The following is a 72089-nucleotide window of genomic DNA, read 5'->3' as shown; positions in this document are numbered from 1 at the left end:
AAATCTGACACAGAGTGACTTGCACCACTAAATACATAGTATATTGTTTACACTGTGTATGTGGAATGTTTTATGTGGGCAAGATGGTGGACGACCTAAGAACCAGAATGGCAAACCACCGGTCTGCCATATGATCAGCAATCGATAAGGGAACATCTAATCAGCCTGTGGCCCGACATTTTGTCGAGGCAGGACACAAGGTAACATATTTGAAGTATACCATTATTGACCACATCCCTCCACTTGCCCGAGAGGGAAATAGGGCCAAAATCCTCTTACAAAGTGAGGCAAGATGGATTTTTAACCTAGGGACTATGACCCCCAGGGGGCTTAATGTCCATCTTGACTGGCACTGCTATTTATAGATGGCGATATCTATTTGGGAATGTGTCATTGTATATACTATTTATTTGTTCTCTTTGGGACCTTGTATGCATTTTTTAATGTTTTGGGTAACTACTGTTTGCGATTTTTGATGTAGAGATATATAAGAATTTATAGATTCTCCCATTCCTGGCAATATTCAAATGCAACTAGAGATTCTTTAGATGTGTACTCTTAGGCATACTTGGGTACACTTTCGTTGTTGTTAATATTTCTATATATATATATATGCCTCTTATTTTACCACGTTGTAGGATCGCAGACTATTCTATCCCCATTGTCACAACATTACTGTACACATTATAGATGATTATTGCATAGTACGGATCTTTGATATTTCACCTTTTATAACATGGCGATGCTATTGATTTATGATGGATAGCACATCATACAGCATACTGCTCTATCTGTGAAAGGCTATTAGCGCTCTCATGAGGACTTTAATTAACATGTTACTATCTGTGAAAGGAACTTTAATTAACATTGTGCAATGTTTATTTCATGTTGCTAAAACTGTTATACAAATAGCTATACTGTATGTATCTAGATCCTTGGGCTATTACTCACATTATGCCTTACATTATACAGCATTGTATATGTACTACTGAGTTACGGCACTTGTCAGTATGTCTTTTGTTTTTAATTGTGCACCGACACTCGCGACTTAGCGTCCAGTTGTCATGACGATACACGTGACGTAACGTAACGCTTGGCAACTTCCGGGTCATGGCCGTGAACGCGGCACGGGTGCTAGATGTGCAGGGCTATAAAGGGGGTAAGTGCACACTATGTGATTGTGCTTATTTTGACAACGGGGGAAACCCCGAAACGTAAATAAAATACTTTGTATTTCTTTGGACCAAGACCCTGTGAGTGACTTCCTTATTAATTGGACTGTATTTACTCTTGAAGTGCACCCAGGGCAATGTGGGATGTTTGAGCCAAATATCTACCAGGGGTGTTACTATCTCTGTTAATATTGTATGTATATATATATATTTAATAAATAAAAAAATATATGTGAAGAACATAGAAATGTAAAATATGCATAACGCAATTTGTGTTTCGTGATTTAGGTCTAACGTGGTGTCAGGTTCGCACACATGAAAACATAGTTATCTTTAGGCCCGTTATTGAAATATTAAATCTAAAATATTAAAAAATTATAATATTTATCCATTTTATAGATACTGTACAAAATGTTAAATAATCCATAGAATATATATATATATATATATATGTATATAAATTATACAGTATCTATAATACTTAACAATTATGTTTAATATTTTTAAAATTTTATATGTAACGTGCCTTAAGATAACTAAGTTTTCATGTGCATGAACCCAACCCTGCATTAGACCTAAATTGCAAAACCCGAATCGTGTTACGCATATTTTACGTTTCAGCTATTTGGTGCCAACATAATGATGTTAAATCTTTGTAACATATATTACAATAACATTGAGTTATGATTTAAAGCAATGGCACCACTAGGGGGCAAACTCCCTAACAAATATTGAAACCTTAATTTCGTAATATTGTCTGATATAGACTATTAGATATTAAGGGAGCGGTGCTTTGCACAAAATTACCAATCAACAAAGAACATGGGAATGAAGAGAGAATTCCCACTAAAGAATGCAAATATAGTACTCGCTGCCCTGACTACTAGGCAGAAACAACCAAATAAAAACATAACTTTTAATAATGTATTATAAAATGGGTGAGAGATTAAAACCATGGATGGAGTAGTTGAATAACAGTAACCCTTAAACTATGTAGTTTAGTGGGCCTCTGAGGTATGATAGCCTCTTGATAGATAAGGGTTTAAATAAAAGGCAGGAGTTCATATGTATACAACAATTTTTGTTGGTTGAATAATATAGAGGTCTGGACTGAATCACACAATAATAATGGCTTCACAAATCAATTACTGCAAGAAGTCATACGTATAGTTAAAGCAAAATATGGTTATGCTGAAATATCTTAAAGATTTCCTTTAATTCAGGGAGAGTAGTATAATATACTAATTCATAATAGATAACTACTGTCCCATAAATGTAAGTGTTTTAGGCAATAATCCAAACACCATTATAGTAAATCACTGACCGTATGGAACAGGCCAGGTATAGTAATAAGGACGCTATTGATCTGTTGATAGTGTAATGCTTTAATACATGTATTTTAAAGCAATAATCACTGAGATCATTAGATCGTTCAAGGAGTCATAACATAACCATAATGTATATGTTATTTTATGTATGCAAATGCTTCAAATGCACAGTATTGGATATTAGTGCAGTTTAAATAAAATTGTTAACACTGCCGTTATTGTAACTATTATCATATGATATATTGTGTCCATAAGTTGCACTTATACCGCCAGTTTACTAAGTATCAATACCACTCATTACTCATTAATCTCTCACCCATTTTATAATACATTATTAAAAGTTATGTTTTTATTTAGTTTGTTAGTTTGTTATTTCTGCTTAGTAGTCAGGGCAGCGAGTGCTATATTCGCATTCTTTAGTGGGAATTCTCTCTTCATTCCCACGTTCTTTGTTTATATTACAATAACATATCTGATTCTATATTTTATTCAGCACCAGTTACAGAGGATGAAATCAGAGCATCAGTAGATGCTGACTGGTACCTTGGCATGCTCCCAAGGGAAAAAACTTGCTGCCATAACACAATATAGACTGTTGTCACCTTTACACCACTTTTGAAGGCGGGATTGAAACGTGGGATAAAATCACATTAACTCTAACCTTTGGCTACTTGCAAAATCATTACAATGTTCGCCTTACATAACATTGTGACCATGAGACTGTGGTCACCGGTCTCACTTCCTTATATCTATGGTAAGAGGCTCCTCAAAGATCGCTGCCTACAGAGGTATCTAAAAGGAGCAGATACAACAATAAATAACAATTAAACACTGCAATATTAAATCATTATATTAGGCCGAGAGCACCATTACTATTCACCCATGTTAGGTAACTGTAGCTACGTCTGGCAGCGCTTACGTACAATTACTTGTGTTGATCTTTTGTTCTACAATTTGGATTTATTCCATTAAATGAGACAATTTAGGTGACCACACAAATTAAAATGAGACCCAGTTTGTACATATTTCTCTATGTTGTAATACATGAGCAACCGTGGAGACCGATTAGAGAAGTTTATTTATCTTCCTAAGATCATCATATCTTAAATATTTTAAGGATATTTCTAAAAAATACATTTCAGTTTATTTTTGACACTACCATCTCATTAAAAGGAGACAACTTACACAAACTGTATTTCCCATCAGTCCATAGCTTTTAGTGCAATAATGTGAACGTTTTAATCAATTTAATTTACTTTGCTTTTTGTAGGTAGAAGGCTTTTGGGCCGATTTATGAAAGTGCGATTTATGAATGTCTGATTTATGAAAGTGCGATTTATAAATGTCCGCCGCACATCGATAAATGCCGACAGCGTACGCTATCAGCATTTATCATTGCACATGCAGTTCTGCATTTTTAATAGATCTTGATTAAAAATACAGTAAACATAGGCCTTAAAGAGGTCTAAAAATAATTACCTGGGTTTATCTCAATGCTGAAAATCGTATGAACCACAAAGCTTTTATAGTCTAATGGATAAAAAGTGATTACATTGTTTTTGGAGTTAAGTTCCAATAACAAAATTATCACTGTAATAATATTTTTATTTTGATAGACAGCAGATCAGTAGAATTGTACAAAATATGTTGTAGAGTACAGAGACACTCAGCAAGTCTAGGATGTGACATAAAAGAGACATTAGGACATTCAAATAAAACAACATTTTATTTAAAGCGACACTTTTCTTTTTATGATTTAGATAGAGAATACAAGTTTAAACAACTATGCAATTTACTTCTATAATTGAGTTTGATTCATTCTTTAAATATCCTTTAATAAAGAAATAGCAATGCACGTGGGTGAGCCAATCACACGAGGTATCTATGTGCAGCCACCAATCAGCAGCTACTGAGCCTATTTAGATATGCTTTTGAACTAAGGATATCAACAAAATGAAGCAAATTAGATAATAGAAGTAAATTGGAAAGTTGTTTAAAATTGTATGTTCTATCTGAATCATGAAAGAAAAAATTGGGGTTACATGTCCCTTTAAGAATTGTGTTTATATTTTCCTAAATTACTATTTAGAATGTTTAGTAGATATGTGAAGCAAAGGGTTGTAATTTCATGATTATATATAGTTGTGTAAATAAAGAAAACATACAACAAGTATAGTTAATGGAATAACCACAATATTTTTTCACTTGCTTATTTTTAAGGAAATGAAACTAAATGTGAAGTAACATCTCAGTAAATTACTAAAACGGTTTGCATGTTATTGTGTTGGTCTAGTGTAGCATTGCTGCATCGTGTTTCAGTACCTGAAAATATGAGTGTTATTATCTTGTGCACATACAATACCTATTAGTCCAGAGAGGGCTGCAATGTGCGCAGGTACTTTACAGGTGCTGAATCTGTAAGTGGCACTGTACGGAATAACAAAGTGCAAAGCATTACAGGAGTGTTTTACAGCAGTTATAGTGTTTGGTGATTATCTGCTATGTTTGTTCAAGCTATTTCCAGTGCTTGGAGAGTACTGGGTCACAATGTGTGGTGATGTCATTAATGAGATCATATTGTGATAAGTGATATTAATAAGATCATATCATGTCATAAGTGATGTAATTAATGAGATCATATCATGTGATAAGTGATGTCCTTAATGAGATCATATCATGTGATAAGTGATGTCATTAATGAGATCATATCATGTGATAAGTGATGTCATTTATAAAAACCATTACAAAACACCAACAAAAAGTGTATTGGTCATGTGAATTTAAAGGCATTCAAGTGGGAACTTAAAAATTTGCTTTAGCAAAAGTTAACTCTGAAGTAATTAATCACTTATTCAGATATACAGTACATAGACAATATTGTGAAAATGTGATAAACTGTGCTCAATTCATGGTTAATCATACCTAGGGTTTGCCTGAGCATGACCGGGGTCAGTAGGTGGAGCCATGATCAGATCTCAAACAAGGTATTATTACCATGAAGTTCCAGTCAGCAATATATCTATATCAGACCTCAAATCAGACCCATGGCCCTGCAGCCCCTGTTAGCCATATGCCCACATCAGACCTTGGATCAGACCCATGGCCCTGCAGCCCCTGTTAGCCATATGCCCACATCAGACCTTGGATCAGACCCATGGCCCTGCAGCCCCTGTTAGCCATATGCCCACATCAGACCTTGGATCAGACCCATGGCCCTGCAGCCCCTGTTAGCCATATGCCCACATCAGACCTTGGATCAGACCCATGACACTGCAGCCCCTGATAGCCATATGCCCACATCAGTCCTCAGATCAGACCCATGGACTTGCAGCCCCAGTAAGTTATATGCTCACATCAGATCTCAGATCAGACCCATGGACTTGCAGCCCCAGCCAGTTATATACTCACATCAGACCCATGGCCCTGCAGTCCCAGTAAGTTATATACTCACATCAGACCCATGGCCCTGCCACCCCCTTCAATTATATACTCAGATCAGCCCCAGTCAGTTATGTACCCACATCATCAGACCCCAGATTAAAGCCATGGCACTGCAGCCTCTGTCAGTTATATATTCATATCAAACCTCTAGCAGTGCAGGCTCAGACAGTTATATGTTCACATCAAATCTCTAGCAGTGCAGGCTCAGACAGTTATAGGTCCACTCTCCACATCAGACCTCAGATCAAATGTATTGCTCTAAAGTCACTGTCAGTTATATACCCAAATTAGACCTTAGATAAGACCCATGAACTTGCAGCCCCTGTCAGTCATATGCTCACATTCAACCTCAAGTTAGATACATCACCCTGAAGCCCCAGTTATATATCCACATCAGACATTTAACATTGTAATCTGCATCAACTAAATGCATACATGAGACCTTATATAAAAGGCCAATGAAGAGGTGAGGTGGGTTTGAGGCAGTCTGATATCAGAGTCATTTTGATGTGAGGTTTGGATGGGCAGCATGAAATAGAGAAGGGGCAGTTCAGAGAGGCTCTTGGAAGCAAAGTTTAGATGTCCTCAGTTTCATGTGTTGTATTCGTATTGAAGGGGAGATAGGACAAAGCTTCTAAATCATGACAATCTTTTTAAATAGGACAGATGTGAGGACAGATATAGCCATGTGATCATTGTCAGCCATATGACCACATCTGACTACATCAGACTCAATCAATTTATTTTCAGGTTTCCTTCTATAGATTTCACTGTGTAACCATTTGAAATACCCAACTGTCTGATTCAGTGACGTACTGGTAACAATACTGCTCCAACCCAAACACCCAACTAAGCTCAAACCTCATATTGTATAAACATTCCTTATACAGGTACTCACAGGGCCACATCCCACTGTGCAGATTCCTGGCAGGAGCTCAACCTCAATTCCCTAATGTTCTTGTAGCTCACATTACGCAAGGACCTCACTCAAACATCCCTAAATGCTTGTGCTTCTATATATCATATAACTCTTAGCTATTGTAATCATGTGTTCTTCTGGGAGCATCCAATCATATCGCAAGAGAACAAAAATGACAGTTTACACAATTAAAGGGACAGTCTACACCAGAATTTTTATTGTTTTAAAAGATAGATAATCCCTTTATTACCCATTTCCCAGTTTTGCATAACTAACACATTTATAATAATATACTTTTAACCTCTGTGATTATCTTGTATCTAAGCCTCTGCAAACTGCCCCTTTTTCAGTTCTTTTGACAGACAGACAGACAGTCTAGCCAATCAGTGCCTGCTCCCAGATAACTTCTCGTGCACGAGCACAGTGTTATCTATATGAAATATGTGAACTAACACCCTCTATTGGTGAAAAACAGTTAAAATGCAATCTGAAAGAGGTGGGCTTCAAGGTCTAAGAAATTAGCATATGAACCTCCTAGGTTAAGCTTTCAACTAAGAATACCAAGAGAACAAAGCAAAATTGGTGATAAAAGTAAATTGGAAAATTGTTTAAAATTACATGCTCTATCTGAATCATGAAAGTTTATTTTGGCCTAGACTGTCCCTTTAAGGCCTGTGTTTTAGTCAATGCCAATAACATTGTTAATTGTAGACACTGAGTATTATAATCTGTCCTTGAGAATCTCATCTTCATGTTGTAGTGACGCACGTCTTCATTTTGTGTTATTTGTACAAATAAAATATTAATGTTGTGACTATTGGTTCTCTGTGCGTTAGTGACAATGTCTTCAGTGTGTTGATACCAGGTACATTTTATTTAGCTCAGATTGTTCAGTGCACTACTTGAATTTGGATTTTACCTTTCAGGAAGGAGATTTTTTTAACCAGAAAATGAGCAGCATGTGTTCAGACCATCCTTCTTAGAAAATGACAAACCCTTTACTAAAAGGATTTCTCTTACCCTAAACCCAGCAGCGCAGTGGAATTGCTTTCACCTATTTAAAGGAATATTAAATACAGTAGAATTGCATAGTAAAAAGAAAATGCAATAGCACTGTGGTTGTTAATAGTAACTATATGGTAAAAAACATGAAAACCATTGCAACCAAGTGAAAAAACACTAAACAGGGTCTCTGTTATCTCCAAAGAATTTATTAGGAATCAATATATATATATGTTGTAATAAGATGAATATTTACAGGTTAATATACACATTTATTTACAACAAAACAGTCAAAATAATACAGGGCAACTCTACTTACCACAACCCCAATTTGTGCAACACTGCTAACGAAATAATCCCAAGAAATACTTAGCCAAATTCTCTAATGTGTGTTCCTCTCGTTGTCCAAAATCAGCCATCTTCAGCAGGAGGGGGGGAGAGAACAAAGCGAGACTAGTTTGGTTTCCCAATTGTATGCTCAGTTCAAAAGGTTTGGCCTATCATATGCCAGCCAAAGGCTATATAAGAGTGCATTTAAAAACAAGGCTAAGCCCCTAGCCTAAGAGACAAAGGTGTATCTGGGGGAAGGAATGTTAAAAACAGCTATGTGAATATTCCAGGGATAAAATCTATAAGCAATGTCACCAAAATCACCCGAATTTAACCCCATAACAGAGTTATTTCCCCTAGTTTCTATTCTTAAATGAGACAGGGCTTCTTGGCATTTCTGCTCACTATTGGTTTCACCATTATTATCTGCTCTCTTGTTAAGAGCACACATGCATATTATATATCTACTTTTTTTTAACAGACAGCTAGATATGTGCATGGGTGAAAAATTAATTTTGTCCGAAAGATTTGTTTCATATTTTTTAAAATGGTTTGTTTGGCCAAATTCCGTCCATGCAGGCATTCAGATCAGATGAATATTGAATTTGTTACCGTTAGTTATAATGTGAACAGCTAAAATCTTTCATTTTAGGTTTCGAACAATGAAAAGAACATATTTTTCAATGTTAAAAGAACATACAACTCTGTATGACTAAAACCCAGCATTTAGTGCCCGACCACCTGTCCCTAACATTAGTTATTAGTTATACTATAGCAGGATTGCACAGGGGACGATGGACAAATGAATGATCAGACCCCCTGCACCTTTTTTTGGTGTCAAATGTCATGAACAAATAAACAAATCGATTTTGTCAAACAATCATTTAATTTTCATCCGTTTCGTCCAATAATGTATTCTACTGTTCGTATATCAAGCAATCAACGAATTTGCAAAATTTTTATGAATTTGCATTCATCCGAAGCCCAAATGCACATTTCTACAGATAACCTTGCCTTTCTTGCGATACGGGTACATAAAATAACAATAAATAGGAATGAAATATTAACAAAAAATTACGTTTTCTTTACAATCATTTATACAAAACTGGTGTAGCTATAAAAAAAAAATACCTCCAAATAGAATAATTATATTACCCTGATTTTAGGAATACTCCATATGTCTAGGTTTCCAAGTAATTTATATCCAATACAGGCCAAATACTATGAAGATAGAACTGTTGGTTTAATGTTAAATTGTCTATGGGGGGGCAGAGCCACTTTCTGAAGGAACTAGACGCGTGTGTGAGGAGCTCCTGGATTTAACACGATATAACTGGTGCATTTAAAATAAACCTTTATTAAAGAAAAGCAGTGAATATGGTGACCAGCCCTGATCGGAGTGAGTTTGTGGAGTGGTGACATAGCTGTTCTTGGTGCATCACAGGCGGGAGAGCCTACGTCGTATAGTGGCCATTGCTTTTTTGGGGCCTTGAGGCACATCACTACCCTACATCTCGAATTCTAAGCTGCTCTGAGCCTGTTAAGCCTCGTCTCACTATGGAGAATCCGGCTGTTATTTTCCGTGAGCTAACGGCTCACTTTGAGAGGAACTTCCTGGACAGGATCGACAGGATTTTAGCCGCATCGCAACAGAGTACTACTCCACCATGTGACACAGTGTCTGCCACGGGGGAGCCGGTCACGGAAGAAGAAATGGTGGAGGCCATACATCAGCACAATCTGCTGTTCTCTTCTCTGCAATCATTGCAGTCTTCATGTGAACCTGGGCCAAGGGAGGAATCTAATGTGAGGCAAGCGTCACAGGAGAACTCATTCATTGCCCCTACAGTAGCCGCGCAGCAAGGGAGATCGAGCCTGCTTGACGGCAATGGTGAAACCACGACCCTATGGTATGTGAAGCAGGGGTGCACTGTTAGGGCAGCTGCGCTTGTTAGCACCAATTATTTGGACTATACAGCGGACCCCTCGAGTCCGTTGCCTACATTGGACTTGCTACCTGAGGAGTATGAGCGGCTGTCCCCCTGCGGTGTACCCCAGCACCAGAGACATGACCTGAATTATTGTTACCCTCCTGCACATAAGAAATTTAAGCAGGGGATAGGTTGAGCCTTGGGTCTAGGGCTGTAACGCCGTGTTGCAACCAGCATATATTGAACGAACTTGCCTGTCAGTACGTTAGTATCATTATCCACAATATGCAAGATGATACTTTATGAAGGCTTGAAAAAGTCGGATATGTGTATGTACAGTATGTGCTTAAGCTAGTTCATTGCTAATTCTGTACCGAGAATTTTTGAATATTTATTTTCACTATTCATGTGCTCCTCCAGAAAACTGAGTGTATATGTATATGTATGTAGATCCCTTAAAGTGTCATTATATACTGAGTTCTGAACCTTATGGCTCTTAAGGGGTTACTTCCTGTTTGTGCTCTTTAGGAGCAGCTATTTCTCTAATGTAATATAAAAATGTGAGTAAATGTTTTGGAAATGTTGTTTGAGACTATAATTGGGAGACCATGTATATAGAATCATACTAGTTACTTCTAATATGCAAATAGATAACCACTGATCCCAGTACCCTTAGAGCCTCTATTAGGGATCCTTTGTAAATTATCAGCCCTGGATCCGCCCCCCTCTTTCCCTCTTTCCCCCTCTCTTCCCACCCCCTCCTCCCCTCTCTCCCTTCCCCCCCCTCTTCCTCTTCCCCCCTCTCTCTCTCTCTTTCCCCCTCTCTCTCTCTCTTTCCCCCTCTCCTTCTCTCCCCCCCTTCTCTCCCTCTCCCCCACCTACCTCCCTCTCTCCCTTTTCCCCCCTTTTTTTTTTTCTCTCTCCCTCTCCCCCACCTCTATCTCTTCCCCCCTTTTTTCTTCCCTCTCCCTCTCCCTTCCCTTTTAACCCCTCCTCTCTCCCACTCCTTACCCCCCCCCTCTTAGATTCACACTCTCATTGACCTCCTGACAACTGTTTTAATGCGAATAGTTATATAAACCTATTAAGGTTTAAGTTTAAATATGAAACAGTCCCTGTAGTTTATTTCCCTGAAGTAGTGTAAGGTACTTACTTGCATTTATATTGTTACTCTTAATTTTTTTCATCTCCTTCAATTTTATTGTTAGTTTTCTGGACCTAACCATGGTCCCAGCGGCTATAGGAAGGAGGATATAAAGTGTAGGCCTTGATTGGGCCTGTACTAACCAAAAGCCCTCTGAGTAGTACATTTACCTAAATGAGGTCCAAAAGTAGCCTCAGCTGCCATTGGGGGAAAAGGGGGTGATTTGAGGTTTGCTCTGTCATTTTATGTATATCCCAATCTGCGAGTCTTCTATGTATGTTATAATAAGGGATCTATTCCTAAATATGTTATTAAGCATCTGTTTATGTCCACGAAACCTGTCTTATCATATATTTTGTGCCATATGTTTGTCTGAGCAAACTGATTCTTGTTTTGTTAATGTTATTCCCTCAATAAAAAAACATATTTAATAAAAAAAAAAAATTAAAAAAAAATTGTCTATGCTTGGACTGTAAGCTTAGAGGGACAGTCTACTGCAGAATTGTTATTGTTTAAAAAGATAGATAATCCCTTTATTACCCATTCCTCAGTTTTGCATAACCAACACGGTTATATTAATTTACTTTTTACATCTGTGATTATCTTGTAGCTAAGCCTCTGCAGACTGCCCCCTTATTTCAGTTCTTTTGACAGACTTGTATTTTACAAGTAAGATCCAAGGCTCCAGTGAATCAAAGTGGTCTTTATTTTCAATATGTGGGGGATCCAACAACAAAATAGCAATGATTCAGGTTCAAAACTAACCCTTATTCATGCTCAAAGAACCCGAAACATTGCTATTTTGTTGAAAATAAAGACTACTTTGATTCGCTGGAGACTTGGATCTTTCTTGTATTATTGAGGCCTTGGTAAGCCTTCTCCGTGCAAAGTGTGGAGTGCTGTATCCTACCTTAAATATGAAGACTTGCATTTTAGCCAATCAGTGCTGGCTCATAAATAACTCCACAAGAGTGAGGACAATGTTATCTATATGACACACATGATTTAGCACTGTTTAGCTGTTAAAAACTGTTAAAATGCACTGAGAAAAGAGGCAGCCTTCAAGGGCTTAGCAATTAGCATATGAACCTACCTAGGTTTAGCTTTCAACAAAGAATACCAAGAGAACACAGCAAATGTGATGATAAAAGTAAATTTGAAAGTTGTTTAAAATTACATGCCCTATCTGAATCATTAAAGTTTAATTTTGACTAGACTTTTCCTTTAAAAGCGGTGACCAAATTCAAAACTACTACACAAAAGTGTATATTTGTAGACTTTAGACACCCCATGGTATTTATCTAGAGGTATTTTTACACTTTGGGTTAAATTACAAGTGGCGCTAACTGTTGCACACGAGCGATATTGCTGTTCAACAGAAGGGGCAACATTTGAGACAACAGGGTCCCTTTAAGATTTTTATTATCTGGCAAATGGCAACGTGTGAACAATTTTTCAAGTAACTAGAAAGAAACCAATTAAAGATAACAGTCGGATGGTACAAACTTAATTAAACAGACAGGTAGATCTAGCACTATTTACATGATACATATTTAATGTTATTATTAGGGCGGAGGTAAAATGTGTGAGAAATATTGCTCATAAATTCACTGATACAAGAATTGCTCATTCACTGATCAGCAGGTCACAGACTCCACCACAGCAAACACTCGTAGCCACCTTACCCAGTGAATGCTCCCCTATTGTATCAGATTCAGAGTGGCACGTAACACTTGCGCTCAAGCTATAATCGGATAGCGCAAGTATTACAAGTTGAAAGTTAATGCGTTTGCTCAAGCACAATTGAATTTAACGCCAATCAGGTTAACGTGACTTCAGCACTGGTTAACTGTTACGCTTGCATAAAAAGTTACACAAAATACATCAAAAATACATTAAAAAGTACAGTTACTTTTTATTAGACGTGTTATTATAAGTGTGTTTTAAAAAATTGCATTGAAAAGTTATAAGTGTTCAAAGATATGAGTTGGTAGGGAAAAAAAAAGGCTGTGAAGGGCTTTAAAATTGATATATATATACTATATATATATAAATAAATATGTGTGTGTGTATATATATATATATATATATATATATATATATATATATATATATATATATATATATATGTGTGTGTGTGTGTGTGTGTGTGTGTGCACATTTGTATTTATATGGGTATATATGTATCTACAGACATAATGTATATACACAAATAAACACATAAATACATATGTACACACATATATAGACATATGCATAAGTGCATTGGAGCCCTTTACAGTTAAGTAGGTGAAAACATGTAAAAACATATTTATGCAAGTTTAATTTTTAAGTGTTTAACTATATATTTACTGTAAATATTTCACATTTCAATGTTCTTCACATAGGGGGATATGTTCTAAGTATTTTAAATAGATATTCCTATATATCTCTATACCTATATATAATTAGATAGATAGATATTACAGTCATGGTCAAAAATATTTGCACCACTGCATTTCTGTCAGATAATGCAATTCGCCCAGAAAATTGTTGCAATTACAAATGTTTAGACATTCTCATGTTTATTTCTTTTGTATTGGTATGACACAAAAAAAGTGGAGAGAAAAAATCCAAAACTGACACATTCCACGCAAAACTCCAAAAATGGATTGGACAAAATTATTGGCACCCTCAATTTAATATTTGATAGCACACCCCGTGGAAAAAATAACTGAACTCAATCACTTCCTGTAACCATCAATGAGTTTCTTACACCTCTCTACTGGAATTTTGGACAACTCTTCTTTCACCAACTTCTCCAGATCTCTCAGATTGGAAGGGTTCCTTTTCCCAACTGTGGTTTTGAGATCTCTCCACTGGTGCTCTATGGGAATGAGATCCGAACTCATTGCAGGCCAGTTCAGTAATCTCCAGCGCTTTGTCTTAAACCATTTCTGGGTGCTTTTTGACGTGTCCTTTGGATCATAGTCCTGCTGTAAGACAAATGACCTCTGACAACGACCCAACTTTCTGACACTGGGCCCTACATTGCACCACAGAATTCTTTGGTAGACTTCAGATTTCATAATGCCATGCCCACAGTCAAGACATCCAGTGCCTGAAGCAGCAAAGCAACCTCTAAACATCATTGAACCTCCAACATGTTTGACTGAAGGGAAAGTATTCTTTTCTTTAAAAGCCTCATTTCTTTTTCTGAAAACAGTAGAATAATGGGCTTTAACAAAAAGTTGTAATTTTGTTTCGTATGTCCACAGCACATTCTCTCAAAAAGGATTTTGGCTTCCTCAGGTAAGTTTTGGCAAACTCCAATCTGGCTTTTTTATGTTTCTGTGTCAGCAAAGGGGTCCTCCTGGGTCTCTGACCATAGCGTCCCTTTTCATTCACATGGCAACATATAGTGCAAGCTGACACATTTGTACCCTGTGCCTGAAGGTCAGCTTTAATTTGTCTAAAAGTTGATCGAGGTTCTTTACCCACCATTCGAACAATCCCTTGTTGCAATCTTTGATCAATTTTTCTCTTTCGTCCACATCCAGGAAGATTAGCTACAGTGCCATGGGCTGTAAACTTCTTGGCAATGTTGCGCACAGTGGACACAGGAACATTAAGATCTCTGCAGATGGACTTGTAACCTTGAGATTGTCCATGCATTTCCACAATTTTTGTTCTAAAATCCTCAGACAATTATTTGCTTCTCTTTCTCTTCTGCATGCTCAGTGTGGCACACAGACAAACAACAGAAAGGTTGAGTCATTTTCTTACCATTTTAACTGGTTGCCAGTGTAATTTCTTTATTGTCAGCATCTGTTAATTGATACAGGTGAGTTTAATTACAAATTACAGGAGCATCACAAAATTGGAATGCAATTATTTCTCACAATTTTGAGAAGGTGCCAATTTTATTCAGTCCATAGTTGAGTTTTGCATGGAATGTATCAGATTTGACTTTTTGTTCTCCACTTTATTTGTGTCATACCAATACAAACAAAATAAATAAAAATAAGAATGCTTAAACATTTGTAATTGCAACAATTTTCTGGGCGAAGTGGTGCATAATCTGACAGAAATGCAGGGCAGGGGTGCCGATATTTTTGGTCATGACACACACACACACACATATATATATATATACACACACACACACACACACATATATATATATATATACACACACACACTTAATGTGTATGTGTGTATATTTAATAATAACTAGAACATACTCTGCTATGTGAAGAAATTGGAATGTGAAATATTCATATTTTCATGTCGGGGTAGTGCACATGAGAAAATGCGATCAGGTTTGCGTGAAAGTAAAGGTGTTGGGAAATAAGTTAAAGTGGTCACGAGATTCTAACTTCAGATTACTTTTTATACTTTTAATACACACAGTACCTGACGCATGCAAAAATCTTACTTCTAGCTATGTTAGTGCGCAAGTGGAAGGGATAAATAGCGCTCCACTTGTAATCTAGCCCTGTATAAGCCCTACTCCTATACAACTATAAAGGAATAGTAGGCGCTACTGGCAATGTGCTATTGAAAAAGAATAGAAATATACAACGGATAATTGGTCACTGGGTTAGTGCTATATATCCATACCTACCCCACCCCTTACCTCCCTCCCCTACTTTAAAAAAATGATCCACTGATTATTTAACATACCAAATAAGCCACAGCTTTGGGGCATATCTATCAAGCTCCGGATAGAGCTTGAGGCCCTGTGATTCTGGCGAGCCTGCAGGCTCGCCAGAAACACCAGTTATGAAGCAGGGGTCTAAAGACCGCTGCTCCATAACCTGTCCGCCAGCTCTGAGCAGGCGGACAGACATCGGCGCAATTCAACCCGACCGAGTACGATCGGGTTGATTGACACCCCCCTGCTGGCGGCTGATTGGCCGCGATTCTGCAGGGGGCGGCGTTGCACCTTGTGAGCTGCTGGTGCAATGCTGAATACGGAGAGCGTATTGCTCTCCATATTCAGCGAGGTCTGGCGGACCTGAACCGCATTGTCGAATCAGGTCCGCCAGACTTTGATAAATAGAGGCCATAGTCTTTAAGGCATCTGTCTAATCTAACAGGATGCAAAAATAAATAAATATATATATATATATATATATAAAACTTGCACTGACTGTATTTACTGGCAAACATTTTGGGGTTTTACCCCCTTCGTCAGTATCTAGAAAGGTCTCAATATTAAAAGCTTAGTGTTTTGTAAAGCCAGTGGGTGCAATGTTTCGTGGATATTTGATTTTACCTTGCACCCTAGAACTTCCCCCCATAGAGACATAAGAGGCCATATGTAAATAGAGAAGGCTGATTGGCCGTCAGTACTAGTTAAAGGGACATTATACACTAATTTTTTCTTTGCATAAATGTTTTGTAGATTATATATTTATATAGCCCATAAAGTTTGTTTGTTTTTTTTTAAATGAATAGAAGGTCCCGCCTCATTGGCAGAATCCACGGTGGAACCGAGGACAAGTCCACTAGGTCTGCATACTAAGTCCTGCGTGGCCACGCAGGTACTATCAGAATCACCGAAACTCTCTCCTGCTTGATTCTGGCAACCGTGGGAGGAGAGGAAACGGTGGAAATACATAGACCAGATTGAAGGATCAAGGCACTGCTAGAGCATCTATCAGCACCGCCCTGGGATCCCGGGACCTGGACCCGTAACAAGGAAGTTTGGTATTCTGACGGGACGCCATCAGATCCAATTCTAGTGTGCCCCATAGCTGAATCAGCTGAGCAAATACCTCCGGATGAAGTTCCCACTCCCCCGGATGAAAAGTCTGACGACTTAGGAAATCCGGCTCCCAGTTCTCTACTCCTGGGATGTAGATTGCTGAGAGATGGCAAGAGTGATCCTCTGCCCATCGGATTATTTTGGTTACCTCCATCATCGCTAGAGAACTCCTTGTTCCTGCTTGATGATTGATATAAGCTACAGTCGTGATGTTGTCTGACTGAAAGCTGATGAATTGGCCGCAGCAAGCTGAGGCCATGCCTGAAGCGCATTGAATATCGCTCTCAGTTCTAGAATGTTTATCGGAAGAAGAGATTCCTCCCGAGACCATAAGCCCTGTATTTTCAGGGAGTTCCAGACTGCACCCCAGCCTAGCAGGCTGGCATCTGTCATAACAATGAGCCACTCTGGCCTTCCCTGAGACAGGTGGTCCTGAGACAACCACCAGAGAAGAGAATCTCTGGTCTCCTGGTCCAGATGCAGTTGAGGAGATAAATCTGCATAATCCCCATTCCACTGTTTGAGCATGCATAGTTGCAGTGATCTGAGGTGTAGGCGGGCAAAAGGAACTATGTCCAATGCCGCTACCATGAGTCCGATTACCCCCATACACTGAGCCACTGATGGCCTAGGAATGGAATGAAGAGCTTGGTGAGAGGTTAAGAGTTTTGATTTTCTGACCTCCGTCAGAAATATTTTCATTTCTACCGAATCTATTAGAGTCCCTAGAAAGGAAACTCTTGTAAGAGGGAAGAGAGAACTCTTTTTCATGTTCACCTTCCACCCGTGAGATCTCAGAAAAGCCAACACGATGTCCGTGTGAGACTTGGCTAGCTAGAAAGACGACGCCTGAATTAAGATGTCGTCTAGATAAGGCGCCACTGCTATGCCCCGTGGTCGTAGAACCGCCAGAAGGGACCCTAGCACCTTTGTGAAAATACTTGGAGCCGTGGCCAACCCGAAGGGAAGGGCCACAAACTGGTAAAGCCTGTTTAGAAAGGCGAATCTGAGAAATTGATGATGATTTCTGTGAATAGAGATGTGTAGATACGCATCACTTAAATCCACGGTAGTCATATATTGACCCTCCTGGATCAGAGGTAGAATAGTCCTAATAGTCTCCATCTTTAATGATGGAACTTTGAGGAACTTGTTTAGAATTTTGAGATCCAAGATTGGTCTGAAAGTTCCCTCTTTTTTGGGAACCACAAACAGGTTTGAGTAGAACCCTAGCCCCTGTTCCTCTTTTGGGACTGGGCGGATCACCCCCATGGTATGTAAGTCTTCTACACGGCGTAAGAACGCCTCCCTCTTTGTCTGGTTTACAGACAATCGAGAAATGTGAAATCTCCCCCTTGGAAGGGAGTCTTTGAATTCCAGAAGATATCCCATGGACACAATTTCTAAAGCCCAGGGATCGTGAACATCTCTTGCCCAAGCCTGAGCGAAGAGAGAGAGTCTGCCCCCTACTAGATCCGGTCCCGGATCGGAGGCTACCCCTTCATGCTGTCTTAGAGGCAGCTGCAGGCTTCTTGGCCTGTTTACCCTTGTTCCAAGCCTGGTTAAGTCTCCAGACTGACTTGGATTGGGCCAAATTCCCCTCTTGCTTTGCAGCAGAGGAAGCTGAAGCGGGACCAATCTTAAAGTTCCGAAAGGAACGAAAATTATTTTGTTTGGCCCTCATCTTATTTGATCTATCCTGAGGAAGGGTATGACCTTTCCCTCCAGTGATGTCTGAAATAATCTCAGTTCAGGCCCGAATAGGGTCTTTCCTTTGAAAGGGATTTTCAAAAGTCTAGATTTAGATGACATATCAGCAGACCAGGACTTAAGCCATAACGCCCTGCGTGCTAAAATGGCAAAACCTGAATTCTTTGCCGCTAATTTAGCCAGTTGAAATGCGGCATTAGTAAGAAAAGAATTAGCCAATTTAAGGGCCTTAATTCTGACCATAATCTCCTCTAATGGAGTCTCCATCTTAAGAGCCTCTACTAGAGCCTCAAACCAGAAAGCAGCTGCAGTAGTTACAGGAACAATGCACACAATAGATTGGAGAGAAAAACCCTGATGAACAAAAATTTTCTTCAGGAGACCCTCTAATTTTTTATCTATAGGATCTTTGAAAGCACAACTGTCTTCGATAGGTATAGTTGTACGCTTAGACAGAGTAGAAATAGCTCCCTCCACCTTAGGAACTGTCTGCCATGAGTCCGCATGGTGTCAGATATGGGAAACATTTACTTAAAAACAAGAGGGGGAGAGAACGGAATACCTGATCTATCCCACTCCTTAGTAATAATATTCACAATCCTCTTAGGGACTGGAAAAACATCAGTGTAAACAGGAACCTCTAAGTATTTATCCATTTTACACAATTTCTCTGGAACCACTATAGGGTAACAATCATCTAGAGTCGCTAATACCTCCCTGAGCAATAAGCGGAGGTGTTCAAGCTTAAAATTAAAGGCCGTCATATCAGAATCTGTCTGAGGAAGCGTCCCTCAGATAACAAATCCCTCACCCCTACTTCAGAGCATTGTGAGGGCATATCAGATACGACTACTAAAGCGTCAGACGGCTCAGCATTTTTCCTAAACCCAGAGCTGTCCCGCTTTCCTTGTAAACCAGGCAGTTTAGATAAAACCTCTGTGAGGGTTGTATTCATAACTGTGGCCATATCCTGTAAAGTAAAAGAATTTGACGCACTAGAGGTACTTGGCGTTACTTGAGCGGGCGTTACTGGTTGTGACACTTGGTGAGGGCTAGATGGTGAACCCTCATTTACTTCTGACAGAGAATCATCTATTGCTCTATTTTTAAGTGCTAATATATGTTCTTTATAGTTTATAGACATATCAGTACAATTGGGACACATTCTAAGAGGGGGTTCCACAATGGCTTCCAAAACATATTGAACAAGGAAGCTTGGAAAACACTGTAATCAAAGTAAATAACACTTAGAATTAAAACGGTACTGTGCCTTTAAGAGAAAAAAAGTTGCACAAATTCTGCAAAACAGTGTAAAAAAGCAGTAAACTTAACGACATTTTTACACTAGCATCATAAAGACTTAGTGACTTTGCACAGCTATGCAAATAAACAATTAACCCCTTAATGGCAAAACCGGATTGAAAAAACGTCAAAACCAGTAAAAAAAAAGACTTTCAGCACCTTGCCACAGCTCTGCTGTGGCTCCTATCTGCCCTTCAGAATGATTTGTGGGGAAAGAAAACTTCTTTTACAGCCCTCAAACACAGCAGGAACCTCAGGAGAAGCAGTTAGATGTCTCTGAGGAAAAGAAACTGCGCAACTGAGGCGCAAAAATAGGCCCCTCCCACCTCACTCGATGTATTGAGGCCTATCAAACAAACACCAGAGTGTCTCTAAATTAACCACGTGAGTTAAAAAAATAAAAAAACAAGCCACAATGACCCCTTTAGTCCCTTCAAAAAAACGTTATAATTGCATCATTTACTGAACAAACAAAAACTTTTTTTTTTTCTTTTTTTTTACCAGTGTCACCAGTAACTAATGAGCCCTTCCAGCAAGCTGAAATTCCTATTAAAGAGTCTGAATACAGCTTACCCGTCCCTCATGGGAATAATGCCAGCCTTTTCTAGAATTAACACAGTCTGTCTAGAAAAATATAGACTGAACATACCTCATATGCAGCTTAGCATGCAAACCGTTCCCCCAACTGAAGTTTTCCTGTACTCTTCAGCCCTTGTGAGAACAGCAGTGGATCTTAGTTACAAAGTGCTAAGATCATCATCCTCCTTGCAGAAATCTTCATCCCTTTTCTGCCAGAGAGTAAATAGTAAACACCGGTACCATTTAAAATAACAAACTTTTGCTTGAGAAAATAAAAAACTAAAATTTTTGTCACCACACTCCTCTTGCCCTTCCTAGCAGTTAAGCAGGCAGAGAGAATGACTGGGGGGTGGAGCTAAGGGGGGAGCTATATAGGCAGCTCTGCTGTGGGTGCTCTCTCTGCCACTTCCTGTAGGGGAGGAGAATATCCCACAAGTAAGGATGAATCCGTGGACTCGATACATCTTACAAGAGAAAAAGGTTTGAGAACACAAATATTTTCAGGTATTGTAATTTTTGACAATCATTTGTAAAGTGATTCCTGCTGTGTATGGAGACAACATTCTGGGCCTATAAACTAGAGAAGCAGGTACAATTCTGACTACATAGTGATTAGCATAGACTTGTTAATTAGTCCCTGCCTGTGTATTGAGGCAGTAAAAATGTGACCAGCTAAAAACACATGTTCTAAATTATACTCTTAAAACCATTGTTAAAAGACAACATAGAAATGAATGCATGTGTATATATATATATATATATATATATATATATATATATATATATATATATATATACACACACATACATACATACATATACACACACACACACACACACACACGTACATATATTCAGACAACATATTATATATGAATATAGAAATTTGGGAGATTTTCTAATTTTCTAATATTACATGAGTATTCGCTAAGCTTGATAGGTAACTATTTTAGTTGGTCTAAAATGTTTAACTATGTCAGAATAATAACCTCTGTATCTCTTTATTTTTTTTAGACATATGATAACAAGATGTCCTATGAATATGGACCATAGACAAGATTCATTCATTCAGAATTTGTTAGAAATGTGAAATATGCTGTGTTTATATATAAATGCCAGGATACTGGTGACATTTTTAATGGATTTTAAGCTAATAAGTTAACAGTATAATTACTTTGATATAATATAATGTTGAAAACATAAGGTGCTTGGTATTGGGGTAATCAGGAAAATGATATGATACTACCCAATCTATAATTAATATTGTAAGTGATTGATGCAAGAAGTTATGGTCTGATGAATAATCACTTTATAAGAATGTATTGAACTGTTAAAAACGTTGGATGGTGAGATGTGTTTGTTGGTTGTCTGCTGCCCCCTAGGGGATTGGAATGGTGTGACAGCCAAATACATTTCCTATTAGGACACATATACAGAGCCAATGAGGGAGCGTACCCCAAAGTATCCAATAAGAAGGGACAAGCACCGTGGGCGTGAACGAAAAAGATCATCAATGATCATATAACAGCTAAATGCAAAACAAGGACAGTTTTTGGTGATATGCTTGTCACTAGTGATTGATAACTGGCAGCCATTCTCTTGGGGACATAAACCTTTTAAGCAAGAAACTGAAAACTTACCTTGATCTATGCGATAACTTTCCTTCAAATGAGATGATCTAAAGATATTTGGGAAAGACAACTACGAATTGGTTCAAACTGGTGATGTATGGTTGTTATAATTTTGTTTTAATATTTTAAACAAAGGTAATTGGTAAGAACATAGTCAAATCATATTTAATAGGATTTAAAGGGGCACTCAGTATTTTAACTGTGTTCATAGTCCTGTATAGTGTTAAGTTTGTCTCTTGTATGCTAATTTGTTTATCTGTGCAAAATATAGAATATATATATATATATAACTTCTGGTGTTTCAATCAGAATATATATATATATATATATATATATATATATATATATATATATATATATATATATATATATATATATATATATATATATATATATATATATATATATATATATAGTCCTATTGTTTAACTAAGCACTGTTAAAATTATATTGCTTGAATGTTAGCAGCTAAATATCTTGGAATCTCATTGTGTTAAAGGGACATGAAACCAACATTTTTTCTTTTGTGATTTAGAAAGAGCATATCATTTTAAACAACTTTCTAATTTACTTCTATTATCTAATTTGCTTCATTCTCTTGATATCACTTGCTGAAAAGCATATCTAGATATGCTCAGTAGCTGCTTATTGGTTGCTGCACATAGAGGCCTCACGTGATTGGCTCACACATGTGCATTGCTATTTCTTCAACAAAGGATATCTAAACAATTTAGCAAATTAGATAATAGAAGTAAATTGGAAAGTTGTTTAAAATTACATGCCCTATCTGAATCATGAAAGTTTAATTTTGACTAGACTGTCCCTTTAACTGAATGAAATTCTATTGTGAATAAGGCTAGTTAAAAAGATACAATTTGGGTTGTTTTGTAAAGAGTATAGCATATTTTAATAATTCAAACGTGTATAATATTGATTCATATTCTGGTTCCTACAAATATATTTCAATGTGTTCATAGATATTAACTAATAATAAAGAATTTAGGAATTTATATTAATTTTATGGTTTCTAGTATATGCATATTTTTGGGTTTAGTTTAAAGGTTAATTATTAAATATATTGTGTTATAACCCTGCCATATACTGATAAGATCATTTTTAGTATGTGATATTACAATTTTTTACAAGAATTACATTTTACGTTTCATTCCAGTTTAATTTAAAAATGTATTAACTCTCAAAGTGGTCCCCAATCACACTATCGGCCAGTTTAGGATATTCCACCCAGCATTCAAAAGCTTCATGAAAATGACAAACCTGCTGTATGTGTTGTATTATGACAGTGCTGAGAAATCTGTAATTGTGTGGCTGCCTATGCCATTTTTCCTGTGACTGAGCAAAACTTTAAAAACACAAGAAGATTTTTGTATAAAAATGTTTATTGATTGCGTAAAAGCCCTAAACCCCACCCCGACAAAAAAGTACAAACCCTGGTACAGTCCCAGTTCCCCGCCCCGCTTGTTTTCAAGACAATGGTCAGCCGGAGCCTTTTTAAGGCGACTCACAATAAACCTTTATTTCCAGCTCTCTCTCTTTGGTACGCTCTGACACTCTTTGATGCGATCCCATTCATATAACAATGATACGAAGAGGAACCCCTATGTGGTGGGTCCCTATTTGGCATCTTTAATAAAGTCACCTCGTGCACTCCTTGTCCTGCTGCTAACCTTGGAACAGTTGTGCATAGATTAAAGGAAATAGTTCCAGATAATGAGATGGATAAACAAAGAAAAAGAATTGCATAAAGAAAAATGTTCCAGAAGATCAGTCATATTGGAAAGTAAAAGTAACTTTCTGGCAAAAAAAAGCAAAAATGTTGTAACTAGTAGTTAGCAGTTAATGGACAGCTTACTAGCAGGCTCTGCAGAAGCTGTAAACTGGTTAATATCCATAACACTGAACTAAGGAGTAAAGCAGCATAGTGGACGGAGTCATTAGGAGGTCCGTGAGTCTTTGGTGAGAACTGAGAAAGATAGTAAAATTGGCTGGGTCTGAGGGATCACGAGAGAGCAGCTCGGGCACGCACAGTATGGCACTTCTTACACAAAACGTGACCATCCAATGGGAAGCATCCAGAATCGTCTGCCTCAATGTTGAGAGAGCAACCGCAGTCCTACAAATAACAAGAAGAAAAGTGAGTAATGGAAGGTCATAGACAGAAGATGGATGGGAACAATTTAATGATCCCACTGATTAGCCAATGAGTTCAAGGCACACACACACACATATATATATATATATCTCAAATACAGCACTTTTTTTAGGTAACCCTTCAATGGGTATAGCTTTTTACAGGTTTACCTTTGCAGTGCACGTTTGCCTAGGAGGCCTGTCATACTCCCATATATAATTCCAAAAGTAGACAATGGCAACAGCACTTTTCTTTAAAATACTTCTTCTTTATTTAGGCAACATTAAGATAAAAACATAGCAACGTTTCGAGCCTCTTGGACCCTTACTCAGGCTATGGATTAAGAACAAACATCTCCCTTATATACATCTGTGTATGGGGTGTGGCTTAATTAGTTACAAGATTTTACCTGAGCATAACTCATGTTGGTATCCCCAACCGGTCAGGTTCTAACTAAACATTTCATCCTTATTTCTAACATTTATTTCTCAACACTTAAATGTCTATTGGTATAGTTTAACATATATGCTTTTTCATTATATTTAGAATAGACACAGGTCCACAATTGTAGTACACAGGTATTTAAAAACAATTATAAAAACAAATGCGGATCATAATCCTTGTTTAATCCATTCGGATACAGAGTTTTCAGATTTTTTATCCACCATACTTCTTTCTTTTTAAGTAGCAACTCTCTATTGCCTCCTCTCCTTGGTTTAGGAATATGGTCTATGACCTGAAACCTTAACTGGCTGACAATAGAGAGTTGCTACTTAAAAAGAAATAAGTATGGTGGATAAAAAATCTGAAAACTCTGTATCCGAATGGATTAAACAAGGATTATGATCTGCATTTGTTTTTATAATTGTTTTTAAATACCTGTGTACTACAATTGTGGACCTGTGTCTATTCTAAATATAATGAAAAAGCATATATGTTAAACTATACCAATAGACATTTAAGTGTTGAGAAATATGCACTCATTTATTTTGCTGCCTTTTGCGGTAAAATACATCTAAAAATTGTGCTTGTTTCACTTTTTCCCCAGGGAAGTTTGGGTTAATACTTTAGGCAATTTATGTAAGCTTTTTTTTACTTCACCCTCACCCCCTAAGATTCTAAGCAGTCACATTCTTGTAAATGGTAGATTATCAGTTTTGTATCAGCAATCATGATGGAAGAATCATTCTTTGCAATAGTAACTAAGTTGAATCAGAGCTAAACCTCCTTAACCCCTTAACGACGCATGTCGTACAGGGTACGTCTTACACAAGCTGGTCTTTAAAGACCAGCGACGTACCCTGTACGTCGTTAAGGGTTTCAAGCGACTGGAAGTGATCCTGATCGCTTCCAGCCGCTTTCAAGGTATTTCAGTGATGCTTCGATATTGAGGCATCACTGCAATACCTTTTTAGGCACACCGATGCAGAGAGAGCCACTCTGTGGCCCTCTCTGCATCGGCCAGTGATGGTGCCGATCGTTGGTGGGTGGGAGCCTTTGCCGGGAGGTGGGTGGGTGGCCCATCACTGGGGAACTTCCTTCCGGCTGTTTACTATGCCGGGTGCGCACGGGAGCGCGCGCTGGAGGTGAGGGGCGCGATCGCGATTGCGCGTGCGCGATCTAAGGCAATTGTGTTGTGAATTTTTTTGCTGGAAGAGGGTGGTGGGTACAGAGGAGGGGTGATCAAGGAGTGATCTGGGGGTGATCTGGGAGGGTGTAGGGTATGGAGGGGGGCAGCTACACTACAGAAAATGTTAGGTTTAAAAAAATAAAATAAAGTTATTTTGCAAAGTGGGTACTGGCAGACAGCTGCCAGTACCCAAAATGGTGACTAATAGTTAGTGGGGGGAGGGTTAGAGAGCACTTTGGGGGGGGGATCAGGCCGGTTGGGAGCTAAGGGGGGGATCATACACAGCAGAATATGATTATTATTTTTTTAAATAATAAAAAAAAACAAATTAAAACTTTTATTTTAGTACTGGCAGACTTTCTGCCAGTACTTAAGATGGCGGGGAAAATTGTGGGGTGGGGGAGGGAAGAGAGCTGTTTGGGAGGGATCAGGATGTGTCAGGTGGGAGGCTGATTTCTACACTAAAGCTAAAATTAACCCTTCAAGCTCCCTACAAGCTATCTAATTAACCCTGTCACTGTTGGGCATAATACAAGTTTGGTGCGCAGCGGCATTTAGCGGCCTTCTAATTACCAAAAAGCAATGCCAAAGCCATATATGTCTGCTATTTCTGAACAAAGGGGATCCCAGAGAAGCATTTACAACCATTTGTGCCATAATTGCACAAGCTGTTTGTAAATAATTCCAGTGAGAAACCCAAAGTTAGTGAAAAAGTGAACAATTTTTTTTATTTGATCGCATTCGGCGGTGAAATGGTGGCATGAAATATCAAAATTGGCCTAGATCAATACTTTGAGTTGTCTACTACACTACCCTAAAGCTAAAATTAACCCTACAAGCTCCATACAAGCTACCTAATTAACCCCTTCACTGCTGGGCCTAATACAAATGTGGTGCGCAGCGGCATTTAGCGGCCTTCTAATTACCAAAAAGCAACGCCAAAGCCATACATGTCTGCTATTTCTAAACAAAGGGGATCCCAGAGAAGCATTTACAACCATTTGTGCCATAATTGCACAAGTTGTTTGTAAACAATTTCAGTGAGAAACCTGATATTTGTGAAAAAGTTTGTGAAAAAGTGAACAATTTTATTTATTTGATCGCATTTGGCGGTGAAATGGTGGCATGAAATAGACCAAAATGGGCCTACATCAATACTTTGGGATGTCTACTAAAAAAAAAAATATACATGTCAAGGGATATTCAGGGATTCCAGACAGATATCAGTGTTCCAATATAACTAGCGCTTATTTTGAAAAAAAATGGTTTGGAAATAGCAAAGTGCTATTTGTACTTATTGCCCTATAACTTAAAAAAAAGCAAAGAACATGTAAATATTGGGTATTTCTAAACTCGGGACAAAATTTAGAAACTATTTAACATGAGTGTTTTTTGGCGGTTGTAGATTTGGGGGGTCAAAGTTAGAAAACGTGTGTTTTTTTCCATTTTTTCATCATATTTTATAATTTTTTTATGGTAAATTATAAAATATGATGAAAATAATGGTATCTTTAGAAAGTCCATTTAATGGCGAGAAAAACGGTATATAATATGTGTGGGTACAGTAAATGAGTAAGAGGAAAATTGCAGCTAAACACAAACACCGCGGAAATGTAAAAATAGCCTTGGTCCTTAAGGGAAAGAAATTGAAAAATGGCCTTGTCCTTAAGGGGTTAAGGTAAGAGATAAGGGCAGGCTTCCCCAGTCTCTCTCAAATGCACACGAGCAAACAGAGTTTATGCTATATCTGAATATTAATTTGTGAATGGTTAGCAGGGGTTCTTTTGTTCTGGGGGGAAAGGGAAATCAGTTAAATGAAGAAACATAAAACAATATACTCATTTGACAAAATACAGCTGCAATTTTAATTGCAAATTTTTTCTCAGATACGAAGGTTCAAAATCATGTAGATTACAATTTGTGTTTAGTGGTCCTTTAAGTAGTTGTCAAAAAAACGGCAAGACCAGGACAAGTGGTCATGATCTCAAGTTAGAGGGCAGCAGGGTCTGGAGTTATAAACCTTTCTCTGCAGAAAGGGTGGTTGACTCATGGAGTAGACTCCCATCAGATGTGGTAACAACAAAGACAGTAAGGGAAGTCACAAATGCCTGGGTATTCATAGGGCAGACCTGAGAATCCTTAACACTTACACGTTAGACATGGGCAGAGTGTAGTAGGGACCTTTTGGTTCTTAGCTGCTGTCAAAACTAAGGCTTCTGTGTTTAAAGGGACATAAAACCCAATTTTTTTCTTTCATTATTTAGATAGAACATAACATTTTAAAAAACAAACATTCTAATTTACTTCTATTATCAAATTTTCTTCATTTTCTTGTTATTCTTGGTTGAAAAGCAGAAATGTAAGCTCAAGAGTGTGCACGTGTCTGCAGCACTATATAGTAGCAGTTTTGCAACAAATGTTATACATTAGCAGGAGCACTAGATGGCAGCAGTTTTATAATAATGTTATACATTAGCAGGAGCACTAGATGGCAGCAGTTTTATAATAATGTTATACATTATCAAGAACACTAGATGGCAGCAGTTTTATAACAATGTTATACATTAGCAAGAGCACTAGATGGCAGCAGTTTTATAACAATATTATACATTAGCAAGAGCTCTAGATGGCAGCAGTTTTATAATAATGTTATACATTACCAAGAGCACTAGATGGCAGCAGTTTTATAATAATGTTATACATTATCAGGAGCACTAGATGGCAGCAGTTTTATAATAATGTTATACATTAGCAGGAGCACTAGATGGCAGCAGTTTTATAATAATGTTATACATTATCAGGAGCACTAGATGGCAGCAGTTTTATAACAATATTATACATTAGCAAGAGCTCTAGATGGCAGCAGTTTTATAATAATGTTATACATTACCAAGAGCACTAGATGGCAGCAGTTTTATAATAATGTTATACATTATCAGGAGCACTAGATGGCAGCAGTTTTATAATAATGTTATACATTAGCAGGAGCACTAGATGGCAGCACTATTTCCTGTCATGTAGTGCTTCAGGCATGTGCACGCTACCTACCTAGGTATCTCTTTAACAAAGAATAACATGAGAATTAAATACATTTGATAATAGAAGTAAATTGGAAACTTTTTTTAAAAATGTATTCTCTATCTGAATCATAAAAGAAAATGTTTGGGTTTAATTTCCCTTTAAGGACTTGGTGTTTTTATACTTCACAAATTGTTACTGCTAGTGAGAATATGGTAAAAATACAGCCCCATCTGACTTATCTATCGCTCTTCTGACCTCTACAGTTCCATTGGAGTACAGATCCGGAGCTCTCTTTTGCACTAATTGTGTAATCTTTAGTTACTGTGAGTATACACATCAGGTACAGTGCTTATACTAAACTTTATGAATCAAGACCAACAAGAGTCTATAACCTGAGCTTTAGGCAACATGCTACTGCAATAACTATTTGTTAGAACATTAGATTATTAAAGCAATGCTTGTAGATGTGTTAACCCTCTATATTCTAGATAGAACTTCATCATATTGCTTCGCTCTCTTTCATCCAAGGGGTTATCTCTGTAAAAGTTCACCTAAAACTAGACCACAACTGAATAAGTATTAGCATGCACATCTGCAGAAATGTCTTGGGAGAGAAACGTAAGAGATAAACACAATACCTTAACAATAATGTTACTGTAAATAAATGGTAATATATTTCATTGGTAAAAAAAAAAGTGCTCCCCTCCAGCTGCCAATGGCATCAGTGACATATCACAATGGTATTACCCATGAGCATCAGTGACATATCACAATGGTATTACCCATGAGCATCAGTGACATATCACAATGGTATTACCCATGAGCATCAGTGACATACCACAATGGTATTACCCATGAGCATCAGTGACATATCACAATGGAATTACCCATGAGCATCAGTGACATATCACAATGGAATTACCCATGAGCATCAGTGACATATCACAATGGTATTACCCATGAGCATCAGTGACATATCACAATGGTATTACCCATGAGCATCAGTGACATATCACAATGGAATTACCCATGAGCATCAGTGACATATCACAATGGTATTACCCATGAGCATCAGTGACATATCACAATGGAATTACCCATGAGCATCAGTGACATATCACAATGGTATTACCCATGAGCATCAGTGACATATCACAATGGTATTACCCATGAGCATCAGTGACATATCACAATGGTATTACCCATGAGCATCACCCATGAGCATCAGTGACATATAACAATGGAATTACCCATGAGCATCAGTGACATATCACAATGGAATTACCCATGAGCATCAGTGACATATCACAATGGTATTACCCATGAGCATCAGTGACATATCACAATGGAATTACCCATGAGCATCAGTGACATATCACAATGCTATTACCCATGAGCATCAGTGACATATCACAATGGTATTACCCATGAGCATCAGTGACATATCACAATGGTATTACCCATGAGCATCAGTGATATATCACAATGGTATTACCCATGAGCATCAGTGACATATCACAATGGTATTACCCATGAGCATCAGTGACATTATCACAATGCTATTATTGTGGTAATGACAATGTTGTATCAGTGTTAGCTGTGGTAGTGATATTATAGATAATTGGATATTAAGATAAATATTTGGACAGGGGGTGTCCGGCAGGTTATAATAACAGTCCTAGAACGTATTGCGTCAATGAACGTCCTGCGCTCTCTCACACAACATTGATCTTCCCATAGTGCCTTATTTTTAATAACAATGACCTGCATACAATATGCCTTTGTGCTGGCTATAAAACTAACATAGCGGCATATACATCAAGCTGTTCCATCTGCCATGCTCCTTAGTGCCACCCTGCAGAGCACCAGTGTCACCTAAAGTAGCACAAAATCCACCTGAAGCTGTTTGCTATTCATTTAAAGGGTTACACAAATCTTCAACATGCATTAAAGAGAAATTTCTGAAAATGTTTTGTATATAAATAATGAGTTCTTTATTCATGTCTCTCTCTTCACTATTTCTATAACACCTATGTGTTATTTGCATGTGGGGGGAGCGTGTAAGAGTTGGCAAATGCTGCCTGCCACTTTTTACACTACTGGAGTATGATTCCTGAGATTAGACTGTTGGAGACCCTCATGCTGCCTATATTAACCTAAAATGGCATAAAATCCATTAATAAAAAAAACTTATTTAAGTTAGGGGTTATACAGTATCTCACAAAAGTGAGTACACCCCTCACATTTTTGTAAATATTTTATTATATCTTTTCATCTGACAACACTGAAGAAATTACACTTTGCTACAATGTAAAGTAGTGAGTGTACAGCCTGTATAACAGTGTAAATTTGCTGCCCCCTCAAAATAACTCAACACACAGCCATTAATGTCTAAACCGTTGGCAACAAAAGGGAGTACACCCCTAAGTGGAAATGTCCAAATTGGGCCCAAAGTGTCAATATTTTGTGTGGCCACCATTATTTTCCAGCACTGTCTTAACCCTCTTAGGTATGGAGTTCACCAGAACTTCACAGGTTGCCACTGGAGTCCTCTTCCACTCCTCCATGATGACATCACAAAGCTGGTGGATGTTAGAGACCTTGCGCTCCCCCACATTCTATTTGACGATGCCCCACAGATGCTCAATAGGATTTAGGTCTGGAGACATGCTTGGCCAGTCCATCACTTTTACCCTCAGCTTCTTTAGCAAGGCAGTGGTCGTCTCTGAGGTGTGTTTGGGGTAGTTAAGTTGGAATACTGCCCTGCGGCCCAGTCTCCGAAGGGAGGGGGATCATGCTCTGCTTCAGTATGTCACAGTGCATGATGGCATTCATGGTTCCCTCAATGAACTGTAGCTACCCAGTGCCGGCAGCACTCATGCAGGCCCAGACCATGACACTCCCACCACCATGCTTGACAGTAGGCAAGACACACTTGTCTTTGTACTCCTCACCTGGTTTCCGCCTCACACGCTTGACACCATCTGAACTAAATAAGTTTATTTTGGTCTCATCGGACCACAGGACATGGTTCCAGTAATTCATGTCCTTAGTCTGCTTGTCTTCATCAAACCGTTTGCAGGCTTTCTTGTGCATCGTCTTTAGAAGAGGCTTCCTTCTGGGATGACAGCCATGCAGACCAATTTGATGCAGTGTCCGGCATATAATCTGAGCACTAATAGGCTGACCCCCCAACCCTTCAACCTCTGCAGCAATGCTGGCAGCACTTATACGTCTATTTCCCAAAGACAACCTCTGGATATAACGCTGAGCACGTGCACTCAACTTCTTTGGTCGACCATGGCGAGGCCTGTTCTGAGTGGAACCTGTCCTGTGAAACTGCTGTATGGTCCTGCCCACCATGCTGCAGCTCAATTTCAGGGTCTGGGCAATCTTCTTATAGCCTAGGCCATCTTTATGTAGAGCAACAATTCTTTTTTTCAGATCCTCAGAGAGTTCTTTGCCATGAGGTGCCATGTTGAACTTCCAGTGACCAGTATGAGAGAGTGTGAAAGCGATAACACCAAATTTAACACACCTGCTCCCCGTTCACACCTGAGACCTTGTAACACTAACGAGTCACATGACACTGGGGAGGGAAAATGGCTTATTGAGCCCAATTTGGACATTTCCACTTAGGGGAGTACTCACTTTTGCAAACAGTTTAGACATTAATGGCTGTGTGTTGAGTTATTTTGAGGGGGCAGCAAATTTACACTGTTATACAGGCTGTACACTCACTACTTTACATTGTAGCAAAGTGTCATTTCTTCAGTGTTGTCACATGAAAAGATATAATAAAATATTTACAAAAATGTGAGGGGTGTACTCACTTTTGTGAGATACTGTATATACATAACGTGTAGCAAGCTTCCTAAGCATTTAAACACCCAGTGTAATAAATATCAGAGGGATCTAGGTCTTAACCTTTGTCTTGACCACAAATAAAGCCAGGATACCTCTCATCTGATGGGGAGACACCTTTAAATGAAGGATCACACATCCAGGATTTATGGGAAAGTAAATAGCAATTTCTTAAACCATTATAAATGAATTATACAAAAGTGAGAGTAGCAGTCTGTCTCTTTTTCAGACAAATCTATATACCGATAAGACCCTAAAGATGTCATCTGATTGATGAAAATATGGTGAAAAATGAGGAGAAAAACCATCTCTTAAAGTAGCAGTACCCTTGCAGTAAGATCTCCTGTGTGCAGTACTGAAGCAGAACAGCTTGACTGGGTAACAAATATAAGCAATACATTTCTACAGCATAATGACAATGCTCATATCTCTACAGTACAGTCAAATTGGGATTCTAGAAGAACCTGGACAAGAGCCTAATTTGGGCACTCTAATTACAACACCACCACATTTACATGAAGTGCGCCCAAGTAAGAGCCTTATGGTTAAGCTGACCCCAAGTCTAAGCCCCTCCCACAGCCACTTAAATGCCCAACATCACAGGGATAAACTAGCAGGTTTATGTCAGCAACTTAAAAGTAAATTATTTATTTCAATCATGCACAATTGATATAGTGAAAAGTTATAATAATATAATAAAACATTTAAGCTCATATTAAGATGTAAGTGGTGCTGCTAAGTGTAGAATATTTTACTTTGATTCATAATTATTCAGCACTACATGACCAAAGTATTTTGATGTTCTTGAAACTTAAGTTATGATGACCATGTTCAATGAAGATCAACAGAAAAAAAAAAGAGTGGGACAAAAAGAGTATTTTGTTAGGTTCCTGAATTCTCTTTCTCTACGGCTACTATGCGAGATAGGGAGAGCGTGTAGAAAGGGAACTGGCCCCTTACCTCACACTTGTAGCACATCATGTGGAAATTCTTCTCAAGAGCGACCACCCTCACAGTCTCATCTCGCCCAGGTTCAGGAGCAATGGGCTCTCCACACACAGAGCATCGAGGGGCATATCGTCTGCAGGAAAACAAATGACAAATTTGCATGGAATTAGCAGGAAATACAAAGTCATTGGAAATAACACAAACCAATAAAGACAGAATAAAAATGAGTGCAGACAATGTAAGCTGACCTGTGATAATCTGCTACACAATGTGGTTGGTTCATGTCATCAACAATGAAAGGCTCTCCTTGCAATGAACGACGGCAGACGGCACACATGAAGCACGATGGGTGATACTCCTTCCCCATAGCTCTCAATAAACGCTCTGTAATCTTCTTCTCGCAAACGGCACAAACTGCTAACGTGTCCTGAAAAGGAGAGTTTACATCACTAAAGGATCTACGGCAAACGAGACAGCATCAGTGTATATGCAACAGACTAGAAAAGTCTAGAACCTTTCTGACAGTGTCTGACCAAATTGGCGATAATCTTGTAAAAATTAAAAAGGGACATGAAAGACAAAATTAAACCTTAATTATTTAGAGAGATTATGCAATAAAAATATCCAGTTAATTTCCATTACATCCCATTTACTTTCTTTTCTTCAAAAACAAAGAATTCACAGCTCATATACATATAGGAGTCTGTAATTTGCTGTGGCTGTCATGTGACAAGGAAATAAAACTGAAATACCTAAGTAAGTGAGATTGTATTGTCTTTTTATGTAAGTGTTGGTTACGCATTTCTACTGTAGTAAATGGTCCTTTAAAGCCAAAGTTAAATAAAATTAAACTTGACTTATTAATTTATTAGGGAGCCTATAAGTATAACTAACAATAGAAAGCAGCCCTCTAGTAACAGAGGCTACAGAACTCACACTCTGTATATAGGGAGCTTACAGAGAGACTGCAGAACTGATCATTAGTCAGCTACGCACCAGCGACTGCCATAATTAAGTGCACAGGTAAGCCAGCAGGTCACGTCTCACTGCTCCATAACCTCCGCCTCTTGCTGCACAATACTGTTAAGTGCTCTTTTTTAACCTTCCTTTATGACCTCTGTGACATTGTCCTTTCACAGCTCACCTCCCACCTAATCAGTTTCCTTTGCTGACACCAGCTCTACTCTTCCCCATCAGCTGAAGCCCCCTCACCCTCTGTCTCTAGTGCAACTCTCTATGAACCATCTCACTGTAAATTAACCCTTTGTCTCTCAGTATCAGTGCTTAGAGCACACAAATCTACACACTGCAATCCAGCCCTCTTACTTTATGCTGGAACAGACTTTCTGCCATCGTACTCAAATACTAACCAACCCTCACTGGTCCCTTCCAAACAATCTGCTCACCCCTCTCTCAGCAATTGGTGACAGGTGCCCAGTTCTTAACTGGACAATTCTGTATTTAAGCTGCTTATCAAATAAAACTTTTATATAAGAAAATGGACAAAATCCAGACTGTGTCTTATCTGGAGCACAATTTGGGCAACTCACAGAGGCTCTGATCAGAGGGCTTGTGCAACCATATGGTGAATCTGGTACTTTTGTTTTGACCCTGCCTTATTGAATTACCATGCACATAGTTTCTTATGAACCATCATAGAATGTGGCCTCTACACATTTAGATGGTTTTCAGACAAGTAACCACCTCACCAACTGCCGCGTCCTTTACATAACAAAAAGCAGTTTGGTCTTGAGCACCAAAATGGAAGTCTGAGCAGTTTTACACTGTGCAAATAGAAAAAGACGCAGAGATATAACGTAGTTGAAGGGTTCAGTAAACTCTAGAGCTGTGTATAATGTCTATGGATAACTTAAACACATTAAAATGGTTTGCATGAAAAGGTTATATTAAAGCTATTTGTTATGCAACCAACTTCAATAGGACAGTGTACATTAAAATGTTATTTCCCTTAAAGGGACACTCAGGTTAAATAAAATTTTCATGATTCAGATACAGCATGTAATTTTAAACAACTTTCCAATTTAATTCCATTAAAAAAATGTGCACAGTCTTTTATATTTACAATTTTTGAGTCACCAGATCCTACTGAGCATGTGCAAGAATTCACAGACTATACGTATATGCATTTGTGATTGGCTGATTGCTATCACATGGTACAAGGGAAGTGGAAATATGCATAACTTTGAAATTTGTAATAAAAAAAATCTACTACTCATTTGAAGTTCAGACTAAGTGCTATTGCATTGTCTTGTTATCTTGCATTTGTTGATTATGCAAATCTAATGTGTTGACTGGTCCTTTAATGTGTTCCAAATGACTTCTTGCAGAATAATAAAATGTATTGGAAATTGTTCCGTTGTGTTTGTTTTTGTAATTGAAATAGTTGATTTTTGCGCATTAAAACAATCTCCTATTGTTCTCAAGGATATGCCTATGTAAATGGGCTGGAGCTGCAGAAAGAGCTGATCTGCTCATGTTATCTATTTTTGAACACAAAGCCTAATAATTAGGTATTGAGATGATGAATTCAGACTGGGGAAGTTTAATGAGCAAAACCAGCTATTTCACGTACTAAGAAAATAACAATTAACCCTGCGCAGCTCTGCCTTTTTCTTACCCCTGTGCTAAGCTGATGATTTTGACCTTTTTTATTGCTGACATTTAAACACTACTGTACATATTTTAGTGAGTGACACACAAATTATATATATTTTGTTCAGCAGGACCAGGAAATTCAGAATATACAACTATTGTATTTATACTTCAGTGCCGATGAGAAAGCATTCTTGTCATGCCTATCAAACAGTTAAAGTTATCCCAAACAGTGAAATAGTCACAATGAAAATAAAAGTCCAAATATTGTGATTTAAAAAAAAATAAAAAAAAATAAAAATCACCAAAGCAAAGAACCTGCTACTTACTGGTCATGGGGAAGGGTTAAAACATACCAGGATCCTCTGAGCCTCACTCACAAAGCGACTCTATAACTGCAGTTTGACTCTGGAGTAGGACTTTCTCCTAAGTTGGAGACAGCTGTAATTGTCAGTGGAACCCTGAGTGATATTTAATCAGATTATATTGTTTTTATCCATTTTAATAAAATGTACTCCGGTGCCGTAGAGCTATATCAGCCCTGCACCAAGTGACTTCTAACTTGGCTGCATTACCGCATTGCACTAGATTTCTTTTCCCCTGTTTGAGATACAAACTGCGACAGATACATACATCAGAGGCTTCCTGGGAATCGTTATAGCTATTCCTAATTTCCTTTCACTTTAGATCTTCGGAAGTTTCTTCTTTGCTTCAGTGTACAGTAAATTTTATCCACAAAATTTGGACGTCTTATTTCACATACAAAAAAAAAAAAAATCACTCTCTTTACCACTCCCAATGGAAGGTTCATATACTGTTATCTCCCGTTTACATAGCATTTCAACAGAGCAGTAATACACTCATTTTTTTCAGTATAGGATGAGGTTTGAACAAGCAAAAGAAAACTACTACAAATGACAAAATAAAATGGAAAAAGTTGTTTGCAAACTTTAGCAGGAAATGGATTATTGGGGATTTTTTTTTTTTGAGTGCACTGTCCCTTTAAGGGGACTAACTGCTTACGGGATAATAAGCAGAACTCCCGCTGCTTTATTGGTACACAGTGACACACCCATGAGCATAGAAGGACATGAACATCCATTTTACAAAAAAATAATAATAATAAATGTCATCTTTTGTATAATTTATATATATATTATATTTATATATATATATATATATATATATATATATATATATATATATATATATATATATATATATATATATATATATATATATATATATATATATATATATATATATATATATATATATATATCAAAGAAAGGCACTCACCGTTGTTTCAGCAATCAAAACCATTGGTCTGAGGACGTGGGAGACCCCGAAAACGTTAACCGTGTCATTAAATTGATTGCTGAAAAAACGGCGAGTGCCTTCCTTTGATTTTATTTATATACATAGGCCGGTGAGGTAGCTCAGTTGGTAAATGCCCTGACTACAACAAAAGCCTGTTTAAAAGATCCAAGGTCACAGGTTCGAATCCCGGCAGGGCCGACTCAGCCCTTCATCCTTCCGAGGATGCAGCTGCCGATTTGGTGAATTCCGAGAGCGAGCACTGAAAAAGCGCTTTGAGTCCCACTGGGAGAAAGGCACTATATAAATACATAATAATATAAAATCAAAGGAAGACACTCGCCGTTTTTTCGGCAATCAAAACCATTGGTCTGAGGACGGGGGAGACCCCGAAAACGTTAACCGTTTCATTAAATTGATTGCTAAAAAAACGGCGGGTGCCTTCCTTTGATTATATTGCATACTATTTTTTGAAGTGCACCCCGGGGGTTGATAATGGTGCGAGTGCTGGATCCTGACATTTTGTGATATTCAACTGTGTTTAGTGGTGCTTTAAAAGATACTTATTCTGATGCAATATGTTCTATGGCCATTTGCAGTATGCTACATAGATCATTTTAAACTGTATAAAAAGGAGTATAAATTCATATGTATAACAGCTCTTCGACACATTCAATAAAAGGAGAGAGATTCCCAGTGTTGAACAGAAAGGCAGAGGAATCAGGTCTAAATGCAGCAATGCAAAAAGGGAACTTTAAAACTGCTGCTTTCTGTGTCTATAATAGATTACAGACAATACAACTTTGCATAAACCATATAGTGCTATTGCTGGTGTCTTGTGAGGTCTGTAACAATAATAAATATAGCAGCAAGCAGCAATAGAGGTGGCCAAGCACATCGCCTTTGCAATGGCATACAAGTAGCTAAGTCTTAATATAAAGCTTTACAGCAAGTTTTGACAGATCTAACATAAGCAGTTGGGAAAAAAAACAAACATTTTTTTTTACGTTTTTCAAGATGGCTGCCACACCATATGACCAATACTTTCAACACAAACAGATGTAACTCTAGGTCACAATATATGGTTTTACAGCTTTGGGTAAACCGATATGGCTGTCACAGCTTGTGACCAATTCCTTCAACATGAACAACTGTGACTCTAGGTCACAATATAAGGTTATACAGCAAGTTTCACAGTTCTAACATAAGCGGTTGAAGACAAATATATTTTTGAAATTTTCGCGTAAAACAAGATGGCTGCCAGATCATATGATATACAGTCTCCATATTATGCACAATATCCCTTACCATAGATGTCAATAAACATTGCAAAAATAAAGCATTTTGTAAAACTGTTTTTGTTTTATTATTTATTTAAAAATATTGTTAAGCATTTTTGAACAATTCAAAATGGCTGCCAAACCACATGACCTATCAACTTCTCTTGAACAAATCTAAATTTTAGTCATAAGATAACTCTATAAACAAAATTTTAAGTCTGCCCCAGAAGCGGTTTCAGAGAAGAAGAGTTGTGTAGTTTTTAAAAATAGTGCATACAAAACAAAATGGCTACCACACCGTGTAATGTATGGCTTTCATATTGCACACAATAATGCTCAACATAGACCTCTACAATTTGCTGAAGTTTCATTAAAATTTGTAAATGTTTTATTTCACGAAGGCGACTGTGCAATGCAAACTTTGACTGCAATATTGTTTTTCGGGATCATGGCTATGTGTAATCATGTGTCTACTACACTAATATAGAAAAAGTAGTACAAAATGAATGCATAAACTGCAACTTTACGGAATTAAAAGTCGATAAAAATGTCTCGCCGCAGCCATGTTGATTATGGAAAGAAAAAAAAAATTGCAGTTTGAACAAACTTGGTAGAGGACCTTGCAAGGAGCATATGTGCAAAATTGTGCTTTATTACACTAAGAGGTTTAACAGAAGAAGATGTTTGAAGATTTTCACAAAATGCAAGATGGCTGCCACTTCGTGTGACCAAGGCACTTCTTGAGCAATAGCAAATCTAGGTAACAGCAGCAGAGAGCACAGCAAGTTTTAAAGTTGTAGCATAAGCAGTTGCAGAGTAAAAGATTTTTAAGCATTTATCAAAATTTGTCGCAAAAAGCAATATGGCTGCAAGAGCATGTGACCTATGAGTTCAATGTTACATGAGATGTAGCAGAGCAATAGGTTGTACCAGCAAACCTGATTTCAAGAGCTTTGCACAAACTGTTAAGCAGTTATGGGCAATTGAATAAAAAGCTAGGCGGAATAAAAAGAAAAATAAATAATAATCGGTTGTCCTGCAACTTCGTTCTAACCCCCTGCAAACCAACCAACATCACCTATCAGACACAGACCCATATAACCCCCTGCAATACACCAAAAATCAGCTCTCAGACACTGCTTAATCCCCCTGCAATCCAACATCAACTCACAGAGACCCTATAACCCCCGGCAATCCACCCACCATCACCTCTCAGACACAGACCCATATAACCCACCCAAAATCAATTCACAAAGACCCTATAACACCACCGCAATCCAACATCAACTCACAGAGACCAAATAATCCCTCGGCCATCTAGCTAACTAGCTCTCAGATATCCCATAATCCCCCTGCAATCCAGCTAACATCAACTCACACAGACCCCAAACCCCCCCTATACAATCCAACATCAACTCACAAAGACTCCATACTCCCCCTGCAACTCAACCAACGTAAGTTCTCAGACACCCCATAACCCCCCTACAATCCGGCAAACATCATCTTATAGACATAGACCCTGTAACCCTCACAAACAGGGCACAGACACACACCATTAAACCCCTATTCCCATAAACTATTGAACAGAGACCTCATACCCTACACCTCAACAACCCACACACGTTAGCTCTTAGGCAGACACCTCATACCCCGAGGGCTCAGCACTATCAAAAGAGCTAATTCCCCATAACACATAAGCACATTCAGTTACAATAGATGTCTAATAAAAATAAATCCCAACAGGCCAGCAGTTCTGCATCACAATACCAGGCAACTCAGAGATTAAAGGGTTAATTAATTCCATGACAAGGTTCTCACATAGTTCTTAGAAGACACTGGTGATTGTAATCACTTTGTCTTCCCTCTACACACCCAGCACATTCCAATAAACTCCTGTAATCTTACAGTCTTATAACATTTAATGTACTTACAGATCACAGAAAGCTCCTACTGACTCACACAGCAAACAGTGATATAATCCAGTCACTCTAAAGAAACTAAACGGTTTATATGAAAGAGTGAAAGGGAACAGACGATCTCTTAAAAAAGGAGGCAGGCTGGAATTGTGTAATTAAGGAAACTTGCTGCATCCCCTCAGGTGCAGGCTGCAGTGATTACTCCAAGACTCAGTAATGTGTTATGAGACCGCTCGGCTCCAAGCGACTGTGTGCGTGTGCTGCCTAACTTATCAGCCCAGAGAGAAACTCACAAAACAGGACACGGGCACAGCCCAGAGAAAGAAACGCATCAGGACACGGGCACAGCCCAGAGAGAGAAACGCATCAGGACACGGGCACAGCCCAGAGAGAGAAACGCATCAGGACACGGGCACAGCCCAGAGAGAGAAACGCATCAGGACACGGGCACAGCCCAGAGAGAGAAACGCATCAGGACACGGGCACAGCCCAGAGAGAGAAACGCATCAGGACACGGGCACAGCCCAGAGAGAGAAACGCATCAGGACACGGGCACAGCCCAGAGAGAGAAACGCATCAGGACACGGGCACAGCCCAGAGAGAGAAACGCATCAGGACACGGGCACAGCCCAGAGAGAGAAACGCATCAGGACACGGGCACAGCCCAGAGAGAGAAACGCATCAGGACACGGGCACAGCCCAGAGAGAGAAACGCATCAGGACACGGGCACAGCCCAGAGAGAGAAACGCATCAGGACACGGGCACAGCCCAGAGAGAGAAACGCATCAGGACACGGGCACAACCCAGAGAAAGAAACGCATCAGGACACGGGCACAGCCCAGAGAGAGAAACGCATCAGGACACGGGCACAACCCAGAGAGAGAGAAACGCATCAGGACACGGGCACAGCCCAGAGAGAACTGCATCAGGACACGGGCACAGCCCAGAGAGAAACGCATCAGGACACGGGCACAGCCCAGAGAGAAACGCATCAGGACACGGGCACAACCCAGAGAGAGAAACGCATCAGGACACGGGCACAACCCAGAGAGAGAAACGCATCAGGACACGGGCACAGCCCAGAGAGAAACGCATTAGGACACGGGCACAACCCAGAGAAAGAAACGCATCAGGACACGGGCACAGCCCAGAGAGAAATGCATCAGGACACGGGCACAGCAAGAAATGTGCAGGAAACAGGAACAGCACAGGACATGGGCACAGCACAGAGGGGCAGCTGGTCGGCTTTTAAGAAACTGTCCACCTCTTATTCCAGCTAATGCTCTCTAAACTGCAGACAGTAGAGAGATATCAAACACATAGCAATTGTAATATAAAATAAGGACCAATGAATACAGCACAGTTCATAACCAACCAGTGCTTAATACCAAGACAATGCAATACAAAGCAGTAGAAGTTTATAAGCTTCATTGTCCCTGAATCACGTGACAGCCACCAGCCAATCACATCATTAAAGGGATATGAAAAACAATTTTTTTTTTCATGATTCAGATAGGAAGTTGTTTAAAAACATATGCTCTAATGTACTCCTATTATCAATGTGTCCTCATTCTCTTGGTATCTTTTGTTGAAAAGCAGGGGCATAAGCTTAGGAGGATGCCCATTTCTGGAGCACTATATGGTAGCAGTTTTGCAAGAGTGTTACCCATTTGCAAGAGCACTATATGGCAGCACTATTTCCTGTCATGTAGTGCTCCAGATGCTACCTAGGTATCTCTCCAACACAGAATATCATGCGAATGAAGCAAATTTTATAATAGAAGTGGAAACTTTCTAGAAAATGAATGTTCTGTCTGTATCACAAAAGAAAATGTTTGCGTTTCATATCCCTTTAAATACAGAAGAATTGCAGAACCAACCAGTGCATAATACGAAGACAATGCAATACAAAACAGTAGATTGTTTTTTCTGACAATTTTAAAAGCCTCCTTTAATTTTGCTGTCCCTGTATCACGTGACAACCACAAGCCAATCACAGACCCGTATACGCATATGCTTAGTAAGAGCTTGTTCCTCAGAAAGTGTGCACATAAGAAGACCGTGCACACTCCCTACAATTTGTACGTGTGTTTGCCGCTTTAGTTATTCCTAGTAAAAACACGTTTGCAATATTCTAACATTATTTACTTTGATTCTTTTTTCCTGTATTTACACATGGTGGGTTTTCCAGTTCTGAGAATTGTAACTGTACACTGCATACATAATTCATAAAATATTGTCATTCCAGATAAGAATGCGCAAGGCATATGTAGATATCCTCCATTCAGAGCCATTTACTAATCTGGAACAGCAGGGGACTGTGATTTTGACTAAGTGAACCCTAAGAACCACATGGCATATTATCCAATGACAATAACATTGTATTCTAGATCCCAGGCATATCTGTCAAGTCTTAGAATAAGCAGTAACAAAGGATTTTGCTGCCGGTACAAAATAAAGACTTACCTGGTAGCACTCCTCACAAAGCGGTCTCCCTTCGCTCTCATAGTACTGCTGACCCTGTAACTGCTGATCACATTTCGAGCACGTAAAGCAGGTCACATGATAAAGATGCTCTCCAGCTCGCACTACGGTCTCTGTACGGGACAGCCCTTTTCCACAGAAATGACAAAGATCTGGGAAAACAATAAACAAAAAGAGTTCAGGTGTTTTGCTTTCTGCAAGAGCATTTATTGCAAATATATAAACACATATCAAATAATTCAGCACTGGTGACTTATTTATTATCACAGAAAAATCCATAATAGTGCTCTATAATCAGCCAGCTGAGGTTGGGACAAAAACATTAAATCAACTAGTGGGTATTATTTTGGTTAAACCACAGACATTTCTTTAGATTGTCAAAACAATATTAATTAGAAAAAAACCTACACGCACATTCCATGTCAGAGAACAAGGAACTAACAATCATTTGAAAACTAGACTTCCCCACACATATATCATGCTGGTAAAAACCTATAAAATGTTATTATATATATTGCAAGAAATGCCTTTAATGGGATACTAAGCACAATTTTTTATCTTTTATGATTCCGATAGAGCCGCAATTTTAAGCAACTTTCTAATTTTTTTACAAAGCAATGCAGTTAATATTTTGAGCGTTAATTGCTATCACAAGCTCACAGAAGCATTAAATTAGCCACTTGTAAAGGCTAGTTATTTAGCGCACCACTTGCAATCTAACCCTATATGTTTAACCCATAGTTATATATAAGCAATTGTGCTGTAATAAAATGCATTCACAGGTTTATCGGCTGCTCTTTTACATAAATAATAAAAAAGAATCATTTTTAGTACTATACTTTAACAAGCTATATGTGGTACTAGTAGGTACAAGACAGAATGTAACAGAATCTCACTAATAGCCCTAAGTAAATAATCAGAAGCCAGAGACAATCGTCCCCCTGAATATAGGAAACATTGTAACTATTATATAACCAGATGAAACATCCCGAGTGAGCCCAGGTTAACCACTTCACTTGTGCAGTTGACAGATGGGGCTCACGGAGTTTAATTGTTTAAGTGGCAGATGATTACACATCGTGTGCAGCTATTTATGTCTTAGCGATAAGATCTGTATGGAACGTTTTCTACGGTATGTGAAGACGAAGATCCCTGAACTACTTGTGGGCTCTGTGCCTAAACCAATAAAGAAAATGATCATTAACAACTCCAGGAGCCTATTGGCGAGTTTAGACTAGTTGTGCGTAGGAACTTGTTCCAGTGAATGACAGATGGGCCTAGAGCACAGGAACACGCTCGCGTATGTAGACGTACCCATGCTGTGCGTCTCAGCGCTGGGCTGATTATCCATTTCCCGCATGAGCTGCTGAGTCAGCATTTCCAGCTCCTCCACTTCCTTCATGTTTAGCCCTTGTGGCCCTGAAGCCTGATCCTGAAAATAAAAAGAGCAGATTTGTAGCTGACTGTGGTTTCAGATATTACAGAGCGGGGCTCAATAACAGGGATATTACAGAGCAGGTCTCAATAGCAGGGATATTACAGAGCGGGGCTCAATAGCAGGGATATTACAGAGCGGGGCTCAATAACAGGGATATTACAGAGCAGGTCTCAATAGCAGGGATATTACAGAGCGGGGCTCAATAGCAGGGATATTACAGAGCAGGGCTCAATAGCAGGGATATTACAGAGCAGGGCTCAATAGCAGGGATATTACAGAGCAGGGCTCAATAGCAGGGATATTACAGAGCAGGGCGCAATAGCAGGGATATTACAGAGCGGGTCTCAATAGCAGGGATATTACAGAGCGGGTCTCAATAGCAGGGATATTACAGAGCGGGTCTCAATAGCAGGGATATTACAGAGCGGGGCTCAATAGCAGGGATATTACAGAGCGGGGCTCAATAGCAGGGATATTACAGAGCGGGGCTCAATAGCAGGGATATTACAGAGCGGGGCTCAATAGCAGGGATATTACAGAGCGGGGCTCAATAGCAGGGATATTACAGAGCAGGGCTCAATAGCAGGGATATTACAGAGCAGGGCTCAATAGCAGGGATATTACAGAGCGGGGCTCAATAGCAGGGATATTACAGAGCGGGGCTCAATAGCAGGGATATTACAGAGCAGGGCTCAATAGCAGGGATATTACAGAGCAGGGCTCAATAGCAGGGATATTACAGAGCAGGGCTCAATAGCAGGGATATTACAGAGCGGGTCTCAATAGCAGGGATATTACAGAGCGGGGCTCAATAGCAGGGATATTACAGAGCGGGGCTCAATAGCAGGGATATTACAGAGCAGGGCTCAATAGCAGGGATATTACAGAGCAGGGCTCAATAGCAGGGATATTACAGAGCAGGGCTCAATAGCAGGGATATTACAGAGCAGGGCGCAATAGCAGGGATATTACAGAGCGGGTCTCAATAGCAGGGATATTACAGAGCGGGGCTCAATAGCAGGGATATTACAGAGCGGGGCTCAATAGCAGGGATATTACGGAGCGGGGCTCAATAGCAGGGATATTACAGAGCGGGGCTCAATAGCAGGGATATTACAGAGCGGGGCTCAATAGCAGGGATATTACAGAGCGGGGCTCAATAGCAGGGATATTACAGAGCAGGGCTCAATAGCAGGGATATTACAGAGCAGGGCTCAATAGCAGGGATATTACAGAGCAGGGCTCAATAGCAGGGATATTACAGAGCGGGTCTCAATAACAGGGATATTACAGAGCGAGTCTCAATAGCAGGGATATTACAGAGCAGGTCTCAATAGCACGGATATTACAGAGCAGGGCTCAATAACAGATTATATGACAGAGCAGGGCTCAATAACAGATTATATGACAGAGCAGGGCTCAATAACATATTATATGACAGAGCAGGGCTCAATAACAGATTATATGACAGAGCAGGGCTCAATAACAGATTATATGACAGAGCAGGGCTCAATAACAGATTATATGACAGAGCAGGGCTCAATAACAGATTATATGACAGAGCAGGGCTCAATAACAGATTATATGACAGAGCAGGGCTCAATAACAGATTATATGACAGAGCAGGGCTCAATAACAGATTATATGACAGAGCAGGGCTCAATAACAGATTATATGACAGAGCGGGGCTCAATAACAGATTATATGACAGAGCGGGGCTCAATAACAGATTATATGACAGAGCAGGGCTCAATAACATATTATATGACAGAGCAGGGCTCAATAACAGATTATATGACAGAGCAGGGCTCAATAACAGATTATATGACAGAGCAGGGCTCAATAACAGATTATATGACAGAGCAGGGCTCAATAACAGATTATATGACAGAGCAGGGCTCAATAACAGATATTACAGAGCAGGGCTCAATAACAGATATTACATCTGACTTGTTTTTACTGTTTTTTAAGAGACTTAAAGGGGCACAAACAGAAAGCACTAAATGTGTTATATCATTTTATTATTGCACTTTTGCTTGCATTTAACTATGTGTTTAACCTCTGCAGAGGGGTTCAAGGGAGAGTATACAACAATTTCCATATAACTTCACATAATAGGCACTACTATAAATAAGAATATGCACAGATACTGATCTAAAACTCCAGTATAAAACCTTATAAAAATGTAAAAGCTCCCAATTTAGCTCTGTTGATGAGGTTAGACTGGGACACCCAGTGAAAGGGGCTGAGAAAGCAGAAAGAGCAGACCCTCCCCTCCCCTGCATATGAAAAGTCCCATTAGACAAACAGGAGCAAGCAGGGATCTGTAGACATCAGTATACATTTGATACTTTAGGGCTTGGCTAGGAGTCTGAAATCAGCACAATGTTATTTATAAATAAGCAAAACTATAATTTTTTACAAAAACACTACCAGATGGGCTATATAACCGTATCATCTACAAAACATTTATGCAAAGAAAAATCTAGTGTACAATGTCCCTTTAAACTTATACTGAAAGTCATCTCCAGAAAAGCAAAGCACTGGGATTAAGCTAAACACATCCAGTGAGCCAATGACAAGAGCCATATGTGTAGTCACCAATTACCAGCTAGCACAGAGTAGAACATTTCTGCTCTGAGCCTACCTATGTATGCTTTTCAACAATGCAGCACTCAACACACCCAGGAGCCAAGGAACTACTGGCTCCTAGAATTGTACCCCTGGCTCCTAACATTTTTGGTTATTCTCCATATCACTATACAAATACCACTGTCTGGCTCCTAAATATTCTTACTGGCTTCTACATGTTAAACGGATTGGGTGACCATGGCAACAAAGGATACCAAGAAAACAAAGTAACCGATAATAGAATTAAACTGAAAAGTCTTAAAACTGCTCTGTCTGTACAATAAAAAAACACACCTTTTCAATTTATGCTCATTTATCAATATGCGCACTTTCTGAGGAACCAGATGGTTTATTCAGCACAAAAATAAATAATTGTTTGGGGGAACAAAAAGAAAAAAAAAAAAAAAAAAACTACAAAATACTCTCATATATTTTTAAATGCTGTTAAATGAAACCCAGAGTATTTTTGGAGTAGCATGTCCCTTTAAGATGACTTCTGACCTTTCATTACCTCGTCGGAAAAAACCTTTGTTGCATTCCATTTTTCCAGCTATTTATTACTTTTATCTAAAAGCATCCTTGCCTGGTTGACAAACAAAATTCTGCCTTCTAAAGAAACATCGCACTGTACCAAGTTATTGGGAACTCGTTAAGAGCAAAACAATTTTACAGTACAATGTCCCTTTAATTGTTTGGCGGCCCCTTAAAAGCAACACTAAAAAGGTAAGAGTCCAATAAAATATGCAATTTAAAAAACACGTTTACATAATACTTCTATTACTAAACTCTGCACTTTTTTATATGCATACTTTCTGAGGCTCCTACTCTTACTGAGCATGTGCACAGTATAAACATAGGCATTTTATGATTGGCTGGTGTCCGTCACATGATACAATGGGAGGAAACATTGGATTAATTTTGAATTTGCAATGAGCAGTAGAATATTTGGCAAATTTCAAAGAAAGTGCTATTGTTTAATTGTGAATTTGTCACTTTGTTTAGCGGCCCATTAAATTCCCAGTTAAAGTACAAAAAAAGCTATTATTTTAAATACTTCTTCTGTAATTTAAAGCAACATTTTAGTGCACAAATTACATTCTACAATTTGTTAGAGCCCATCATTTAGCACTACTGAGCCTGCACTTATGTGTGCCACTCCAGCAGTGGATTTTAAACACATAGTTAAAGAACCGCTCATGAGACGCTGAGAATTGCAATGTATATTTAACTTTGCAAATGTTGTTTTTATCCCCATTGCTCATAGATTTAAATGAATCCTACAGAATTTGTGCTAAAGTGCTGTCCATAAGTAGCAACACAAGTTATTCAACAGGCTTTGAGATCTGTTCCTGGCTGCTTTTAAAAAAAAAAAAAAAAAAAAAAAGATTTTAAAATTCCATGTGATAAAAAAATAAAATATTTATTTCTAAATTTATGGAATAAAGATTTATTATTTTTTTTTTAATACTAACCGCCTCTGGTTGTCTGTGAGAAATGGGCATCGGTACTTTATTCTGGTTGGCATCAGGCACTGGTCTTTGGTTCTGAAATCTTTCTGGCTGTGGTTTCAGGTTCTGTGCAGTACTTCCCAGATTTCTCCCAATTTCTTGCTGGGACCCAAAACTCCTGCCATTTTCAGGCTTGTTACTTAGGCTTTGGACATTCTCTGATGGTGCCACCCAGCTCCTGCCATTCTTAGTCTGGGGTAGCAGGTTCTTTACACTTTCAGGTTGTGACCCATAATTCCTGCCATTGTCACCATGGTCCTTTAAACACTTGGCACTTTCAGGCTGCGATACTTCCTGCACAGCCATTGGCTTCTCTAGAACGCGTGGCTTTTCCCTTTGTTGCACAAAGTTGAATCCAGTTGGTCGTGAACCTGACTGAGGTGGTGAAGCGACTGCTTCAGCTGTAACATGGGAGTTTAGTTTTGTAACTGGCTGTGGTGTGAATTTCTGCGGAGCATTGGGCGCTTCTGTAGTAGATTCTGTTGGTTTTGGGGAAAATGTGTTGGGGGCAGATGGTTTGGGAGTAAAAGTGTGAGTAGAAGAAGGTTTAGGAGAAAATGTTGGAGGTGCGATGGACTTAGGGATAAAAGTAGGAGGAGTAACAGGTTTAGGGGAAAAAGTGGGGGGAGCAACTGGTTTTGGTGAAAAAGTGGAAGGTGCAGAGGGTTTAGTAGAAAGTGTCTGTGTAGATGGGGGCGTTACAGGGGTAGGGGAGAAGGTGTGTGAAGCTTTAGGGATAAAGGGGACAGATGGCTTGGGGGCAACTGGTGAAGGAGCAGCAGGTTTAGGAGAAAAGATAGAAGGGGCTGTAGGTACAGGTTTGGGGGTAAACATTGGAGGGGCTGGAGGAGGAGCAGGAACAACAGAAATAGGATCTTCGCTAGGAATAACCTGCAAAAGACAACAAAATGTTAAATGAACAAAATCTAAAAGCTTATCCCTTCACATTACTTTGCATCCTCAAGTCCAGTTACCTGGTTGTCCTTTGCTTCAGGAGATGTCTCCTCCAGAGGAGGTGGTGATGGAAAAGAGTATTCTGCTGGGGGTGGGAAAAGTTCAGGAAAGTCTGGAGGAGGAGGAGGGGGGAAGCTTCCAGTTGGGGACCCAAGTACATCATCTCCAAAATTAAGTGGTGGTGGAGGGAAGGAAGAGGTTGGAGACCCTAAGGTGTCCTCAGCAGGTGGTGGAGGTGGGAGCACAAAATCTAGGGTGAAAATGACAGGACCCAGAAGATGAGTATAGGAGACCATAAACTTTCACACACTAAAATATGAATTATATTGATTCAATAGAGAAATAAATCCAACAATTAAAAAAAAAAGCAATGCACAATCATTATTTATTTTGCCAAATTTCCCTCTATGCACATTATTGTTTTCACCTTCTGAAGACAAACTGGAGTACATTTAGAATATGTAAATATGCTGCAGCTTTCATGATAATTCTACATGCCACATAGATTGTTTAGAGTAGTGACATGCAGCCTCTCATTGGCCCAGTAAATGAAACCAGGTAAGCATATTTAAGAGAGTTATTAAGGGGTGTAAACATGCAACAGCAAAGCCCTAAAACGTTTGGTAACACAATTACTCTTTATAACAGAATTAGAATTGCTGATACATATAAATGACTAATGCCCCTCCAACTAACAGAACTTTAATTTGTTGGCCATTATCGATGAACTAATATGAAGGGGGGGGGGGGGATCTGTATATCCCACAAAAGAGTGACAAACTAAAGGATGTATCTGAAATAGCCGCTACAGTAAAAAGAGTTTTGTCAGGTAGAAAAATCTCAAACTTGCCAAAACAGGGAATGTGATAGCCAAATACCGAGCCACAAAGATATGAAGAATTCCCAGCAGGAAGCAAATGTAAAAAAGTAAATAAAACCGATGTATAAGAAATGCTTGAAAAGCATATCTAGGTAGGATCAGAAGCAGCAATCCACTTGTCAATGGCTCACTCAATGGGGCCTATTTAACAAGGTGCGGACGGACATAATCCGATATTGCGGATCATGTCTGCCGCACATCGATAAATGCCGACAGCGTATGCTGTCAGCATTTATCATTGCACCACCAGTTCTTGTGTACTGCTGGTGCAATGCCGCCCCCGGCAGATTTGCGGCCAATCGGATACCAAAAGGATACCAAAGAAGCAAATGTATTAAATTGTATGTTCTAAGTCAATCATAAAATATACATTTTGGGTTTTATGTCCCTTGAACAAATTATCCATTATTTGGCTTTAGCATAAAAGATAAGATATCACACTACAGATCAGAATCTGATATGTGGCAAGGTTAGGCTTGCTAAGCCTGCTGTGTGCTGATTCAGTTTTCAGAACTGGAAAATCCATAATTTTCAGGCTTAAAAGGGACAGTCTAGTCAAAATTAAAAAAAAAATCATGATTCAGATAGGTCATGCAATCTTAAATAACTTTCCAATTAACTTTTAATCAACAAATTTTCTTTGTTCTTTTTGTTGAAAGCTAAACCTAGGTAGGCTCATATGATAATTTCTAAGCCATTGAAGACCACCACTTATCTCAGTGCATTTGACAGTTTTTCACAGCTAGATGGCGCTAGTTTATATGTGCTATATAGATAACGTGCTCACTCCTGTGGAGTGTTATTTAAGAGTCAGCACTGATTAAATTAAATGCAAGTCTGTCAAAAGATATGAAATAAGGGGACAGTCTGCAGAAGATTAGATACAAGGTAATCCCAGAATTAAAGAGTATATTAATAGAACGGTGTTGGTTATGCAAAACTGGGGAATGGTAAATAAAGGGGTTATCTATCTTTATAAACAAAAATTCTGGAGTAGACCATCCCTTTAAATTACAGGAAAAATATGTAAAATAAATAAAGTTGTTTTACTATCTATAATTATTTTATATTATAATATTGTCCCTTTAAGAGACAGAGGTATTACAAGCAGAAAGGAGCCTCTATACAATGCCTGAGACATTTCTGGTACCTTCATTATCACCACCAGTTAGGGCAGGCATAGGGAATTCACCAACTTTGCCCACAAATGCACGATGAATCCCAGGTCCTGAGGATTGCTCTTGGGAACCTGCAGAGGAGTTTAGGGATTCAGAGCCATCTGATGCCTTAAATGGGTTTAATTTTGGCTTTGGAGGCACCACCGGGGCAAATTTCTTCTGAGGGTTATAGAAAGAGGGAGTTGATATATTAATGGTAAAGGATGACGTCATTCGAGTGGCTGGTGCAGCTGGGTCCATCGTAGAGTCTGTGCAAATTGAAAAGAGGAACAAATGAGAAAAACACAGTTTTCCACAACAGAATACAAGAATATTGTCAGTTGTGCTTTGTATAGATTATCCTAGGTTTGTTTTCAGTGAACAATAGTAATCTGTAAAGATTTCTCAACATTTCATCACAAGACACAATGCTAACGGGTTAATTAAGCTTTATTGTGGTCTTAAAGGGACACTGAACCCAAATTTTTTCTTTCGCGATTCAGATAGAGCATACCATTTTAGGCAACTTTCAAATTTACTCCTATTATCAAATGTTCTTCATTCTTTTGGTATCTTTATTTGAAATGCAAGAATGTAAGTTTAGATGCCGGCCCATTTTTGGTGAACAACCTGGGTTGTTCTTGCTGATTGGTGGATAAATTCATCCACCAATAAAAAAGTGTTGTCCAGAGTCTGAACCCAAAAAAAAAGCTTAGATGCATTCTTTTTCAAATAAAGATAGCAATAAAGAAAGAAGAAAAAATGATAATAGGAGAAAATTAGAAAGTTGCTTAAAATTGCATGCTCTACCTGAATCACAAAAGATAAAATTTGGGTTCAGTGCCCCATTAAGCATTCCAAGGGTTAAGGTGCATAGCATTTCTGTGTAATTTAACTCTCACTATGAAACAATCCGGCATATAGTTCTCTGCCAGCTCAGTACTGAACGCCTTCCTCCGTCTGTCTCTTCCCGTTTCCATGGAAATTCTCCCGGGGGCTTTCCCGCGTAGCTCAGCACTTAAAACAAGGCTGTATCATATCAGAGTAAATATGTGAGGCTCTCACTGAATGTGTCATGAATCTGCTACAGCAGATCTGGGGGCTGTAAAACTGGGGTGCAGTACCAAATGGTAAATAAATGGTTTGCAGTGTTACAGTGAGCTGGGGAGCTATAGGAATAGGGAGCAGTGGTACAGTGAGAGCTGGGGGGCTATAGGAATAGGGAGCAGCGGTACAATGAGAGCTGGGGGGGGAACTATAGGAATAGGGAGCAGTGGTACAGTGAGAGCTGGGGGGCTATAGGAATAGGGAGCAGCGGTACAATGAGAGCTGGGGGGGGAACTATAGGAATAGGGAGCAGCGGTATAGTGAGAGCTGGGGGGGCTATAGGAATAGGGAGCAGCGGTATAGTGAGAGCTGGGGGAGCTATAGGAATAGGGAGCAGCGGTACAGTGAGAGCTGGGGGAGCTATAGGAATAGGGAGCAGCGGTACAGTGAGAGCTATAGGAATAGGGAGCAGCGGTACAGTGAGAGCTATAGGAATAGGGAGCAGCGCTATAGTGAGAGCTGGGGGAGCTATAGGAATAGGGAGCAGCGGTACAGTGAGAGCTGGGGGTGCTATAGGAATAGGGAGCAGAGGTACAGTGAGAGCTGGGGAGCTATAGGAATAGGGAGCAGCGGTACAGTGAGAGCTGGGGAGCTATAGGAATAGGGATCAGCGGTACACTGAGAGCTGGGGGAGCTTTAGGAATAGGGAGCAGCGCTACAGTGAGAGCTGGGGGGAGCTATAGGAATAGGGAGCAGCGGTACAGTGAGAGCTGGGGGAGCTATAGGAATAGGGAGCAGCAGTACAGTGAGAGCTGGGGGAGCTATAGGAATAGGGAGCAGCGGTACAGTGAGAGCTATAGGAATAGGGAGCAGCAGTATAGTGAGAGCTGGGGGAGCTATAGGAATAGGGAGCAGCGGTACAGTGAGAGCTGGGGGTGCTATAGGAATAGGGAGCAGCGGTACAGTGAGAGCTGGGGAGCTATAGGAATAGGGAGCAGTGGTACAGTGAGAGCTGGGGGTGCTATAGGAATAGGAAGCAGTGGTACAGTGAGAGCTGGGGGAGCTATAGGAATAGGGAGCAGCGGTACAGTGAGAGCGGGGGAGCTATAGGAATAGGGAGCAGTGGTACAGTGAGAGCTGGGGGGCGCTATAGGAATAGGGAGTAGCGGTACAGTGAGAGCTATAGGAATAGGGAGCAGTGGTACAGTGAGAGCTGCGGGAGCTATAGGAATAGGGAGCAGCGGTACAGTGAGAGCTATAGGAATAGGGAGCAGCGGTACAGTGAGAGCTGGGGGAGCTATAGGGAGCAGCGGTACAGTGAGAGCTGGGGGAGCTATAGGAATAGGGAGCAGCGGTACAGTGAGAGCTGGGGGAGCTATAGGAATAGGGAGCAGCGGTACAGTGAGAGCTGGGGGAGCTATAGGAATAGGGAGCAGCGGTACAGTGAGAGCTGGGGGAGCTATAGGAATAGGGAGCAGCGGTACAGTGAGAGCTGGGGGAGCTATAGGGAGCAGCGGTACAGTGAGAGCTATAGGAATAGAGAGCAGCAGTACAGTGAGAGCTATAGGAATAGAGAGCAGCGGTACAGTGAGAGCTGGGGGAGCTATAGGAATAGGGAGCAGCGGTACAGTGGGAGCTATAGGAATAGGGAGCAGCGGTACAGTGAGAGCTGGGGGAGCTATAGGGATCAGCGGTACAGTGAGAGCTATAGGAATAGGGAGCAGCGGTACAGTGAGAGCTATAGGAATAGGGAGCAGCGGTACAGTGAGAGCTGGGGGCGCTATAGGAATAGGGAGCAGCGGTACAGTGAGAGCTGGGGGAGCTATAGGAATAGGGAGCAGCGGTATAGTGAGAGCTATAGGAATAGGGAGCAGCGGTACAGTGAGGGCTGGGGGAGCTATAGGAATAGGGAGCAGCGGTACAGTGAGAGCTATAGGAATAGGGAGCAGCGGTACAGTGAGAGCTATAGGAATAGGGAGCAGCGGTACAGTGAGAGCTGGGGGAGCTATAGGAATAGGGAGCAGCGGTACAGTGAGAGCTGGGGGAGCTATAGGAATAGGGAGCAGCGGTACAGTGAGAGCTGGGAGCGCTATAGGAATAGGGAGCAGCAGTACAGTGAGAGCTGGGGGAGCTATAGGAATAGGGAGCAGCGGTACAGTGAGAGCTATAGGAATAGGGAGCAGCGGTACAGTGAGAGCTATAGGAATAGGGAGCAGCGGTACAGTGAGAGCTGGGGGGCTATAGGAATAGGGAGCAGCGGTACAGTGAGAGCTGGGGGAGCTATAGGAATAGGGAGCAGCGGTACAGTGAGAGCTGGGGGAGCTATAGGAATAGGGAGCAGCAGTACAATGAGAGCTGGGGGCGCTATAGGAATAGGGAGCAGCGGTACAGTGAGAGCTGGGGGAGCTATAGGAATAGGGAGCAGCTGTACAGTGAGAGCTGGGGGAGCTATAGGAATAGGGATCAGCGGTACAGTGAGAGCTATAGGAATAGGGAGCAGCGGTACAGTGAGAGCTGGGGGGCTATAGGAATAGGGAGCAGCGGTATAGTGAGAGCTGGGGGTGCTACAGGAATAGGGAGCAGCGGTACAGTGAGAGCTGGGGGTGCTACAGGAATAGGGAGCAGCGGTACAGTGAGAGCTGGGGGTGCTACAGGAATAGTGAGCAGCGGTACAGTGAGAGCTGGGGGAGCTATAGGAATAGGGAGCAGCAGTACAATGAGAGCTGGGGGCGCTATAGGAATAGGGAGCAGCGGTACAGTGAGAGCTGGGGGCGCTATAGGAATAGGGAGCAGCTGTACAGTGAGAGCTGGGGGCGCTATAGGAATAGGGAGCAGCTGTACAGTGAGAGCTGGGGGAGCTATAGGAATAGGGAGCAGCGGTACAGTGAGAGCTATAGGAATAGGGAGCAGCGGTACAGTGAGAGCTGGGGGTGCTACAGGAATAGGGAGCAGCGGTACAGTGAGAGCTATAGGAATAGGGAGCAGCGGTACAGTGAGAGCTGGGGGAGCTATAGGAATAGGGAGCAGCAGTACAATGAGAGCTGGGGGCGCTATAGGAATAGGGAGCAGCGGTACAGTGAGAGCTGGGGGCGCTATAGGAATAGGGAGCAGCTGTACAGTGAGAGCTGGGGGAGCTATAGGAATAGGGAGCAGCGGTACAGTGAGATCTGGGGGCGCTATAGGAATAGGGAGCAGCTGTACAGTGAGATCTGGGGGCGCTATAGGAATAGGGAGCAGCTGTACAGTGAGAGCTGGGGGAGCTATAGGAATAGGGAGCAGCGGTACAGTGAGAGCTATAGGAATAGGGAGCAGCGGTACAGTGAGAGCTGGGGGCGCTATAGGAATAGGGAGCAGCGGTACAGTGAGAGCTGGGGGGCTATAGGAATAGGGAGCAGCGGTACAGTGAGAGCTGGGGGAGCTATAGGAATAGGGAGCAGCGGTACAGTGAGAGCTGGGGGAGCTATAGGAATAGGGAGCAGCGGTACAGTGAGAGTTGGGGGAGCTATAGGAATAGGGAGCAGCGGTACAGTGAGAGCTGGGGGAGCTATAGGAATAGGGAGCAGCGGTACAGTGAGAGCTGGGGGAGCTATAGGAATAGGGAGCAGCGGTACAGTGAGAGCTGGGGGGGCTATAGGAATAGGGAGCAGAGGTACAGTGAGAGCTATAGGAATAGGGAGCAGCGGTACAGTGAGAGCTATAGGAATAGGGAGCAGCGGTACAGTGAGAGCTGGGGGAGCTATAGGAATAGGGAGCAGCGGTACAGTGAGAGTTGGGGGAGCTATAGGAATAGGGAGCAGTGGTACAGTGAGAGCTGGGGGTGCTATAGGAATAGGGAGCAGCGGTACAGTGAGAGCTGGGGGAGCTATAGGAATAGGGAGCAGCTGTACAGTGAGAGCTGGGGGCGCTATAGGAATAGGGAGCAGCGGTACAGTGAGAGCTGTGGGAGCTATAGGAATAGGGAGCAGCTGTACAGTGAGAGTTGGGGGCGCTATAGGAATAGGGAGCAGCGGTACAGTGAGAGCTGGGGGAGCTATAGGAATAGGGAGCAGCTGTACAGTGAGAGCTGGGGGCGCTATAGGAATAGGGAGCAGCGGTACAGTGAGAGCTGGGGGAGCTATAGGAATAGGGAGCAGCTGTACAGTGAGAGTTGGGGGAGCTATAGGAATAGGGAGCAGTGGTACAGTGAGAGCTGAGGGTGCTATAGGAATAGGGAGCAGCGGTACAGTGAGAGCTGGGGGTGCTATAGGAATAGGGAGCAGCAGTACAGTGAGAGCTGGGGGTGCTACAGGAATAGGGAGCAGCGGTACAGTGAGAGCTGGGGGCACCATAGGAATAGGGAGCAGCGCTACAGTGACAGCTGGGGCACTATAGGAATAGGGAGCAGCAGCTGAGGGCGCTATAGGGATCAGCGGTATAGTGAGAGCTGGGGCACTATAGGCATTGGGAGCAGCAGCTGGGGGCGCTATAGGGATCAGCGGTATAGTGAGAGATTGGGGCGCTATAGCAAGCTGTGGTACAGTGAGATTCAAGGCTGTTAAAGGGCTAGACTGACTGTAAAAAGCAACAGGTAAGCTTGGAATAGACAACTAGAAGATGTGAAAAAAACTTTTTTTTCTACATTTAAAATTATTTGTTGTCATAGAACATAAATAAATAAAAAAAAGTAAACATAAAAGCCTGAGTACTGTGCTTGTGCAAATATGCTGTCATTCCTCAGGCAGCAACAGGGCGTATAACATCCTGCTGTCTGTAGACCCTGCCTGCTGTGCACCTTCTGAGTTTATTTTACTCCTGCAGATACTTTAGACAACAATGTTACCAACAATCTCAAATCATTCTTTATTGCACTAATATTTATATATTTTATATTACAATAGTTAGCAACAGTGTAGCAAATCTGTGGCATGTTTCAAGGCATGTGTACCCCAATATACTGCCTGAGGATATATAATACAGCAATAGTGTTAGCAGCACTGCAATCACACCCTTCATGGTGTATACTCATGTATGACCAAACCGTGTAAATAAAGTTTTACTGGGACAAGGCATTGCAATTCAGGGGTTAACACAAGACATGGTTTGGTGCTGTACAGAAGTACAGAACTTCTGCATGAGTACACTACCATAACTACAGCCCCTGCCCCCAGGAATGTGCCCCCTGTGGGTTACTGTAATAGCAGGGCAGCTGTGATTGATAGGGCAGAGGTCCCACAGGTCAGGGATGAGGTAACTCACACAACAAACCCCCCAAGGCAGCAATGAGGTAACAAAGTGTGGGGGAGGCCGAGCTCACTCAGGATGTGAAGGGATGAGAGGTGAGCAATGCCTTAGGATTGCAGGAGAGGGGGGCGAGAGGGAGACCTGCCCCCTCCTCCCCAGCTGGAACTCATTAACTTGCATTACATAGCTGGGCTGGGGGTAACAGAGACAGCACACAGTGTGATAACAAGAGACTGCCCTAAGCAGAGACAGCACACAGTGTGATAACAAGAGACTGCCCTAAGCCGAGACAGCACATAATGTGGTAACAAGAGACTGCCCTAAGCACAGACAGCACACAGTGTGATGACAAGAGACTGCCCTAAGCAGAGACAGCACACAGTGTGATAACAAGAGACTGCCCTAAGCAGAGACAGCACACAGTGTGATGACAAGAGACTGCCCTAAGCAGAGACAGCACACAGTGTGATGACAAGAGACTGCCCTAAGCAGAGACAGCACACAGTGTGATAACAAGAGACTGCCCTAAGCAGAGACAGCACACAGTGTGATGACAAGAGACTGCCCTAAGCACAGACAGCACACAGTGTGATAACAAGAGACTGCCCTAAGCAGAGACAGCACATAATGTGGTAACAAGAGACTGCCCTAAGCACAGACAGCACACAGTGTGATGACAAGAGACTGCCCTAAGCACAGACAGCACACAGTGTGATGACAAGAGACTGCCCTAAGCAGAGACAGCACACAGTGTGATGACAAGAGACTGCCCTAAGCAGAGACAGCACACAGTGTGATGACAAGAGACTGCCCTAAGCAGAGACAGCACACAGTGTGATGACAAGAGACTGCCCTAAGCAGAGACAGCACACAGTGTGATGACAAGAGACTGCCCTAAGCAGAGACAGCACACAGTGTGATGACAAGAGACTGCCCTAAGCAGAGACAGCACACAGTGTGATGACAAGAGACTGCCCTAAGCAGAGACAGCACATAATGTGGTAACAAGAGACTGCCCTAAGCAGAGACAGCACACAGTGTGATGACAAGAGACTGCCCTGAGCAGAGACAGCACATAATGTGGTAACAAGAGACTGCCCTAAGCAGAGACAGCACACAGTGTGATGACAAGAGACTGCCCTGAGCAGAGACAGCACATAATGTGGTAACAAGAGACTGCCCTAAGCAGAGACAGCACATAATGTGGTAACAAGAGACTGCCCTAAGCAGAGACAGCACATAATGTGGTAACAAGAGACTGCCCTAAGCAGAGACAGCACATAATGTGGTAACAAGAGACTGCCCTAAGCAGAGACAGCACATAATGTGGTAACAAGAGACTGCCCTAAGCACAGACAGCACATAATGTGGTAACAAGAGACTGCCCTAAGCACAGACAGCACATAATGTGATGACAAGAGACTGCCCTGAGCACAGACAGCACAGTGTGATATTAAGAGACTGCCCTGAGCACAGACAGCACATAATGTGATGACAAGAGACTGCCCTAAGCAGAGACAGCACATAATGTGGTAACAAGAGACTGCCCTAAGCAGAGACAGCACATAATGTGGTAACAAGAGACTGCCCTAAGCAGAGACAGCACACAGTGTGATGACAAGAGACTGCCCTGAGCAGAGACAGCACATAATGTGGTAACAAGAGACTGCCCTAAGCAGAGACAGCACATAATGTGGTAACAAGAGACTGCCCTAAGCACAGACAGCACATAATGTGAAAACAAGAGACTGCCCTAAGCACAGACAGCACATAATGTGAAAACAAGAGACTGCCCCCAGCACAGACAGCACATAATGTGAAAACAAGAGACTGCCCTAAGCACAGACAGCACATAATGTGAAAACAAGAGACTGCCCCCAGCACAGACAGCACATAATGTGGTAACAAGAGACTGCCCTAAGCAGAGACAGCACATAATGTGGTAACAAGAGACTGCCCTAAGCAGAGACAGCACATAATGTGGTAACAAGAGACTGCCCTAAGCAGAGACAGCACATAATGTGATGACAAGTTAAGGCCCTGAGCACAGACAGCACAGTGTGATATTAAGAGACTGCCCTGAGCACAGACAGCACATAGACAAAGCAATGTGAGATCTCCATAATAACATATAGTGATTTCTTATTAAAAAGATTGCAGAGAAGTGAAAGAAACTACTGAAGACCATTAGTACTGAAACTAATAAGTGGATTTGCATTATACAGAGGCTGCGTGTAAAAGGCAACACAATTACCTGACATCAGATGGTCACAGAGAGAGAGAGCTGTGCCCTGATAGTAATAGGAACAAATAACAGCTATACACAGGAAAGAAACAGGCCCCACATACCACAGCTTAGACCTGCTGAGCACAATACACATGATCCTAGGCAGCACCTCGCTCAAGGCACACCCCCAGCAATACCTAGCACAACACTAGGGGGCATTAATGGCCAGCAGAGGCAAATAATGCCCAGCCTACAGCAGGAACCAGTAATGCCCATCACACCCCAGGGGCCAGTAATGCCCAGGGTGACACACAAGCAGTCACATGCTCCCGGCTAGACCCCAGCACACAGTGCCACACACACCTCTAGGCCCAGCACATCACAAACCAGCCACACTAACCCTTTAGTTGCCAGTCTGGAAATCTGTACCCAAATGAGACTCCAGGGTCGCAGGAAACACAGTGACTGACTCTTACCTCTGAGTGCCCGAGACTGAGTGCAGACAGGGAGTGAGAGACAGCCCAGGGGGAGGAGAGAGGGCGAGGCCAGGGGAGCTGTGTCTCAGCCTCTTTCCCTCTCTCTGTATGAGCAGGGCTGTCTCTTACTGTCTCTCTGTGACCTCACCCTGTCGGTCGTCTTTGTCCATAAAAGGAGCAGACACAAATCAGCAGGAAATGAGACAGCTCTGAGTGACCTCCCCATTACACCACAATAATTCCTCCCCCTGTATTACATCACACTCATGTGTACAGCACAACGCAATCTACTCTGTATGCCATCCTAGTAATCTCCTCTCTATGCCATCCTACTAAACCCCCTGTATGCCATCCTACTAAACCCCCCTGTATGCCACCCTAGTAAACTCCCCTGTATGCCACCCTAATAAACTCCCCTGTATGCCACCCTAATAAACTTCCCTGTATGCCATCCTACTAAACACCCCTGTATGCCATCCTAGTAATCTCCTCTGTATGCCATCCTACTAAACCCCCCCTGTATGCCACCCTAGTAAACCCCCTGTATGCCACCCTAGTAAACTCCACTGTATGCCACCCTACTAAAACCCCTGTATGCCATCCTACTAACCCCCCTGTATGCCACCCTATTAAACCCCCCTGTATGCCATCCTACTAAACCCCCCTGTATGCCATCCTACTAAACCCCCTGTATGCCACCCTAGTAAACTCCACTGTATGCCACCCTACTAAAACCCCTGTATGCCATCCTACTAACCCCCCTGTATGCCACCCTATTAAACCCCCCTGTATGCCATCCTACTAAACCCCCCTGTATGCCACCCTACTAAACCCCCCTGTATGCCATCCTACTAAACCCCCCTGTATGTCACCCTACTAAAACCCCTGTATGCCACCCTACTAAAACCCCTGTATGCCATCCTACTAACCCCCCTGTATGCCACCCTAGTAAACTCCCCTGTATGCCACCCTACTAAACTTCCCTGTATGCCATCCTACTAAACACCCCTGTATGCCATCCTAGTAAACTCCCCTGTATGCCATCCTAGTAAACCCCCCTGTATGCCACCCTACTAATCTTCCATGTATGTCATCCTACTAAACCCCCCTGTATGCCATCGTACTAAACTCCCCTGTATGCCATCCTAGTAAACTCCCCTGTATGCCATCCTAGTAAACTCCCATGTATGCCATCGTACTAAACTCCCCTGTATGCCATCCTAGTAAACTCCCCTGAATGCCATTATACTAAACTTCCTTGTATCATAATAAAAACCCCTGTATGCCATCCTAGTAAACCCCCCTGTCTGACATCTTAGTAAACTACCCTGTATGCCATCCAACTAAACCCCTCTGTAAGCCATCCTAGTAAATACCCTGTATGCCATCCTTTTAAACCCCCCTGTATGCCATCCTAGTAAACTAACCTGTATGCCATCCTACTAAACCCCCCCTGTATGACATCCTACTAAACCCCCCTGTATGTCATCCTACTAAACTTTCCTGTATGCCATCCTACTAAACCCCCCTGTATGCCATCCTAGTAAACTCCCCTGTATGCCATACTAGTAAACTCCCCTGTATGCCACCCTACTAAACTTCCCTGTATACCATCCTAGTAAACTACCCTGTATGCCATCCTACTAAACTCCCCTATATGCCATCCTAGTAAACTACCATGTATGCCATCATACTAAACCCCCCTGTATGCCACCCTTGTAAACTCCACTGTATGCCACCTACTAAACTTCCCTGTATGCCATCTTACTAAACCCCCCTGTATGCCATCGTACTAAACTCTCCTGTATGCCATCCTAGTAAACTCCCCTGTATGCCATCCTACTAAACTCCCCTGTATGCCATCCTAGTAAACTACCCTGTATGCCATCCCAGTAAACTCCCCTGTATGCCATCCTACTAAACTCCCCTGTATGCCATCCAAGTAAACTACCAGGTATACCATCCTACTATACTACCCTGTAAGCCATCCTACTTAACTCCACTATATGCCATCCTACTAAACTCTGATGTATGCCATCCTACTAAACCCCCCTGTATGCCATCCTAGTAAACTCCCCTGTATGCCATCCAAGTAAATGACCCTGTATGCCATCCTGCTAAACTCTCCTGTATGCAATCCTACTAAACCCCCCTGTATGCCATCCTACTAAACTCCCCTGTATGCCATCCTAGTAAACTCCCCTGTATGCCACCCTACTAAACTACCTTGTATACCATCCTAGTAAACTACCCTGTATGCCATCCTACTAAACCCCCCTATATGCAATCCTAGTAAACTACCCTGTATGCCATCCTACTAAACCCCCCTGTATGCCACCCTAGTAAACTCCCCTGTATGCCACCTACTAAACTTCCATGTATGCCATCCTACTAAACACCCCTGTATGCCATCATAGTAAACTCCCCTGTATGCCATCCTAGTAAACTCCCCTGTATGCCATCCTACTAAACTCCCCTGTATGCCATCCTACTAAAACCCCCTGTATGCCATCGTACTAAACTACCCTGTATGCCATACTAGTAAACTATCCTGTATGCCATCCTACTAAACTCCCCTGTATGCCATCCAAGTAAACTCACCTGTATGCCATCCAACTAAACTATCTTGTATGCCATCCTAGTAAACTACCCTGTATGCCATCCCAGTAGACTCCCCTGTATGACATCCAACTAAAATCCCCTGTATGCCATCCGAGTAAACTACCAGGTATATCATCCTACTATACTACCCTGTAAGCCATCCTACTTAACTCCACTATATGCCATCCTACTAAACTCTGATGTATGCCATCCTACTAAACTCCCCTGTATGCCATCCTACTAAACCCCCTGTTTGCCATCCTAGTAAACTCCTCTGTATGCCATCCTACTAAACTCAACTGTATGACATCCCACTAAACTCCCCTGTGTGCCATCTTACTAAACTCCCCTGTTTGCCATCCCATTAAACTCCCCTGTGTGCCATCCTACTAAACCCTTTGTATGCTATTCTAGTAAACTCCCCTATGTGCCGTTCTATTAAACTCCCCTGTATGCCATCCTAGCAAACTCCCCTGTGTGCCATCCTAGTAAACTTCCCTGTGTGCCATCCTACTAAACTCCCCTGTGTGCCATCTTACTAAACTCCCCTGTGTGCCATCCTAGTAAACCTCCCTTACGTGCCAACCTAGTAAACTCCCCTGTGTGCCATCCTACTAAAATCCCCTGTGTGCCATCCTATTAAACTCCCATGTATACCATCTTAGTAAACTCCCCTGTATGCCATCCTACTAAACTCCTATGTGCCATCCTACTAAACTCCTCTGTGTGCCCTACTTAACTCCCCTGTATGCCATTCCACTAAACTCACCTGAGTGCCATCTTGCTAAACTCCCCGGTATGCCATCCTACTTAACTCCCCTGTGTGCCATCCTAGAAAACTATCCTGTATGCCAACCTACTAAACTCCCATGTATGCCATCTGTTACGGTACCAACAGCGTACCAAGGGTAATACCAGATGAACAATGTCCTGCATAGGGAATCAGCAATTCACAACCCCGATCAGTTTCCCCTCAAACATGAGACCAAGCTCCACATTTCAGGTTTAAAACAGAATGACATTTATTAAAGGCTATGCCTAGTATTTATGCAGGTCTGACCCCCCCCCCCCCAGATGGGGGTTGAAAGACTGTTGTACATAACATGGAGGGAAAAGCGCCCTTTTACATGATACAATAGAATTATATTACTTAAACACTTCAACCACAAGACACTCTTGGCTCTTCTTATCACTTAGGCGTTTTCTCTCTGAGGGTGATCAAACAATGGAATTCTTATCACTAACTAAATTATGGTTGGAGCCAGCAACTTGTGTTTAGAAAATAGTTTCTTAAAGCTAAACACAGTTAACTCCTTCAGTCCTGACAGAAGGGTCTGTCACATAGCTCCCCCCTTGTGGAACACTCCGGCAGACCCGGCTTGACCCTTTTGCGGGTCAACCTGGGGATGACCGGACTAGGAGGTGGTAGGCATCTCAGTTTGCCGGGACAATCCATCTGTATTCCCGTTATGAGAGAGAATTCCTGTCCATACAAACAAGGGTTCAACTTCCTCAGTGCCTAGACTAGGGATAAATAGTCCTTCAAAATCCCATCAGCTTCCTTACGAGTTTTCTGTACCTGCTCTTTATAGGTATCCACAATCCCTTCATACTGACATAGGGTGCCCTTGAGTTGCTGCACCTCACTATGAGCCAGCGTCAGTTTTTCCTCCAGTGTCACTAAGTTTGTCTTTAATGTTTCATGTCCCACTCTCAAGCTGGTGTTTTCTGCAGTCTGTCGGTGCAGCTTGTCTAGCAGAGATTCCTGTTCTAAACGTGCTTTTTCCTCTGCACTCCTCTTCTCTCCCGCTAGCACTGTTACGTGATTATTTAACGTGACCATTTTATCCTCTACGTGACTCTTCTCCTTCATCAGCGCATTGTAACGGGACTTCCACGTATCAATAGCGGATAGAGATTTACTGAGCTCAGCGTCCTGGGGCTTAGCAGCAGGTTGGTCAGTCTCTGCTGCACGGATCTGGGCACGGGTAGTCACAGGGTTAACATCAGCGGGACCCATAGGAGCGTAGGCAGAAACAAGGGGGGCCAAGTTATTTCCAAGGAGAACATCAGCGGGTAAATCCTTCATGACCCCCACATTCACAGGTCTAGCGCCCACTCCCCAATCCAAATGTACCCTGGCAACAGGTAGGCAGAACACAGTGCCCCCTGCTACCCTCACAGCCACAGTGTCTCCAGTGTGCTGTTTCTCAGACACCAAGTTCTTTCGAAGCAAGGTCATGGTAGCACCAGTATCCCGTAGACCACTGACCTCCTTCCCATTCACTTTAACCAGTTGCCGGTTATTCCGGTGGGCAGCTTGCACAAGATCTGCCTCATGTAGGATGCCCCAGCATTCTTGCGCCTCTACGTAGCGGGCCGCAGGCTGAGGGTTACGTGTGATTCCGCCGGCAGGTCTTCTCCAGGACTGTGCTTGGTTTGCTGCATTTAGGGGACACTCTGGTCTTTTGTGCCCTAGTTGCTTACATCCAAAGCACCGAATCGGTTGTGAGTAGCCCCGCGAATTGAACCGGGCTCTCTGAGGGTAGTTCGTGGCCAGAGGCCGTGTGGTATAGCGGTGCGCCGGGGGTTGGTAACTGGCAGCTGCTGGGGTGACTGGGGGTCTGTACTCCACTCTAGCAGGGGGCTTAGTGGTAGCAGTGTCCAGTTTGCGGGCATCCGTATACTCATCTGCCAAGCGAGCCGCTTCATGCAGGGTGGAGGGTTTACGGTCCCGAACCCACTCTCGAACTCCTGCGGGTAACTTGTCGAAGCAATGTTCCAACAGGAATAGCTGCAGCACCTCTTCCCCAGACACAGCTTGGCACCCCGCTATCCAGTGAGCTGCTGTGCGGTGCACCTTACAGGCCCACTCAAGGTAGGAATCTCCAGCTAATTTAACAGTGTCTCTGAACCGCCTCCGGTATGCCTCTGGCGTAACCGCATACCTGGAAAGCAGAGCCTCTTTTACAGTATTATAATCCCCGACTTCCTCATCTGGAATGGCCCGAAAAGCCTCACTGGCCCGGCCGGATAATTTTCCGGATAATATCGTGACCCAGTCCTCTGCGGGTACCTTGTGTAGTGCACATTGCCTCTCAAAATCCGCAATGTACCCATCAATCTCTCCTTCTGTTTCCAGGAAGTTTTTAAAAGCTGCAAAATTTACTTTTCCCTTTTCCACTCGGGTTGCTGTGACTTGGGCTGCTGCAGCGCCGCTTTGGCGAAGTAGGTTGGCCTCCACAGCTGCTATGACCCGGTCGATAATTTCCGCAGATGGGTTGGGGCCATAATGTGCCAGTCTTATTTTAACCGCCCGATCAAAGCTTGCTTCTTCAGGGGTTCTGTCTGCTATGCTGGGCCCATTGGTTCCTTCTGTCCCTGGCACTCTTTCCATCTTAGTCAGTATTGTAATAATCCCCCTCTTCCTGAAGTTACTGGCTTGTGTAGTTGCTCTTCTAGGCGATAAGGTTCATTCCGTCGCTTGCCACCAATTGTTACGGTACCAACAGCGTACCAAGGGTAATACCAGATGAACAATGTCCTGCATAGGGAATCAGCAATTCACAACCCCGATCAGTTTCCCCTCAAACATGAGACCAAGCTCCACATTTCAGGTTTAAAACAGAATGACATTTATTAAAGGCTATGCCTAGTATTTATGCAGGTCTGACCCCCCCCCCCCAGATGGGGGTTGAAAGACTGTTGTACATTACATGGAGGGAAAAGTGCCCTTTTACATGATACAATAGAATTATATTACTTAAACACTTCAACCACAAGACACTCTTGGCTCTTCTTATCACTTAGGCGTTTTCTCTCTGAGGGTGATCAAACAATGGAATTCTTATCACTAACTAAATTATGGTTGGAGCCAGCAACTTGTGTTTAGAAAATAGTTTCTTAAAGCTAAACACAGTTAACTCCTTCAGTCCTGACAGAAGGGTCTGTCACACCATCTTACTAAACTCCCCTGTATGCCATCCTATTGAACTCCTATGTGTGCCATCCTAGTAAACTCTCCTGTGTGCCATCCTAGTAAACTCCCCTGTATGCTATCTTACTAAACTCCCCTGTATGCCATCCTATTAAACTCTCATGTGTGCCATCCTAGTAAACTCCCCTGTGTGCCATCTTAGTAAACCTCCTCTGTGTGCTATTCTACTAAACTCCCCTGTGTGCCATCCTACTAAACTCCCCTGTGTGCTATCCTACTAAACTCCCCTGTGTGCCATCCTAGTAAACTTCCCTGTGTGTCATCCTACTAAACTCCCCTGTGTTCCATCCTACTAAACTCCTCTGTGTGCCATCCTATTAAACTCCTCTGTGTGCCATCCTATTAAACTCCCCTGTATGTCATCTTAGTTAACTCTCCTGTGTGCCATCCTAGTAAACTCCCCTGTATGCCATCTTACTAAACTCCCAGGTTTGCCACCCTACTAAACTCCCCTGTATGCCATTCTACTAAACTCACCTTAGTGCCATCCTACTAAACCCCCCTGTGTGCCATCCTAGTAAACTCTCCTGTATGCCAACCTACTAAACTCCCCTGTATGCCATCCTAGTAAACTTCCCTGTGTGTCATCCTACTAAACTCCCCTGTGTTCCATCCTAGTAAACCTCCCCTATGTGCCATCCTAGTAAATTCCCCTGTGTGCCATCCTAGTAAACCTCCTCTGTGTGCCATCCTACTAAACTCCTCTGTGTGCCATCCTATTAAACTCCTCTGTGTGCCATCCTATTAAACTCCCCTGTATGTCATCTTAGTTAACTCTCCTGTGTGCCATCCTAGTAAACTCCCCTGTATGCCATTCTACTAAACTCATCTGAGTGCCATCCTACTAACCCCCCCTGTGTGCCATCCTAGTAAACTCTCCTGTATGCCAACCTACTAAACTCCCCTGTATGCCATCCTAGTAAACTCTCCTATGTGCCATCCTAGTAAACTCCCCTGTATGCCATCTTACTAAACTCCCCGGTTTGCCACCCTACTTAACTCCCCTGTATGCCATTCCACTAAACTCACCTGAGTGCCATCTTGCTAAACTCCCCTGTATGCCATCCTAGTAAACTCCTCTGTGTGCCATCCTACTAAACTCCCCTGTGTGCCATCCTAGTAAACCTCCTCTGTGTGCTATACTACTAAACTCCCCTGTATGCCATCCTAGTAAACTCCTCTGTATGTCATCCTACTAAACTCCACTGTATGCCATCCTTCTAAACCCCCCTGTTTGCCATCCTAGTAAACTCCTCTGTGTGCCATCCTACTAAACTCACCTGAGTGCCATCTTGCTAAACTCCCCTGTATGCCATCCTAGTAAACTCCTCTGTGTGCCATCCTACTAAACTCCCCTGTGTGCCATCCTACTAAACCTCCTCTGTGTGCTATACTACTAAACTCCCCTGTATGCCATCCTAGTAAACTCCTCTGTATGTCATCCTACTAAACTCCACTGTATGCCATCCTTCTAAACCCCCCTGTTTGCCATCCTAGTAAACTCCCATGTATGCCATCTTACTAAACTCCCCTGTATGCCATCCTATTAAACTCCCATGTGTGCCATCCTAGTAAACTCTCCTGTGTGCCATCCTAGTAAACTCCCCTGTATGCTATCTTACTAAACTCCCCTGTATGCCATCCTAGTAAACTCCCCTGTGTGCCATCCTAGTAAACCTCCTCTGTGTGCCATCCTACTAAACTCCCCTGTGTGCCATCCTATTAAATTCCCCTGTATGCCATCTTAGTAAACTCCCCTGTATGCCATCCTACTTAACTCCCCTGTGTGCCATACTAGTAAACTATCCTGTATGCCAACCTACTAAACTCCCATGTATGCCATCTTACTAAACTCCCCTATATGCCATCCTATTAAACTCCAATGTGTGCCATCCTAGTAAACTCTCCTGTGTGCCATCCTAGTAAACTCCCCTGTATGCCATTCTACTAAACTCATCTGAGTGCCATCCTACTAACCCCCCCTGTGTGCCATCCTAGTAAACTCTCCTGTATGCCAACCTACTAAACTCCCCTGTATGCCATCCTAGTAAACTCTCCTATGTGCCATCCTAGTAAACTCCCCTGTATGCCATCTTACTAAACTCCCCGGTTTGCCACCCTACTTAACTCCCCTGTATGCCATTCCACTAAACTCACCTGAGTGCCATCTTGCTAAACTCCCCTGTATGCCATCCTAGTAAACTCCTCTGTGTGCCATCCTACTAAACTCCCCTGTGTGCCATCCTAGTAAACCTCCTCTGTGTGCTATACTACTAAACTCCCCTGTATGCCATCCTAGTAAACTCCTCTGTATGTCATCCTACTAAACTCCACTGTATGCCATCCTTCTAAACCCCCCTGTTTGCCATCCTAGTAAACTCCTCTGTGTGCCATCCTACTAAACTCCCCTGTGTGTCATCCTAGTAATCCTCACCTATGTGCCATCCTAATAAACTCCCCTGTGTGCCATCCTAGTAAACCTCCTCTGTGTGCCATCCTACTAAACTCCTCTGTGTGCCATCCTATTAAATTCCCCTGTATGCCATCTTAGTAAACTCCCCTGTATGCCATCCTACTTAACTCCCCTGTGTGCCATCCTAGTAAACTATCCTGTATGCCAACCTACTAAACTCCCATGTATGCCATCTTACTAAACTCCCCTGTATGCCATCCTATTAAACTCCCATGTGTGCCATCCTAGTAAACTCTCCTGTGTGCCATCCTAGTAAACTCCCCTGTATGCTATCTTACTAAACTCCCCTGTATGCCATCCTAGTAAACTCCCATGTGTGCCATCCTAGTAAACCTCCTCTGTGTGCCATCCTACTAAACTCCCCTGTGTGCCATCCTATTAAATTCCCCTGTATGCCATCTTAGTAAACTCCCCTGTATGCCATCCTACTTAACTCCCCTGTGTGCCATACTAGTAAACTATCCTGTATGCCAACCTACTAAACTCCCATGTATGCCATCTTACTAAACTCCCCTGTATGCCATCCTATTAAACTCCAATGTGTGCCATCCTAGTAAACTCTCCTGTGTGCCATCCTAGTAAACTCCCCTGTATGCTATCTTACTAAACTCCCCTGTATGCCATCCTAGTAAACTCCCCTGTATGCCATCCTATTAAACTCCAATGTGTGCCATCCTAGTAAACTCTCCTGTGTGCCATCCTAGTAAACTCCCCTGTATGCTATCTTACTAAACTCCCCTGTGTGCAATCCTAGTAAACTCTCCTGTGCGTCATCCTAGTAAACTCCCCTGTATGCCATCCTACTAAACTCCCCTGTATGTCATCTACTAAACTCCCCTGTATGCCATCCTACTAAACTTCCCTGTGTGCCATCCCAGTAAACTCCCCTATGTGCTATCCTACTAAACTCCCCTGTATGTCATCTACTAAACTCCCCTGTATGCCATCCCAGTAAACTCCCCTGTGTGCTATCCTACTAAACTCCCCTGTGTGCCATCCTAGTAAACTTTCCTGTGTGTCATCCTACTAAACTCCCCTGTGTGCCATCCTAGTAAACTCACCTGTATGCCATCCTACTAAACTACCCTGTGTGCCATCCTATTAAACTCCCATGTATGTCATCTAAGTTAACTCTCCTGTGTGTCATCATAGTAAACTCCCCTGTATGCCATCTAACTAAACTCCCAGGTTTGCCACCCTACTAAACTCCCCTGTATGCCATTCTACTAAACTCACCTGAGTGCCATCCTACTAAACCCCCCTGTGTGCCATCCTAGTAAATTCTCCTGTATGCCAACCTACTAAACTAACCCTGTATGCCATCCTAGTAAACTATCCTATGTGCCATCCTAGTAAACTCCGCTGTATGCCATTCCACTAAACTCACCTGAGTGCCATCTTGCTAAACTCCCGGGTATGCCATCCTAGTAAACTCCCTTGTGTGCCATCCTAGTAAACCTCCTCTTTGTGCTATACTACTAAACTCCTCTGTATGTCATCCTACTAAACTCCACCGTATACCATCCTACTAAACCCCCCTGTTTGCCATCCTAGTAAACTCCTCTGTGTGCCATCCTACTAAACTCCCCTGTGTGCCATCCTATTATATTCCCCTGTATGCCATTTTAGTAAACTACCCTGTGTGCCATCCTAGTAAACCTCCTCTGTGTGCTATACTACTAAACTCCCCTGTATGCCATCCTAGTAAACTCCTCTGTATGTCATCCTACTAAACTCCACTGTATGCCATCCTACTAAACCCCCCTGTTTGCCATCCTAGTAAACTCCTCTGTGTGCCATCCTACTAAACCCCCCTGTATGCCATCTTAGTAAACTCCCCTGTATGCCTTCCTACTTAACTCCCATGTGTGCCATCCTAGTAAACTATCCTGTATGCCAACCTACTAAACTCCCCTGTATGCCATCCAAGTAAAGTCCAATGTGTGCCATCCTAGTAAACTCTCCTGTGTTCCATCCTACTAAACTCCCCTGTATGCTATCTTACTAAACTCCCCT

The 72089-nt window shown here is 41.5% G+C and overlaps 1 protein-coding gene across 2 annotated transcripts; it reads right to left on the bottom strand.

Moving 5' to 3' along the window:
- Positions 1–23620: 23620 nt before the first annotated feature.
- On the bottom strand, positions 23621–61130 carry ZYX (zyxin). 2 transcript variants are annotated; one of them, XM_053692785.1, is made up of 9 exons: positions 61003–61130; positions 52026–52301; positions 50016–50245; positions 49006–49932; positions 44779–44896; positions 43447–43616; positions 34102–34280; positions 33866–33986; positions 23621–24372 (listed from the first exon to the last, which is right to left on the bottom strand). In XM_053692785.1, exons 2-9 carry the CDS (start codon positions 52291–52293, stop codon positions 24259–24261), a joined length of 2127 nt encoding a protein of 708 aa, XP_053548760.1. In that variant the 5' UTR covers positions 52294–52301; positions 61003–61130; the 3' UTR covers positions 23621–24258. The 2 variants fall into 2 exon arrangements, with proteins under 2 accessions (XP_053548760.1, XP_053548761.1); XM_053692786.1 differs by having other exon boundaries at positions 60927–61007.
- Positions 61131–72089: the final 10959 nt, after the last annotated feature.

This window comes from Bombina bombina, chromosome 9 (genome assembly GCF_027579735.1).
Source record: "Bombina bombina isolate aBomBom1 chromosome 9, aBomBom1.pri, whole genome shotgun sequence".
In the NCBI taxonomy this organism is placed as follows: Eukaryota; Metazoa; Chordata; class Amphibia; order Anura; family Bombinatoridae; genus Bombina; species Bombina bombina.
The sequence above is the reverse complement of the archived record's forward strand: the minus strand, read 5'-3'. Positions and strand labels throughout refer to the sequence as shown.

Coding starts and splice junctions, on each gene's coding strand:
- ZYX (XM_053692785.1), bottom strand. CDS start 52,293: ATGGACCCAGCTGCACCAGCCACTCGAATGACGTCATCCTTTACCATT. Junction 50,246..52,025: donor AACTGGTGGTGATAATGAAG/GTACCAGAAATG, acceptor TTTTCACCCTAG/ATTTTGTGCTCCCACCTCCA. Junction 43,617..44,778: donor CGCTGAGACGCACAGCATGG/GTACGTCTACAT, acceptor TTGTTTTCCCAG/ATCTTTGTCATTTCTGTGGA.